Raw genomic sequence first — 72,089 nt, 5'->3', positions numbered from 1 at the left:
GTACAGGACATCTGGGAAAAATGTCAAGCCTCAGACAGAAAATCATCTAAAAGATGTTGTGTATCAGAGTATAACTAATACATCATTAATAGAGAAAAATGTAAGTTGTTATCGTAAATAAAAAAATTGAAACCAGACACCCATACCAGCTGACTGAGCTACACTAAAAGTTATTATGGTTCCATCAACTGGCAAAGCACGAGCAATGCTCCTCGCATACAAGACGTGGACAACACCAGATGTGGTTTCTCTATGTGATGGAGGTATCCTGTGAAACAAGTGTAATCCTATAAATCTTTCAATGTTCTAACGTGCACAGACGGAGAATAATCCCACATCTTAATCTAATCATAGTGCAATATCCAGGCAGTCCAGATTTGACCCTTCATAAGAGATTCTCATGCATGATTCATGATATAATGCAATGATTCTCAAAGTGGGGTCCGGAAACCCCCAGGGGTCCTTGAGAGGGTCCCCAACTCTTTCTTGAAATTGTACTACTTTTTTCTATAATAGGCCTATTTCACAAGATTCTGAAGTGACGTCATACAGGGTAAATCTACATCCGGTCCGGTCAGCTGCGGCTAGAGCGATTGACAGAGTGGCGACACTTTTCATTCAAACAAACTAATACGACCGCCACAGAAGATTTCATCAGTGAGACTAACATTAATCTCCTAAAAAGAGTTTAACCAGTCAGCGGTAAACCTCTAAAAACCTGTGGATAAAGTTACCTGGATGTAGCCTACGAGCATCTGCCTACTAGCCCCCGGTCGCTGCTCCCTTTGCATTTCTCCCAAAACAAGCACATTTCCTAACAGGCAATATCTGGATAAACTGACAACAGGCTGCGGATTTAACGGCGATGTGCTCGCATTAAAGAATATTAAAACTTTTAGCAGCTTTACTGCTATCACTGTCAGTTGCTGCTGAACGGCGATAGCTATGCTAATTTGTTAGCCCGTCGTTAGCATTAAGCTAGCGGACGTTATGCTCAGTTAGCATTAAGCTAACGGACTTTATGCTTAGTAGTGGTACTGGCTGTGGTTTGAAGGTTGTTTCAAATAATGGGTTTGAGTGAACATCTTTGATGATTAAATACATATTGCCGCTTAATATGTTTTATGTATGGCATTATTACAGTAGGCTAATGATTAGCCGCTAATCTTCCATTTGGACAGTGACAAATAAAACCTTGAAACAAGAAGATTTTGTTGGAGAACTGACATTGATATACAGTAATTCAGTAATGGTTGTAAACCAGTGTACGGTTTAGTTTTAATATTTTGCCGTTCAAAAGCAAGCTAAACAAAGTCTTTTCCATCATCTCTTCGTATAGCCTACCCTGCTAGAAAAACCAGCATGGAAATTATAGCTGCTGCGCAGCGATGGGTCGGGTCCGGGCTACTTTTGGGCAAATTTAGGCAATTCTGTAGCCTGACGAGCCAGACTATATCACTAAAATGTATAGTCTGGAAACGACCGGTAGACCTCGGCTCAATCCAGGGGGCGGGATGAAGGCTGTCTTTCAAACTGCCTCTGCACGCAATAGGGTAGCGCTAGCTAGCACTACGACCAATCAGAGCAAAGAGCAGCATGACGTTAGCCTGACAAGCCAATTAAAATGTATGTCGTCACCGCGTTAAGCCCGCCCAACGACTCTCTAAACAGATAGAGCGCTGTGATTGGTGAACACAATCGGTGTTCGAGACTCAAAAAGTTCCTATGGCTCGTTTCTAGACCCACCTACGGAGCAAATATTTTTGCTGCCGCTAGGGTGCGTCTAGATTTCTAGGCTAGCAATTCTGAGCAACAAACAGGAGAATAGGAAGACAAGACAGTTGACCTTATAATGTTCAATTTGCATCAGCTGAGGATTGAACCCACAACCTCAGGAACCAAAGACCGTTGTCTATCGCACTGAGCTAATTGACAAGTCGCTGTTCAACAGTGGCTTCACAAATTGAGTAAGCCATTCACTGTCGTGTAGGCAGATTTGAAACCACAGTAAAAAGAAAAATCAGTTTTTGAGGTAAAATAATGATATGTATTTGTCAAACATCTACTGTGACTCTAAGATGTTAGGAGCCTTCGCACATGGTCCAGTCCAAGCTATTTGGATTTTTAAATTTAGAGGCTTGCTGTGATGCCACCATTAGGACAATTGTCTTGTGATTCGTGTTGAGGACAACTGACATTTTGATCTGTCATCATCATCATCGTCACCCTTGCTGGGTCTCGAACCCACAGCCTCCGACACCAAGAACCAGCTCCTAACTCGCTGAGCTAATTGACTGGAGACCTGCTGTGTAGCTTCATTTATCCACTCAGGTGAGCCAGTGCCCGGGCAGCTGTTGTGATGAAATGGTCAAAATTTCAGAAATTCAGTCATCTAAACAAAAATCTGATAATACATAAATTGCATCTTGACAGCATGGAAATGTTGGTGATTTGTTTTTAATGATAAGTGTTTTGCTTCATAAGAGAAAATATGATGTTTATAAATTCCACTCTCACATTGGCTGCAGTTGTTCCCATGAGAGCAGAATTCAAAATGTTCTCAAAAATTCAGTTTTTGAGATAAAATTCTGATATTTGCCAAACTTCATCAACCATGACTCCAGAATATTCTCATTTTTTTTCAGGAAGATTGAAAATGTATTTATCAAGAATTTGATGGTATATGTTTATAGTACTGTTTACAGTCAAACGTTTTCATGTACTGTAGGCTCAATTTTTGCTTAATCAAAAATCCGAGAAACAAGTTTTGTGGAGGACGGTCTGGAGATGCTCTGTAGCAAGTTTGGTGACAATTGAGCAAAAATTGTGGGAGGAGATACATTTTAAAAGTTTTACAGTTATTGAAAAAAACAGAGTGATGGACTTCATAATTTGTAATAAGTTTAAGTGGACAAAAGTTTCAGCAGTATTGAGGCTACATTGTGGTGAAGTTTCAAAACTGTAGCATCTACCGTTGGTTTGGTAGGAATTTTTAAAGTTTTTAAATTTAAACGCTTATTGTGCCCCCCCTAGGAGGGGGGGGCACATGTCCTTGGAGTTGAGTGAATCTGGCATGGGGTTGGATGTTTCTGTGAAGTTTGGTGAGTTTTCACCCATGGGAAGTATGACTTCCTTGGAAGAAGAAGAAGAAGAAGAAGAAGAAGAAGAAGAAGAAGAAGAAGAAGAAGAAGAAGAAGAAGAAGAAGAAGAAGAAGAAGAAGAATTCCTAGGAATACAATAGCAGTGGTGAACCGTGGACCCAGACCCTGGGCCTTCAATAGGACCATGTAGCAATAAAAAATTAAACATAGCAATAGAAATAATAGCCAGAGCCTTGTCACATGGATGGTCGGCATATTACATGTTTCTTTGCCCTAACTGGCTTCACAACACACAAGGTGATTCTGGAAAAACAGTCATTCAAAGCTGGCTATCATGAATCACTTATTTAAAAAAAAAAAAAAAAAAAAAAACTAGCAAATCACACATTCACTTATTTGTTTAGCTGGAATGAAAGTAAAATGTCAATCATGAGCTGTTCAACAACTAAAGATGTATTTTTGATAATGTTTTTTGTGTTTGTTTGAGCTTCAGACACAGTTGAATTTCACTGTGGATTTAATATTTCTGCCAAAAGTGGCTATAAAACAAACACCTCCTGAGGTGAAATGGGAAAAAGGCACAAGCTCTTTGTAAATGCTCAGCCATTTTTCACTGGCCTTAATGGCTATCAAACTACCGGTATATGCAAATTGTAGGTTTACAGTACAAATTCAGTTCTGTGCTGCTGCTGCTGCTGCTGCTGCTGCTGTGGGTCTGGGTCTGTGGGTCTGTGGGGCTTCAGGGCTTCAACAGCAGAACTGACCCAGCTTAAAGTCATGCGTTTAATCAGCACCATTTAAACTTCTAATAAATAAATGTGCGCTCCGGCCACAGACTGTAGGCTCCGCTCTTTCCTTACGGTAACTATTCTCTTGATCAGCGTGGTGAAAGCATAGACTGTAGGGTGAAAGACAATCTCGTTGTTGTTGTTGTCACCGTGGCAAAGTGTCGTGTGTGTACGGAGGAAGGGAGGGGCGGGGGGAACGGGGCGGGGGTGACAGGTCCAGCAGGAGGACAAACTATCCTGCGTTTAAATAACATGTCGAAAATATCTACTTGACAACTCATGGAGCTGGAAGCAGCCCTAAATAAGTAACTACACTTTAACAACAAGCCTAAAAACCCGCAACCCACGACAATATAAGCGACTTCACAGAAAAACAAAGTCACGTATAATAAGCGGACTTGGCAACCCGCTCCCTCACTATTTTGGCGGCAATGTTGTTCTGCTGGGTATTCGCGAATACCCGGAAGCTGTCGTGATATGGTCCCGCCCACAACTCAGTGGAATATGATTGGCTAAGGCACCTGTCAATCTCAAATTCATGCCCACATTGACTTGCATTACACGGGCCTTCAGTCACAGCCACTGAAGGCCCTGCAGGGGGAGTCGATGATTTACTGCCCAGATACCGTTGGAAGAAAAATTGTGATTGGTCCATTTGCCGTTCCATTATATTAACCCATTGTTTCCCAAGAAATATTAGTCCCAACTTTATAACAATTATCTAATATTACTTGTGTGTTGCTCACTGTATAAAATAAATAAATAAAATAAAAAATAAAATAAATATATAGTAGTACAAGAATTATTTCAATATTTTTTCTTAGGCCTTCACTGAATACCTTGAAGGCCCAGAGGGTTCCCCTCTGTACAATAGGGTCCTGGCAGCTGCGCTGCCCGGACCCTAATGATGCTGGTCTTTGCTGTTTGTTTGTTTTTTAGCAGTAGCCAAAACCCACTTCTTTCTCTGGTCTTTCTTTCGGAAACTCATGGAAATGCAAGTACGGCTGTTTTTGTCTAGAATTTGTACAATGAAGTAAGCAGCAGAAGCTTTTATTTTTGGATTCAGCCATTGCGCTTCCGCGACCGGAAGTAGTTTTACCCTGTAACGGAAACCGGAAGTACCTAAACCTGGAAGTCGTGAAATAGGCCTATTTTTAACCTTTTTTTTTTTAGAAATTGGGGGGGGGGGATTTTTACCACTTTTCTCTAGAAATGTTTCAAACGCTTTTGGTGAAATTGTTCCACTTTTTTCCAGAAATTTCTCTACAACATTTCCACAAATTCACGCCACTGGCTAATTTGAACGTATACATTGACTAAAAACGTTATGTTCTTCAGTCTCATTTGGTGTTTGCTTCAAAATTTTGTCCAGTAGGGGTCCGTGGTCTAATTTGTGTCACTTTAGGGGTCCTTGATGTAAGAAAGTTTGAGAGCCACTGCTATAATGGATGGAGCTGCGGTTTGACAGTTGACTGGGATTTTGGATCTTTTTCCCGTGCATGGACTTGACAGTAACAGCTCTTACAGGAGATCAGGCAGAGGCGTACCGTACTGCATCAACTAAAACTCATAAAGAAGATTGATACAAAGGAGCTTTGTGGTATAATGAAGTCACACATAACTGTAACACTTGCCTGGACAACATAACTAACCACCTCCACCTCATCTCTTCTCCGTCTCTTCTTGTCTCTATTGTAAAGTCATCAGTTAAACCCTGGCAAACAGCAGCAGTCCCTCATTGTTCTGGGCTGTCAAGGCTCTTTGGACAGGCAGGAGCGTTAAGACCACCCAGACTGTTTGGACTGAAGTTGCTAGACTTTATATTCTCCATATCACCGCCTCTACAAACACCACCTCTTACATTTCTGCCTCTTGACAATTCAAAGTGAAAATATGAGCCGACCTGACAAGTAGAATAAAGCGTAAAAAAAAAAAAAAATACATGGAAGGAAAAGAAGGCAAGAGTCGCCATGTTGACATTAATGAGGGAGTGAAGGAACAGAGCTGTGAAAAAAGGCTTTGAAAAGGTTTCAAAGGTAAATGTCTGAGATCAGATGCAGCAGGACAGAGGGCAGGGAACTAGTAAGAAGTTCTCAGTGCATTTAGAGGTTGACATGCAGACGTCTGAGGAGAGGGGGGATGGAAAGGAGGGCAACCATCAATAGCCTAATAGTTTCCTCAGATAGCATGATTGACTGATTAATTGTATAATTGATTGATTAGCTCAACAGCCCAACCAAAGCGATGAAGAGAAAACGGTCAGAATTTGTTGTTGAATTATTTAAGACCATGCTATTATTTTCTTTTATTCTATATAGACAGGCATGGGCAACTCATCCCACAAAGGGCTGGTGTAGCTTCAGGTTTTTGTTCCAAGTTCCAACAAATCAAGAACACATAGTTTGACTAATCAACTGTGTGAAAACTAAGATGGGTCAGTCAGGTCTGGTGTTCTGCTGCTTGATTGGAACAAAAACCAGCAGCTACACCAGCCCTTTCCTTTGTGGAATGAGTTGCCCATGCCTGATAGGTCTTGGCAGTGGCGAACTGTGGCCCCAGACTTTGGGCCTTCAATAGGACCATGGGAACACAATCAAACAAAGCTATGGCCAGAGTCATGTGTCAGATGGAAGTTCAACATAGAAGATTTTTCAGTATCCATTTACTCATGTGCCTGAACACTGCAATACACAACATCACTTCAAACAGGAAAAATCAAGACACAAAACTGAACAAAGTTCAAACTGAGACCAGCACAGTCAACAACAACAACCAGCAATAGAGAGCCTAAGCGGAAGCAGGAAGTAACGGCGCCATGGGACCTCAACTCTGAAAAACTCGCCATTCAAATGAATGAGACTGAAATTTTTATTTCGTGATCCGATTGAACTGCGCCATGAGAAAAAAATATGACCTCTACCTGTTTAAAACATCACGTTTCATGCCGAGAAATCAGCAGTTTATCGTAAAACGGCAACAGAAGAATGTATTTTGTGTAAAGACCGCTCTACGGACTACAGATCTGTGTCCCACAGAAAATACGTCACCAACTGACACGGGAAAGGGCGGCATTTGGTGTGTGACGTCACCTACGCGACTTGTAGTCTTTCTGCTTACAGATTCTTCTGAATTTTATTCTACAATAGCTTTACAACAAACTGCTGATTTCTCGGGATGAAACGTGATGTTTTAAACAGGTAGAGGACATATTTTTTTCTCATGGCACAATTCAAACGGATCACGAAATAAAATTTTCAGTCTCATTCATTTGAATGGCGAGTTTTTCAGAGTTGAGGTCCCATGGTGACCGTTACTTCCTGCTTCCGCTTAGGCTCTCTATTTGTGCTCATGAAGCACCTTCATTTTACCCGCGCTAAATTACCGCGAGACCTCCCCCTCTGTCAGAGTCAGGGTTAACAGATGTAAATAAACTCAGGAAGAGTATAGCCTACTCATCAGCTGTGAAAAGTCATTATGTTGTTACCACGTTTCTGTCAAACAAGGAAAATCCAACTCACGGTCTGTCAGGACGTCCTGGAGGAGAGGAGCCCTGGTCGGGGAGCGGAGGTGAAGAGATGGAGGTAGCCGAGCTAGCTAGGCTACATGGCTAGGCTAGCTAACACACTGTGGTCAACTTTTTCTTTTCTTTTTTACACTAACCCAACTTTCTGTCCAGAGTTCTTTGAGGAGTGAGGAGTTGAAGACCAGATGGACTGGTCACTGTCGTGGTTTGGAGTCGTCGGTGACGGTGTTGAAGCTCCACCGGGATCCACCGATGTATTTCCTATGCAGCCTGCACGTGCAGCCTGGGTCCGACAGGTGAGAGTGAAGTCGCGGCAGTTCGATTGATCCACATTGTTACCAGTGAAAGACAAGAGGAGCTGCAGCCACCAGGTGAGGAGGGAGCAGCACACAACAGGTAGCTGAAGTTAGTGCAAGCACACACACACCTGACAGTCTGACCAAGGGAAAGCTCGCGGCACAGAAAATCATTAACACTGACGAAAAGCAAGGACAGCTAATCTCGGCAGTGTTAACTCAACCGGAACCGGAAATAACAATCAAACACGACGGGTTTTTTTTTTTGTCTCACCTCTCCCAACTGCAAGTCACGAGTCTTCAAATAAAAATAAATGAGATAAAACATTGAAAAATAAATAAGATTAATTTGTAAGATGCAGACAGCATATTCTTTTTTTTCTTGTAGACGCTGTATTCAATTGTGTTATGTGTTAGTGTTTGACACTTTGTAGACAGCATATTCTCCTGCTGTCATAATCAAACTAATGACATAGGCCTAATCAAATCTAGAATTAAACTGATGCTGATCTTGGATTTACAGAATACGTAGTTGTCTGTACAAGAGTAATACAAACTGTCTTTAACCAGGACATCTCATGATAATCACTGGTTCATGCCACCCTCAGAGTCTAGATTATGTTACTAAAGGAAAATACATTTTCAGAAAGGCCCTATGCAAAACTGATTTATTTCATGAAGACGAAGCTAAACCCCTGCTAACATACATGCAGAGGCGCCGCTTAACAGGCTCCCATTAAGACACACACATTAAAGCACTTCTCTCTTTGCTCTCACACCCACGCAGCATTCAGCCACCGACTTCCCCAAATGGCTGTGTTGTTGTCGGCGCTCTCCCCTGGGAGGTGGAAGTGTCTCAGGTTGAGGCTTTTCTCAGCCATCAACCGAGTGTGTGAGGTAGCCTACTTACCGGAGTAACAAAGAGAGGCAGGAAATAAAAGGAATGCAGATCAAATCATTTTACATGTGAAGCTATTTAGCTCAGATGACTGTCCTTACATATGGATCCACTGTATCTGATGCGACTTGATGCTTTACATCCTCGGTATAATGTGCAGTTTAACGTCTACGCATCTGAAAGAGACAGTGTGATTTATTGCCTCTGTTTGTCACCCACAGGGCCTTAAGCACTTCAGCTGAAGACAAATGATATTAACAAGAAACACAGACTTTTGTTTCTTTCCCATGTACTTCAAGAATATTATTTTTCTCCTGTATTTCACTGATGTCAACTTAAATTGGAACTGATGGCTTATAGAGCAGCAAAATTGTCCTGGTGTTCTTACTCATGCACAGAAATAATCATTAAACCTGATTTGGCTTTCAAACCCAATTACACACAGTATAGATAATCACAAACGAGGACTTGCCTATCACAGTAAGTGAATGAAAATATCTGCACACTGACTGCAGACAATAACATCTGCATGTTTCCCACCAGCTCCATCCATTTTCATTTGTGTAAGTGTGCAGGCAACGTTACAGATTGCTATAATCCCTCAAAAGCCGACAATCGTTATATGGCAGTTAATGTCGTCAGTGTAGAACTGCTCTGTGCCTCCAGCACAATGAATAATTTGTACCATCATTTTCATTCCAGGAATTGGCTACAACGCAGGTGATTGTGTTACAACAATGCTGTCGTATTAAAAAAAAAAATTGCCCCGAACAAGAGCAGGAATGAAAATATCCTGCAGCCAGTTTAGAGTGGATCAAGTTGTGATGTCGGGCGAATGAGAAAAGGCAGCTACGCTACGTCTTCATCTGTTTCCCAACACTGTGCTGATAGGTTTATCAGCTGAAGAAAACTAATGTAAACCCACTGCTGATGAAACTAGCCATGTGTTCCCTGGGAAAGACGGAGCAGGAGAGGGCTTTTGAACTCAGGTTTAGAAAAGCTGGTGTTGCGAGCAGCTTTCAACACCCCCCCACCCCTTTAATTCAGTGCACATTTTACAGGGGCCCCAACTGCACAGGTATACCGCTCTGTGAGGAGGCTGAAAAAGCACACAATTCAGCAACAAGTGTAATCATACCGTGTGTGTATCTATGATGTACACAGATGCAACTGTTGAAGAACCAAAGCCGGACGGAGAGAGAAAACAGCGCCGGGCCTGAGAGGGAGATGACAGATAGAAAGCAGCTAATATGGTACCAAGATGGACTATTAGTGTTAACATGCGCAATATACCGGGGCAATGGAGGCCATTTGCAAGGATGTTTATTTCCACTTCATGTGACTTGCAATAATAAACCGAGGAGAGGAACTGACCTGGAATAATGTCTCATCCATATGGCTGCTATGTGAAAGTCATCAAACATGCTCTCCAGGGTTATTATAACTGCTGCAAAGTGTTCCTAACATTACACCCAGGTATTTCTAACAAAATCATAAAAACAAAAGGTATTTCCTCTCCGCGCAAACACACACGCTACCTGAACATGTCGGTTATCTTAGACCGTGGCTCCTTTCGTTCCGTCCCGCTAATATTGACGCAGTATATTATTGTTTCCTCCCTCAACCCTGCGGTCCCTCGGCCGTTTGCTCACTGAATCTTATTTTACATTAAAAATTAAAAGAGCCATTAATAATACACAAGGATGAAAATCTAAATATCTAAGAGCTTGAACTCAGTGACCATGAAAAATCTTATTAACGGGGCTAGGAGAGGGTGCAAAGGTCAGACATACTCCCTGGCTGAACATTTATTTTTACTTTTTTGAGAAATCTCTGCAACTACTACACAGTGGTGAGGGAAAGTAGCTTTCCTTTTCTCATCAATGATGGTATGTGGTGGCATCTAGAAAAGGTCCTCATCACCATCATTATAATCATCCTGCAATGAAGAGTGAGGACTGAATTGATAATGAGCTCCATAGGTAGGGAATGATGCTGCTGCCTTTGAGCAAATGTGATGCTGCCCACCCCCCACAAACTCAGTTACTATACGAATGTGTATATTTACAAGCATGTGGATGTGGGGTCACAGTGTAGATGGACAATGTAAACAAATCTTTGCAGTGGAACAAATGAATCCCACTATGTTATACAGTACATAAATGAATCTTTTTTTTTTTTTTGTCTCATTGTGTTTACAGTTTTATTTTTCCATTATGGGCAACAACACCAGAGAGATGAGGAAGGGGATGAAGAGCCGGCGTGGTGAGGTCAGCTGATGTGGACAAGGCCAATGAGTCCAACCTGCTCTGCTACATGTTTGACATCTGTTCTGGGTGAGGCTCCACCAGGTCCATAGGTGAGACAGGTGGTTACTTGAGAGTTATGTGGTTATATTTTCCAAGTGCATTTAACACCATCCAACCCCCCCATTCTTTAAAGGAATAGTTCAACATTTTGGCAAATTATAATCCCAATAGGGGTAGGTTCATTACCTTTAATAATTGGTGCATGTTGTTTTGAGATCAGTGGGGCAGAGACGCGAGCTGCTCAGCGAACACAATGGAGGTGAATGGTACAGGTCCCCTGTCCCTCAAAACTCATCAGATAGACAATCCAACAACTCGAAAACGCTCTGGTGGACAAGTTGTGACCTGCATATTCACCACGCTATGAAATAATCATGTGTATTTATATAACATTACAACACATGAAGCAAAAACAGTTTGAGCTTTTGAAATCACTCCGCCCAGCCCTGTCTTGAATGTAGTTCCAGCTATGCATTTGTCTCGAAAACAACTGTGTCTCATAATGTTAGATTATTATTTCGTAATTTGGTGAATGTGCAGGTCACAACTTGTCCACAAGAGCATTTTACAGTTGTTGGATTGTGTATTTGATGAGTTTTGAGGGACAGGGGACCTGTACCATTCACCTCCATTGTGTTCACTGAGCAGCTCGCGTCTCTGCCCCGCAGATCTCAATACAACATGCACCGATGATAAAGATAATGAACCTACTCCTGTGACTATATGGATAATGGCAATAGGCGAATTTGCCAAAATATTGAACTATCCCTTTAAGACAAGCTCAGAGGGATGGAGGTGGATCCCACCCACAAGTCCTGGATTGTGGACCAAAGTACATCAGGTTGTGCAACTGTGTCTCAGAGACTGTGATGAGCTGCGCTGGGCTGGGGCCCCTCAGGGGACTCTGCTGGTTGCATCCCTGTTCACATGTAAACAGCAGACTTTAAAAATGCAGCTCTAACTCTTGCCACATTGAGAAATACTCAGGAACAGGAAGGATAGAACAGGGATTTGATGACGGTCTTCAGGGAACAGAATGACAAGAACTGCCTTCTTCTGTGCACCTCTAAAACCAAGGAGAGGTCAAGGACGGTCCACTCCTTTAGCCAGTCAACATACAAGAGAAGCACACTGAGGTTGTGCAGACTTGGACAGTTAACTGGCCTCGGGTCCTTTGATGCTGCACATGTTTTATCAGTCAGTAGCGGCCGTGGTTCTGTTTTTATTCTGTGGCCTGCTGCAGCATGTCCGACCTGAACAGAAGGACTGACTCACTCGGGACTGTTGATGAGTTGCATGCAATGACAGACACAGGGCAACCAGTGCATTTACAAAGCACTGCATTGCTGTGGTGATGCACATGTAGACTGCTTTAGCTGTGAATCACAGTTACCCCCCCACCCCCTCAAAAAAAAAAAAAAAAAAATCATTTATCACATGAGACAACTGTGCTTTATACAAAGCTTGGTGGTGGATATTGTTTCCCAAAGACCAAAGAGAACAAAGGGAAACTGTTTCCTGGATGAATTCAGCCCCATAGCGCCCATCATTTTTCAGTCAGAGCTGGAGTACAAAACCATGACATCACTTCCAAAATGTTTTCAGTGTCCATAATGTTCTCAGTGACAGGTCTGCCAGTGGAGCTGGTTCTGCTCTCAGCAACGGCCCAAATGTCGTCCGCATAAGCTGTGCTCTGATGTATGTCCTACGCCTGACAATCACAAGGACGTTCTCAAGAAGATGTTATATATTAGCAATCAATAACAGACATCATTTTTCAACTTACACTTGAAAGGATAAGCCAGATGGTGAAATTGCTTAGACAACCATGATTTTTTTTTCTTCCTATAAGCCAGCGATGGTATGGTCTCTTTGTTTGCACGGGGTGACCACAAACACATGCTACTCCTTAAGGGAGTCACTCTACATGGGATATGTTTTTGATCATCTGTCATAATGGACAAAGAGGAGATTTCTGATAACCACACGGTCATCCAACATGTAAGCATGATGTAAAATAATCCATTTCATCTTCATGGATTTCGTTTTTTATAAAGAAAGCAAAGTCTTTCGGAGGCTTTCTTTGACAGGGGGAAAAAAATACGCTGGAAAAATCTAGCTGGTGTGTGGTCAACTGCCTGTCACTTGGTATTGATATGGATTTAGAACATCTTTGTCCATCTGCAACAGCTTGGTGTCAAACCCTCCATTGAAAGCAATCAAATGATGGTTTCTCCCTCTGCTCTGTGGACCGATGCCACATCTCTCAACATCTGAGTCGTGCTGCTGACTGCGTTCTTCTTCTTCTGTTTCGTCCCCAGACTGCTGCTCCAGCTCCACCCGCCTGCTGCTAGGAGCCGTCCAGCTGGGATAATTGGCCTCCCTGTCCAGCATTCCTATACCTGATAGCTCTCTCTCCCACACACACACACAAACAGAGGATGCTAATACAGCAGCCGTAACTCTTTGTTTAGCCTCTCATCCTTATACACTAACTGCACATTAATTGTCATTCCATGGACTGTTGGGGACTGGATAATGATGACATCTGTTAACAGGTGCAGGGGGGGGGCGGGTCTTTGCGGTCTTGTGACAGAAAAGAGAAATGGAAATTTCCCCACATTTAATAAAAGAAAATAATTGAAAATGGACAAAGATTCCTCCTTCAAACAACCTTTTCTGTCATTTGGAGAGGAAAAAAAAAAAAATGCTACCTGATCCCTCACCCAGTGACCTTATGTGAGATGTGTGACACTGTGACACAATTGTATTCTATAGGATCGGGACTTCTCATTATCTAATGGCAATTTGTGCTTCACAAGACAGCATGGCTTAAGTACATGAGACTGAAGTCCACGTGAGTCTTGGTAATAAATACTCTATTTATATGCAAATACACAGATCTTAGGCCTGAAGCTGTTGCAGTAAAAAAAAAAGTAGTAATTTAATTGATGTCCTAGGATACACTGACCTACAGTGAAATGAAAATCTGTGATCATGTCAACCTACCGGCAGGATAGAGGGAGAAAAAAACACCACTGCAAATATGGAAGTAATTTAAAAAAGGGTCCAAATTCTAAGGATGAGATCCATCCGACCTTTGATTTAGCAGACATGCAGTCTATTATTCCAAGGACTCATGGGAATACAGTGACCACTAAATTGCTATAAAGACAAACAGGTACAAGTAGTAAATATAATTCATGATTTCTCTGTATTATTGCAAAGAATATGCTAGATTTTGCAGGGGCATGTAAACAGAGGGTACGGTGAAACTCATTTCATATAACCTGTGTGGTCTGATTCAAGCTACTGAACAAACATTTTCCACATCATTTACCACATTATGAAATTAATAAGTGGGGTATGGTTATGGGAAATCTTGATGACTATCTTTAGAACAGATAATTAATAAGCGAGGTAATAGATGTGTAAACTGAAGGCGAACAGAACAAGTTAAGAGTGAATACAAACATGTTTTCCCCTCCCGAGGGAAGATCGTGATGCAAAAGTGGAAAGATGCTGGTGGTCTAAAAGAATGTGATTTAGCTACAAGTTGAAACAGAATGAATCCCTGCTTATGTAGAAGTTTCAATACGGACCTGGGCTTCTTACGCAGTCGTACAACTGAGCAAAAGCTATGGCAAATTCATGGTGAGGGGTTAACAGCAAATACATCTGAACCTGAGATAATCAGTGTTTTTTGTTTACTGTGCTCTCTTCTGTTTTGTTGCCAGGCCACAAAACAAGGTTTACATGGAAATGTGCTTTGTTACCATGTCACCCTGTTTCCTCAGACAGAGAGACTCCAAATATTGTCAGTCACTCTCCAAAAACATAAAAGTAGAAGACATGATGTTCAACTTTGGCATTTTACCCACTGCTGTCTGGAGGGAAGCCAGGCCGTGGGAGTCATGAAAGCAAAATGCAAGCAACCCGTTTAAGCCAGGAACAAGCACAACTCTTGCACTAAGGTGTTGCCTCCTCCCCCCCTCCTCCTCCCCACTGGTCTCCTCTCTGCTGTTTGTCATTGACTGCAGCTCCTCAGGCTCCCTTGTGTTCTTGTTACTTGCTCCCAGAGGAGCTAGTATGTCAGCACACTAAACCCATGCAATCCTCTACATTCACTGAGCCAGGGCCAGAGGGAGGGTGCAGGCTGGTGCCGTCAGATCGGTAAAGGTCAGAGCGAGGCTTCATGTTCTAACTCCTGCATTGCACAACTGGGAAACATTGAAGCTGCACTGACTAACAAGTGAAATCACCGTGACGGGAAGAGAATGCATAAAGCAAGGTGGAAAGAATTACAAGGATATTTCTGTTTGAGTTGTACCATATTTTTTTCCTACATCAAATCGATTCTAATGATGTGACCCACCAAGCTCACTTGGATACATCAGGACAATGCAAAAACAAAAAGAGGTGTTTTGCTGCCATCTAGTGGCCATGGGATGGATATTTAAAAAACACAATCAGGCAGGTTTATCCATAATTTTTTTTTTTTTACTTAAAAATATGCACATGTAAGAGCATTTCCCATTCATGAAAATGAAAATGTAAAAATTGTTAAGTTTCAAAACAAACAGCGACTGTAGCCCGTGTGACAGCATCATTAAAAAAACAAAACAAAAAAACAGTATGGACACACTTCACATTTCTACATACAGGCCACAGATAAAATATGGGCAAAAAAAAAAAAATTCAAATCGACAGTATGAAGTCATTTCTGTACAGTATCCATCGCTGAAGATGTCCAATAATTCTTGTGTTTCCACTGTTTTGTTTTGTGTAAAGCTCCACTGTGTCCGTACGATGTGCTTTCAGTCCAGACCTGTCACTTTCATCTCCGTGTAGAAAGCTGTGGCTCTGCCGTGCAGTGATGTCCGAGGCAGAGAAACAGTTAAGACAGTCAAAGGGGACGTCTCGTGTCCAGGTGGTTGTCAACACTTAGCGTATCAAAGTGAGGATGTGTCCAGATGAGATCACTCGAGTTCCTTGAACCGTGCAAACATGGCCTTGCGTACCGCCTGTTTGTAGGTGGCATGGTCCCAAACCACAGGCTCCTTCTTTTTCCTCTGCTAAACAAACAAGTGTGGGAAAACATTTTTTTTAATAAAACCGACAAGAGACATTATGTTATACTTATTAGTGAAATAGAGCTTCACACCTACCGGAACGGGTTCAGCCCCTAAACCAGGCCTCTCGCTGACTCTGTTCATCTCCCTACGCAGAGAGAAAATTGTTAGGCAGTGACATATTCTGAATCACACCACCAACATGCTGCTTTGTCTCTGCATTTTTCCCCATGTCAACAACACTGTTAAAGCACATCTACCTGGAGCTCCCAGCCCAGGAATTATGCTGCTGCTGCTGCTGCTGCTGCTGCGGGTGATGGTGTTTTCTTCTCTTCTGTTCTGGTGACCTGGTTGATTCTTTAGCGCTCAGCTGTGGAGGACACAGTCCATGTTTCAAGATCAACTCACAGCATTAATCGCTTCTCAGCATATTTTAAACCCCATAAATGTTCTTCACTTACTTCTTTCTCCTGATTCTCTAATGCCTCCAACTCCTTCTTTGATCTTTTGATCTTAAGGTGGATCTCCATATTTTGCTGTTGAGACAATACACCCGAGCATTAGAGGTTTTGTTTACAGAGTAACTGTGGAGTATTGATCGTATGCAGGTTGATGGGTAGTACTTTGTGCAGGTCAGACAGCTGCTGGTGGCGGATCAGAGCGTCCTTGTTGGGGAACTGTCTCCTACACAGCAGGCAGGCCATCTTCCTCCAGTCTGTCAGTTTGTCGTCTCTGTCTTCAGACTGACTGCCTTGGCTGCTTTTAGCTGCCTCCTCCTTATCCTCTTCCACCTCTTCATCGCTGCCAGCTGCGTAGTCTGATGCCAGGAGACCAAGCGAGCCCATTGGGCGCTGAGGAACAAAGCAAACGCATGTTCAAAACATATTTATTTTTATCATTAAATATGGCACAAGGCAAAGTTAGTGATGTCTGGTCAGAGGCCATCCATATGATACGAGGAAGTCAAAGCACAGGTGGGTCCATACCTTTGACTTCTCGTCTTTTTTAGGGGGAGCAAGGGGCTTCTTGAAAAGATCATCCCCACCTGAAATCTGATGATACAGGGAAATGGTCAAACATGGATTTTTCTTACATCTACATCAACTGTACATATTATCCCAGTAGCTCCTCACCTTCCTCTCAAAGATAGCAAAACCAGCATCAGCTGACTTTGACTGCCTCCGATCGTCATCTATTCCGCCCCTCAGCACCGGCGACGGCGATCGGACACTTTCCTTCTGACGGTTCTGGATCTTTGCCCAGCGCTCCATATCTTTCATGATCTGCGAACAGCAACATGTCTCAATTGAAAATATAGTGGAATAAGGACATCCTGATATTGCGTAAGAGGGCAACTCTTTTATGTAGGTTTTAATCTAATCTTTTGACCATGGTACTTGATGATAATCCTACTGATTGTCAAGACTTCCATTAAGTTTTTAAAGGTTTTACCAGCTCTCTCTCTTCAGTGTCATTCATGAGGTCAGACCCACCAGATGAGCTCAATGTTGAATTTGTTTCCCACTTCAACCCTGAACCCAGTACTGGTCTACAACAAGCTGCTGAAGGGTCCAGCTTGAACTGGCTTTTATTTGGCTACATAATGTTAAATGTCTGTTTTCATAAGTGACAAGCTACAGAGGCATGATACTGTTAGCCAACTTGCTATTACCCATATTAGGAATTTGTTCATGGGTAGCTGGCTAAATGTAAGCATTCCTTTTGTTGGCTCTTGTGTAATGTGGGTATCTATTCATTAGTGCTTCTCTTTGTGTGTTTAATGACTCCTTTTCCCTCCTCCGTTTAGGCTGAAGGGAGGATGGAGGTGTGGCCAATGAAGACTGGCACTGGTTGCATACCCTTTAACTATCTGCCTCTCAAACACTAACAGTGTAGATGAAGCGTTACCTTGACAGCAGCCAGACTTCTGGGCTTCTCGTCTTTGTCCTTTTTACTAGGGTCATCATCCTCTTTCTTCTCAGGAGTCGTCGGAGTGGGGACTGGCTCCGGAGCAGACATGAGAACTTCTGCAGTATCGGGAGGCAGCGATGACTTCTTCATTTCCAGAGGAGCATCTGCCGCTGGGTTGGACAGAATGGCCTGGTCTTCGGCTGTCATGGCAACAGGCTGGGGGTCTGCGGATTTCCCTCCTGGGACTGGGATGTAGGTCTTTGATGCTGCGTCCCAGTACATGTACTCCTGGGTTTGAGCGTTGTAGAAATACTGCACACAAACACATGAGAAAAAGCAACCAAACCCATTATTCAAGGAGGCGTCAGTCTAATGTATTAGTGCATATGTCACCTTGAACTCTAGTTTAGTGAGAGAACATTCAAAAACATCCGTCTGCTGTTATAAGCTCTACATTTAGTCTAGGTAGGTATAACATCAGAAAGGTACTGACTTCAGCACGTGCATATATGGGGCTTAAAGGGATACTTTACCCAAAATGAATAATTCACCAATTTACTCACCGTCACGCCAAAGAAGGGTTTGGAGTTTCGGAGTTATCAAAACGCTTTTGTAGTTCCAGGGGGGGTCGGGCTGGCAACGGATTTTCATATAATGGCATCGGATTGTGTTTACATCCAAATACCTCCATACTGCTCGTCCGTACTGACACAAGTGTCCTGAAGCCGCGACATGAAAAAGTTGTTCGGAAAACATTAATTAGATCTCTGTTTTTAGCCTTGTTGTAGTAGTAGCTCCCAGTGGCTCTGTTGATGTTTGTGCACATGCGCAAGATTTGCTGTGAGATGTTTGTTCGTCGTTGTAAACCATTGGATGTCTGATGTAAACACGGAAGAACATCTCACAGCAAATTTGAGACATCTCGTGCAGCCACTGGGAGCTACTACTACAACAAGGCTAAAAACAGATCAAATTATTTTTTTCCAAACAACTTTTCAGGACGCGGCTTCAGGACACTTGGGTCAGTATGGACGAGCAGTATGGAGGTATTTGGATGTTTCATAGTGTGTGTTTTGGACGATTCAAAAGTGAGCTCTATCCACCGCCATTCATTATATGAAAATCCATTTCCAACCGAACCCCCCGGAACTCCAAAAGTGTTTTGATAACCAAACCCTTCCTTGGCATGACGGTGAGTAGAAAATTGGTGAATTATCAATTTTTGGGTGACGTATCCCTTTAATGTTGTCTTTTTATTCTCACCCTAGAGTTAGGATCGTAGTACAGTGTCGTCTCAGGATCATAGTAAAAGCCTGATGTGGCATCAAACAAATAGTTGGTCATGTCCGGAGTCTCAGGTCCTGGAAGAATGAAGACAAACATAAAATGAGCAAAACAAATGATCACTGGTCTTTCAGGGTTGCTGACAAAAACTGTCCTGGTCTGTAGTTTCATCATATAGGTGACAATCATTTTAGAGGCTATGACAAATAAAATATGACAAACTCTACAGTGTAGTAACAACACAGACACAAGGTGATCCGTCTTTTTGGGATTTCATAATTGAATAGCTCCTCACCATAGACGTAGGTCTGTGATCCGTCTGCATTGGCCGTCATTGGGGCTGATTCTGTGGGTACATTAGCTCCACCAGCATGGAACGAAGGGTCCACAGGTGGAGTCTCACAGTAGCCAACGCCCTATGAGGTGATAAAATGATACTGCTCAAAGCTGGGAAGTGAACGGCTTATTAAAAAAGGTCATATTTTACTTCTTTGCTTCACACCCTACCTGGCTAATGAGTGGGTCCGTCGACAGAGCGGGATTCGTGCCAGTTAACAAATCACCTGGTAAGAAAAAAAACGTGAGAATATTAGAGAGATTTAGAAATAAAAAAGTTAGGGGGCGCCATGTGGCATAGTGCGATGAGCAGGACTGTGCAGAGGCTATAGTCCTCGCTGCAGTCGGCTCTGGTTCGAATTTTACTGCATGTCCTTTCCCCTCTCTCTGCCTACCTGTCTCTCTCAACTATGCTATCAAATAAAGGCAAAAAAAATTATAAATATTAAATAAATAAAAGTTAAGTAATAATAAACCGTGCATAGGGAGCAAGATGCTGGACTTTGTGTTTGATCAAGTCTCACCTGGCATAAGAGCAGGAGCACCAGCAGGTGGCTGCAAGAACGGTGGAGGATGTGGGAACGGCGACTGCTGCTGTTGCTGAAACACCACGGCAAAAACACAAAATACAGCTCATGAGCATTTTGACGATTCTCTTCCTTTCAGTAATTTTGAAAAGCAACAGGAGGAGCACAGCTTACCCCCATTAGGCTGGCCTCAGGTGGATACCCAAGGATAGAATTGTTTGGTTTGTCGAACTCTCTTCTGAAACTGAAAGACAGAAAATTATCAGGAACAAAGGAACATTTTCCTCGACAACATGCGAGGATAAAAAAAAAAACTAACAAAAAAAACTTTGGTGACATTGTGACTTACTTTTGGTTCTTTAAGGGTTTTGCAACCTCAGCATAAACTCTCACTCCATCAATATAAAGGGGTCTGGGTTTGGTGAGGAGCTCAACCAGACGTGTCACTTGCTACAAAAGAAGACAAAGTGATGAACGCTTGAAAACGACACTTGACAAGAATGTTAGGAACAAGAAACTGGCCCCAGAATTTTGGGCAACTCACTCTGAAGGTAAGAAGTATAATTTTACAGTTTTATCTGAAAGCCTACTGCTAATCTCATCTATCAACATAAACAAACAAAAAAGCCAGTCAAAGAGGATTCTTTCACATTGTCTACTGTGCAAGAACTGCTCCACCGACAAAAAGCATTCTACAAAGATTTGATGGATCAACAAGCGAAAAACTTAAAATCTTTCATCCAAATGTTTGTTGACTCCACCAATCAAAGGTTGACTATAAACCACTGAAAGCTGTGTTATTATATTTTTACAAACCTCATGGGAGTCCATGTCAACAAAGCAGAAGCACTTTGCTCCAGGGGGCTTGGCCTTGACTAGACGGACATTTCTTTCATCCAGGTATGCAAAGGGATCCAAGGCTTTCAAGATGGTTTCCACTGTGGTGGTGGGCTTCACATTTTTTATTATCATGGCTGTGCAGGGACAAAAGGAAAAAATACTGTTAACTCCACTCAGTTAGGAGTTACAATAGCACATACAGTATCTCACAAAAGTGAGTATACTGAAGCAGAGCATGACCCCCTCCCTTCAGAAACTGGGCCCAGGGCAGTAGTCCAACATGACAACGACCCCAAACACACCTCCAAGACGACCACTGCCTTGCTAAAGACACTGAGGGTAAAGGTGATGGACTGTCCAACATGTCTCCAGACCTAAACCCTATTGAGCATCTGTGGGACATCCTCAAATGGAAGGTGGAGGAGCGCAAGGTGTCATCCACCACCGTGATTTCATCATGGAGGAGTGGAAGAGGTTTCCAGTGGCAACCTGTGAAGCTCTAGTGAACTCTATGCCCAAGACAGTTAAGGCAGTGCTGGAAAAAAAATAGTAGCTACACAAAAAATTGACACTTTGGGCACAATTTGGACATTTTCACTTAGGGGTGTACTCACTTTTGTTGCCAGCGGTTCAGACATTAATGGCTATGTGTTGAGTTATTTTGAGGGGACAACAAATTTATACAAGCTGTACACTGACTACTTTACATTGTATCAAAGTGTCATATCTTCAGTGTTGTCCGCTGAAAAGATATACTAAAATATTTACAAAACTGTGAGGGGTGTACTCACTTTTGTGAGATACTGTAACTATCTGTGGATTGCAAACATTTGTTTCCAACAAAGATGCAGGAGATAAAAAGAGAACAAGGAGCTCCATTCGACATACTTTTACTGTCTTTAAAGACCGAGTCAGATTGGTGTGAATTGTGATGAGGTAGGTTGCGGTTGCCCCAGGGCTCTGCTTGCTGCTCAGTCTCTTGCTGTTGGAGCTGTTGGTCCACCTGCTGCTGCCACGCCTCTGGAGTCAGGTCGGAGCTGCGCTGCCACAGGCCGTGGGGCAGTGGCTGCAGAGGAGCTTTTGGGTTGGACCCGTTCAGGTTGGTCTTCAGTTCCTCTGATGGTTCATCTGGTCTGGGCAGCTGAGGCTCCTGGAGTTGAGGTGCTTTGTGATCTGATTTCTAAATTCACAGGGACAGAAGGAAGGGATGGCTTTTAAAAAATGTTAAGGTTTATTGCAAGAGCAGTTATAAAGAAGGGTCATTTTGTTATAATATTGACTTGAATTGGGCCCCCAAGCGTTGTTCCATTAACTCTCTTAAAGGGATAGTTCAAGATTTTGGCAAATTGGCCCATTGCCATAATCCCTATAGTTTTAGGAGTAGGTTTGTTACCTTTACTTGTCGGTGCAAGCTATTTTTAGAATGGTGGAGCAGAACCGCGAGCTGCTCAGAGCTAAAGATACCGAGGCTAATGGAATTTCTTGGTTTCCCTCATCAAACTCATCAAATACACAATCCAACAACTCCAAAACGCTCTCTCATGGTCAAGTTGTGACCTGCACATTCACCACGCTATGAGATAATAGCGGAACGTTACGAGACAGTTGTTTTCGAGGTAAATTCATGCAAAACCGCAGTTTTTCAGCAAGCAAAACTTGTCCACCAGAGCGTTTTGGAGTTGTTGGATTGTGTATTTGATAAGTTTGATGAGGGAAACCAAGAAATCCCATTAGCCTCCGTAGCGTAGCTCTGAGTAGCCGTTCTAAAAACAGCTTGCACTGACAATTAAAGGTAACGAGCCTACTCCTAAAACTATAGGTATTTTGGCAATGGGCCAATTTGCCAAAATGTTGAACTTTAAGCGTTTCTGGTGCAATATGAACTCATTTTCACTCACATGAACACCTCTTTCACACTCGTCTGGCTGGATGAATTTCATGGTAGCTGTTCTAGTGCCAACCTTTAGGGATCCCTGGAAGAAGAACAGAAAAGGTCACTCAGCATTGTGAGAAGGCAGTGGGTCAAACCTGAATCAATACCAATGACATGCACTGTGGCAGGTTTAGCCCTCCTCTTCACTGCCGAGGATAAAAAAAAAAATGGACCAACAGTTATGGTGGCGTGCAAAACCCAGGTCCAGGACCATGCTTCACACAGGCCATTTGCCCCAATACTACATTAAATTGTTTCGAAGGGAACTACAAATTAGGGCTCCAGCAAGGGATTATTTTCATTTACTATTAATCTGCTGACTATTCTGTCAGTAAATGAAGTAGAGTGTTTGGTCCATAGATGTTGCTTGTTTTGTCCAAACAAAACGCTAAGATGTGCAGCTCGCTATCAGACAGGACAATGACAAGCAGCAAATCCCCATAACTGAAAGAGCTTGAACTTGGTTACGTTTTGAAATACGACTGACTCGATTAGTCATTGAAATAGTTGCTGATTCATTTTCTTTTTTCGAATCAGCCCTATCACAAACATACCGGACTCTGGTACAATCGATGACTCGTATCCACAGAAAAATATCCAAGTGAAAGCGACAGAGCAAATGAGAACTGCGCTCTCAGCAGGTGAGGTGAACTGCGCTCTCAGCAGGTGAGGTGTACCAGTCAAACCACTCCATGTGTGAATACCCCATTTCCAACACTAGCCTGTGTTTGTGTGGTGGAACACGAAGCTCATGGCACCTCTAAATGTACTGTGCAAATTAATACACTGTCTCCTTTAATTCTGATGTTCATTCCAAAGACTCTCTCACTCCCCCAGAATTAAATGAAAACATCAAAACCAACCATACATGTGCTCATTCCCCAGACACACAATCACAATCTGCTATTTGGTGCCACAGCAACTATTTAAAAATGAAAACAAGAAAACAAAAATAAAGTTAAAGCCATCCTTTACCTCTCATGATAGTTTCAAAGTTGGTATTCAAATCTTTTTAAGTGCTGCAGAACATACATACAATTAGTAGGGAAAACTTCAGGAGTATACCAGTGACCAGTCTAACAGAAATAGAAGAGCCAGACAAACTTTTACACATTTCATCAACAATGCAACTGATCCCATCCACAAAAAGATAAGGTAATAGGTGAGATCATGTTTGAGATGTGATCAAAAGCACAGCAATCCTGGTCAGTGCGAGCTGTTCATTGTTGAGATGAAAGTGTCAATCATTCAGTCCCCAGAGAAATCCAAAGAAAGCTGAAATCCCGTGGACAAGAAAACACCATCAAGAGGACAAAGGCTCCCAGGGAAGAGAGCTGCAGATGATCGAAAATGCCTTGAACTAGCAAAAGATTTCTGCCACAGACACTTGAAGACAACAAGAATGGCAGTCTGCAGCCATGCTAGAAGTTTTGCGAAGCTGTAATGCTTCAGAGAAAACCAAAGAACTGAATAAATTCAGGGATTACCAAAGTTCACAAAACCCACAAATGCCAATATCACATTGCTAACTATGAATCCAACAGATGTCAAGATATCTCCCCTCTGAACCACTACTGTCAGCCTCCTGTTGGTGCAAAAGAAATGGCAGGATATCGGCAGACTCATTAAGATTCATCCTGTGGGGATCCAAATAAGTACTAAGCCACAGAGGAGATGCAGACAGTTCCCAGGTTGAGTTAAAATCTCGACCTGATGGTGGCTCTAGAAAGAAAGTCAGGGCATCACCAAAGACTTTGGGGACTTATCCTGTGGGCACCATGAGTGTGTGTACCAAACTTAATGGCAATCTAAGTATCAAAAAGTCAAGGAAAGGTCAAGAGAGCAGGCTTCTTTCTCTGGGGCACCATGACAGGCCTGTACAGACCATCATGGCAATGTGTCCAATAACTGCTTAGATATTTTAGCCTACATCAAAGTGAAAGCCCAACTGATGTGATGGATAATTGCTATTGGCTTAGCAAAAAGCCTTTGAAAGCACTGTCGATGTGGCTGAGAAGAGTCATACAAAAGTTGTGATCACTGCAACACAATTAAACAATATATTCTATTATGTCAAAAATAGTCGTTTTCTCTTGCAAAGTTAGCAAAGAAGAATATATACTATATGCAACAGCAGCAGTAGGCTTCTGAGTAACACCGCTGTATTCACACCAACTTGCGCCCTGTGGTAAGACACAGCCCCCTCATTCATTTGAATGAGTCCAGTCCAGCAACTGTGGAGACGCTAACACAGACCTCCGGCCAAAAAAAAGAAAAAAGAAAACAAGCATGGGTGTAAAGCAAACAAGTTGCACCCCGCTTAACTTTTGCCAGAAAGTAATCCTGTGGCAGTACACTACAGTTACACTACAGTCCCAGCACCACCCAAAGGAGAATGTGCATGCCGATTAAGCCTTGATAGTACACTACAGTTAGCCAATCAATGATCCTGGTGGAGTACGTCACAACACAAATGCAGTGTTCCTTCTGTTCACAGACTGATCGGGATGACAACAGCTATAATTACCGTGATAAATTTCAACCACACAGTGTTTTCGACATTCGCTCCCAAACAAGTCTGTTCACCTCAGGTTTGTTTTAGATCTATGGGCCACATAAAGCGTTGGTTAGCAAAGTGTTCGTATGTAAAACTGCTTTCTCACCAGCTGAAAGCAAAGTAGTAACCAAGCAGTAAAAAAAATCTTTGATCCTCTTTGCAAAGACTTAATCTCATCACAGAAAACTGTAGCCAAGTACGGTACCTGCATGGTCACCATTTCCTGATAAAACCAGATTTCGGCAGTTTGGGGTCGAGTTGGAAAATTTAAGGTTAGGAGGGCGAGCAAACCATATGAAGGAAACCTGTGCACATATACAGTTTTAAATTTTTCCTGTATCTTTTAAATGCTAGATAAGAAATGGAGTGCTACCATTACTTTATGAGTAAGTGCTTATACGTCATATAATATTAGGACTAACTGCTGAGGCTTAAGACATGGGTATCTAATAATGTCAACAACTGACATCTTTATCTCCTTAATCAAAGTAAGTTGAAAGTTATAGCAACCCCCGGCTCCCAGGTTCTCTCCCTCCCCGTATACTAAATGCCCTCTCAACCCCTCGTAATCCTGATGGGAGAGACGGCCTTCGTAGAGCGACGAGGATGGGCCACCTTGTTGGACTCCATGAAGAGAACTGCATCCTCGAGGTTTAAAAACTCCACATAGGCCGTATCGTAGCTGTAACCTGGGGACAGCATTTGAAATACAGATGGGTTTTTGTTAGTCAATGCCAGTAATGACAGTCACCCACTAAAACATAAAAGACAGTTCGTCAATACAAGAATCAGTCGAGAATCAGTGCAAGCGATTTTTCTTTTCTTTTTTTTTCTCTTCACCTTTAGGGACACACATACCTTTTCAGGAAAGCACAAGTTATTTATGCTTTTTTTCTATTCAGTCTTGTGATGACTGACATCATATGAAACTTTGCCATGTGAGGCATGGATAGAGCCAAGCCTTAACAGACAGATAATCCAGACCAATGGCAGTGAACGACTGCACGGTGTGCACCATGGACACAGAAATATTTACCATTTATATTTATGTCCAATGAAATACGGCACCTAATGTCTCATTCTGGAGGTGATGTTTTGGTATTTTTACAAAAATTAAAAGGCCTTTGAGACATAATCTCCACAAGAGGGCTTGGAATTATATATAATCATGTGTAGAGTGATCCATTAAGGAAAACTTGCATGCTAAAGCAGATCAGCAGAACGAACAACACACTTACAAGGCAGTTTCCATTTCAGGTTTGTTGACATTCTTTTTTTCCCCAATCAGAGAACTTGGATAAACTGTCTCTGAAGGACACATTCAGTCAGATATTTTGGGACTGACACTGAATATCACTCTTTCAAAGCTCCTACTGTTGAATCCTTGACTTATTGACAATGACCCCACATTGTCATGGCATAACAGAGCCCACCCGCCCCCCCCCCCCCACACACTCCCGGTACAAGTTCACACAGACCAGCAACAACAAAAAGCAACCAAGATCATAAAACAGAAAAAAAAATGCGGAGGTTCGAATGTCGTAAAAAGCGAAACGTCGAGGGACATGTTAGCGAACGACTGCCCCGAAGTTGTTTTAAAAAAAAGAAACTTGTTTTCTTACCTGGCACAACATTTTTGATTTTCATCCCCTGGATTGGCACACCATCACGACTTACAAAGGCACCGAGAATCTGCAAAACAAGATCGTATCAAACAGAGTGAGTTACACCACGGCCACCTATGCAAACTACTACCAACACAGTCCGATAACAGAGAGCTGCTTTCCTGTTTTATAAATACCTGTTCCATTGTGGCAGTCTTTGGAATACCAATTATGGATATCGTATTGGAAACTTTGTCCTCCACGGATGCACTCCTGTAGTCTTGATCCTTTTCACATGAAGTTTGATGAAATTGCAGTTAATGGGCAACATATGAGAAGTCAAGTATCATTTTGAAACAATGGACAAACAGGAAAAATGAACATACCTGAGAGCCAGATTCACTAAACTTTGAAGGTGGGATTGGTTTAGTGTCTTTGATGAGTTTCTCTGCTGCTGGTTGGAGCTCCTCACGTTTGTACTCAAAAGCCCTCCCAGACCCTGTTCTATAATCAATGTCTCTGTAGTCTTGGTCTCTTGACTGCACAGCGCTGCTGCTTTGGAAATCCCGTTCCACCCCCATCTTTCCCCTGGGAGGTCCTTGATTATGCGGGATATCTTTCATCCCTGTAAAACAATCATTTGGCTTCTGAATCTCACGTGGAGGCTGATTTTTCTCTTGATGGTAAGGGGGCCTTTCGTCATGGTGAGATTTATTCTGATTAAGCTTCGGGTCCCTTTCTCCAAGCCAATGTTTGCCCTCATTTTCTCTTCCAAGAGGGCCGACGAGAGGATTTATATCTGGAGGCGGATGGTCTTGTGGACCTTTGTTGCCGATTGGTGGAAGGTCAATAGCAGAAAAGTGGTCACCACGAGGAAAGCCGACATCTTTCCTTGGGAAATCAACAGGTGGCCTATCCCTTTCCTGAAATGGTGGTGGATCTCGAACATTCACATCTCTGCCAAAACCTACAGGGAAGCCGGGTTCAGGTACACCTCCCATACCTTTACCCATGTTTAAGAAAGGATTTTTGTCTTTCCGCCGGTTCTTCCATTCTTCTGCAAGAGTCATCTCCTCACCACTTCGATAATCCACAAGAGGACTGTCACCCGACTCTCTATACTCTCTCTCTCGAAGAGGGTCTTCTGCATCCATGAACTCTGATCTCTGGGGGCCACCAACATCTGAAGGCATGTCTGGCCTTGCCCTATCCATTGGAGGGACATCGCTATTTCCAAATCTTAAGGGTGATCTGTCTCTCCCTCTAAATTCAGCTGATGGTCCTGGACGACTTCTGAAATCCATATCAGACTCGAACCCGCCTCTTGGATTGAAAGGTGGTCCCCCTCGTCTGTCTGTGTCCATCATTCTCCTTTCACGAGGAGGCAAGTCCATATCAAAGTGATCGCTGTCACCCATTCCCATTGGGGGCCTGTCACGCATGTCCCTGAATCCATCATTTCGCTCCATTCGGTCTGCAGGAAACCCTCGTCTTCCATCCGCATTTGGATCATTGAATCGTGGCATGTTGTACTGAAACGACTCTCTGTCTCTCATGTCCATAAATTTACTGTTTGGATCTCTTGGTGGCATACCCCTACCTCCCATGTCCACAGAGTTCCTGCCTGGTCCCGGAAAACCAGAAGCATTCATCAGTTTGTCTCTGATGGAAATTTCGTAATTCCTTCTGAGGCTGAAGTCTGGCTCTTCACCTGGTCTGAAGAATTCTCTGTTTGGCTCTCTCCCTCGCATTTCACGTGGGTCCATATCACGCCCCCTCATTGGTGGCCCATGGTCCATTCTCCTCATGTCCATAGGTGGGAGATCTACAGGTCTTGGGCCCATATGACCCATGGAACCCATGTTCATCCCATCCCTTCCTCTGTAATCAGGCATGGAACGATCTCTCCCAAACATTTCTCCACGGTGATCACCACTGGAATATATGTTAATATATTAGGATACTGGTTTGTTATGCAAGCACACACCTAAATAAACAAGGGTTTCAACAAAGTAATATATAAGTATTTTTTCAGAATTGCCCAATTAATCAACAAATACCTGTACAGAAGGGCAGTATGTATATACAGCTCTGGAAAAAATTAAGAGACCACTCCCAAAATGATCAGTTTCTCTGGTTTTACTATTTATAGGTATGTGTTTGAGTAGAATTCAATTTAAAAATGTTTGTTTTATTCTATGAACTACCGACAACATTTCTCCCAAAATTGAAATTAAAATATTGTCATTTAGAGCTTTTATTGGCTGAAAATGACAACTGGTCAAAATAACAAAAGATATCAAGTCTTTTCAGACCTTGAATAATGATAATGCAAAGAAAACATGTTCATATTTATTCCTAAACAACACAGCAAGAATATTTTAAGTCAGGAAGAGTCTAATCCCAGCAGTGTTTTTAGAATGAGTTGTGTTTGTGTTGGTATTTAAAAAAGAAAAGAATGACTGTCATACATGTAGAGATGCTTTTAAGAAACATTTGTGAAAGTGGTCTCTTGTTTTTTTCCAGAGCTGGATATATGTATAGGGTCGGGTTAGGGTTAGAGGAGGACTATGTTTCTCCAGGGTTCCTACATTTTAAATTTCAAAATTGTTTTCCAGACCCTAATTTCCACACTTCTTGGTAAAATAAATAACTAAAAATCTGATAATTCTCAATAAAAAAAGAAATTCAAATAATTTGTGAGAGTGATGCAAAGAGGATTTGCCTCAAAAGGGTGGTGTCATACAATGCAGTAGGCTAAATGGTTCAAATACTTATAACAATAGTATCAACGGAAATTGCACTGCTTGGCCATAATTATCTATACCACATTTTCAAATAAAGGGTTTACCTGTACTATGCCCCCCAACAAACAGCGAAAGCAAGAAGATTGTGGCCGTTATTGATGTTAGTCTTAATCCATGAGTCCATGGTGCTTACCGAAAGGGTGGTCCTCCCCGTGGTCCTTGCCCTGGCCCTGGTCCATCCCACATGTCTGCAGGCAGTATCTTACCTGGAAGCAAAGTCACCGGTTAGCAGCATATTACGGTAGATGAAGTCACCACTTTTGCCTTCGCAATGGCTGTTATAGCTTTTAGAGCAAAATCAGTACAAGGGGTGGTCTAGCTGCTGCAAACCCTGAGCGAAAGGCATGAACATTCATACACTCAGCCATTTAAATATTAATGTGTAGAAAAGGTTTCTCGGCTCATGTGCTGGCTCATGTGATGTGTCTGTCTTGAAGATGGATGCCTACGTCAGTCCCGGGGCCATCACCACACTGGGCGTTGTGATTGCTAATGCTGCTGACCCACTGAAGGCTGGCCCGCTAAATATAGCCGACACTAGGCCCGAAGAATGTACGCCACAACATAAACAACTGGCTTCAATGTTATAAACGACAGCGATACAGTGAAGTAATGTTTCCCAGGGGACAATGGCATGGTAAAGGCGGTGTTTGCGTAATTAAATCAGCAAGATAAAGTCAATTTTGACCGACGCGACCATTCAAAGGTTGACCGGAACGGAGCTAGCGTATCTGGGCTAAGATTAATGTCAAACGCCGCCTCTTTGCGTCAGCGTAGGACTGAACGGCGTCATTTAAAAACACAAAAGACTTCACTGACAATATATTTCACCGTAGATATTTTCACACGACCTACTTACTTCGTTCTCCGAGTACAATATCGATGTTGCGGTGGTTGTCTTCCCGGTCGTCGATGGCTCGGCTTCGGCAAACCGCTGAAAAATGGAGACCAGCTTCTTCTTCTGCTGCTGCTGCAGCGGAGACGGAGCTTCCTCTTCACGGCTGCAGCAGAGCCGCTTACCGCCGCCCAGCGACCACCAAGCGCCAACACAGGCATGTTCAGCTTCCTGCAGAGTTAAAGCAACACTATTTTCGACCTTAAAGGATAATGCCCGTTTTTTACAATCTGGGCCTTCTAGCATAAAATATGATCATTTACTCACCCAGATAACCCTTTGGTGCGGCTCATTCTGATAATAATTCCGCTTTGGCATTCGGGTCCATTTTTAGCGCAACTAGCCAGAGCTAGTAGCTAAGTCCAGGCTGTGGAGAGGAAGCCTGTGGAAGCTGATCTTTGTCCAGCTGCTCATTTTGTTCTGACAAGACAGAAACACGCAGAGACGAACCATAGCAGTAGCAACAAGCTGCGGTGCGCGGCGCTCAGAGATGATATCATCCAGGTCAGAGGTTAGGTCAACCTACAGACCATGGATGTTTAACCCCGGACTCAAAGGGGAATAGCACTAGCGTATCATACAAAATATTGGTGAAATGAACGAGTTTCACGGCAGATTATGTGTTATTTGACGGTCGCCACTGGAAGAGAACAGCACAACGTCCCACATGAAAATCAAACCCGCTAATTTTAAAAACACACCAGCAGCAGCTGCCCTTGTATTGAGACACGTTGTAGTCCATGATCGAGGTGCAGACGAGTGAGTTTGGAGCTGACGAGAGGATCGAAAAAAGAGAGCGAGGCGATGGGGCCGTAGCTGCCGTGATATGATGACCCTGCCCACATTGAGGGGGAACTATGAAGGACTCAGCTGTAATGGAAAAGTACCTAAACCAGGTTGAGTAGAGTCGAGCCGAGTAGAGCTGGTAGCGGAAAAGGGCCATAGGTGAGTTAGTTCCAGATAAACTGACTTTTTTCCAACCAGCTGATGCATTGTAAACTTTTACTTTATATGGTACTCTTGAACTGGTGTATTTTGTATTTGTTTTTGTATTTTGAAACAGTTCTCGTAGGCGGCAAAAGTACGCTGATTAATCGTCCCCCATTTGTACCTACCTCATACAACCCCACTTCAAAGAAACTGAACTATATCCCTTTAAGCCGCCTAACAACGTAAGGTAGTGGTTTAAAAAAAAAAAACAGCCGAAAATAGCCTGAGTTTTTGCTTTCATACATTGCATCAAATCTTTTGGATTTTTTTCAAAATCTGAGATTTAAAAGTGTAACTCTGTTAGCCCCCCTGCCCCAACAATCTGCCCTCAGTAGCCTAAGATAAACTACATTTTTCATAATCAGTTTTAATTCTCATACCATGAAACATAATAATATAAAGTCCACTGTCATAATTGCCCCACAGATAAATGAGGAGATTCAAGGTCTTAGCTGATTTCAGGTGGAAGTTCAGTAAAGAAAACCTGATTTTTGATTGAATGTAGGATATCTAACAATGATAGGCTATATATAGTTATATAAACATCATAAATATAATATATAAATGAAATGTCAAATTTCTCCTCTTGAAGTATCTGTGCTGATCAATATTTATCCTGAAATATATGATGAACTATGAGGAAAAGTATACATTTTTTTGCATTGAACTATATGTGTAAAGAACAGGCTATAAATATTAAAACTTAAGTGGTGGCCGGTGCAGGGCTGATATTTATACATTTACCTATATATTAAATCTCTGTGCATGAGGGGCAACTTTAGAAAATCATCACAATCATCAACATTAGTATTGCTCAATTTATTCATTCACAAGCGTTGTAGCAACCCATTAGCTCAGCTAAATGTTGCTAAATACACATGTAAATAAAAAAATACACATGTATACAATGCAAATATACATCGTGGTACAGTTTAAGGATTCAGCTCTAAACTCTGAATTTACTAATTACAAGTGACAACACAACAACAACAACAACAGCCAGAACACCACTCCACATAAAATGCTCTAAATCTAGTTTTCTGTGTCTTAAATGAAGTGTGAAGAGGACAGAACACAGGTATCAATACAGCAGCGAAAGACTAAACAGAGGAGCAAAGGAAAACAGCAAAAACATTTCAAAGAAATCAGTAAGCAATTATCTTCAAGATGTTTCTTTTGAAACATTTCAATACATTACTGCAACAAATATTAAGGCACTTAAACTAAAAAAGATGCTTTCTTGCTGCCTTAAAATTCTAAGTTGTCTGAAGGTGTACTGCATTGAAGGAGATACTTGTCAGGGTGTCAGGCTTCACAAACTGTGATCTGTATCTGATTGTTATATTACAGAAAAAAAAACTGTCTCCAAAAAAAACGCAAGTTTCATCAAATTTTAAAGTTTTCAAAAACAGAATAAAATAGAATAAAATTAGTTTTACAAGTCTCTCTATATTCCAATTGGAGGCATGGTGTCTGTGGTGTTGTATGTGAAACGTACATATTGGACGAATTTGTATAAATTTCATTATCTTTTAAATAAACCTTGAAATGATCAATTGACTAAATCTTTCAACTCATAATTTTAAGTCACAAGATGTGAACTCAGTTCTGAAGCTGAAAACTAGCTATTTGTTGAAACAAACAAATACATCTATATACAGTGAGCTGATGAATAAGGATGGGATGATTTCACTAAAATACACTATGAGTTTTTACAGTTCTTAGGGTAAAGGAAACAAACAGAGGAGGTACTTTGCAACTAGCTTTAAAGGGACTTGTACATAAAATAACAAGGGAGAATGGAGAACGCTATTCAAGAGACCGATCAGTACAGAAGGCAAAAAATATGGAGTGCATGGTGTGAAATAATTCTGCAAACTGGGGGGTAGTCAAACAGCATAGACATGGTATCACTGTGCCAAGTGTATTGGCTGTACTGCACGTGTGCTTGTTGGATTTCGAGGATCCTCTTGTTTAATTTGACGCCTACTCTCCCTTTCTCTGTGGCAACATTTGGGGAACGTCGCCGTTGCACCGCGCCTGTGGCTGCTCGTCCTGTCTCGCCGCAGCGGGCAGGGTGACGGTGGCAGTCTGTGAGTCAGGAGCCTTTTCGCTAAGAGCAGCTTTTAAGCTGGCGGCAACGCTGTCGCCACCGCCAGCTGGAGCAGCTGGAGCAGCTGGAGCGCCGCCCGGTGTGTTGGGGTCAGCTGCGGCCCCGGAGGCCCCAGAGTCGCCCTGCTCAGAAGCTCTGAGCCTCTTCATCAGGGTGGTCACTCTAACAGCTTTCTGTGAGGGATAAAACCATGGTTAATGACGCACAACAAAACCTTATGACTCAACCCTTTCTCCTTGAGATGTAGTCAGTACAGCAGCAAAAAATATCAGGGTGAACGCTCTGAGGAAGGCCAGCTGCCACACCCTGTAACAATGATATATGGGTGAAATATAAAGTTGTACAGACAGACTGCTGTTATATACGCTAGCCTATATGTTTTTGAAGTTGAGCATGCACTTTCTGAAAAAAATGTATTTAACAGATATTTAGTCAAAAGTCATGATTTTATAAATACATATGTAGGCCTACTTAAAATACTTTTATTGCCAGGGTATATCAGTGTAAAACATATCAACAAAAGAAATCTTAAAAAGGGAATGAAATAAAGGCATTTTAATCATATCTTTGCTGCATGCAAGTGAGCATAAGTTGAATTCAGCAGCTTCCTTGTTCTGTATCGACTATTTCAACTACAAGAGCACCAGGCATTTACCTACAGATTCACTGTGTGCTCACAGTATTGTATTGTTGTTTTGGTGAGTATGTGAGTATAATTTTGACAATAACATTAAAAGCTGATAACTCTGTTAGGAAGATTTTCAATATAAATTTGATAAGCACAGAGTTGGAAAGCCAGTTACACAATCAGTTTATGAAATACACCTAACAAATATAACAAATAAAAATGGTATAGTTATAGTATATATGGAGCAAAGCCTGCAAGCTAGTTCAGGCAGGAAACTTGAGCTACATTACTTGCCTCAAGTGACCATGGACGAAATTTTGATTTTAGAAGTGGGGGGGACATATTTTTAATAAAACCCAAACTCTTTCAGTTTCTTACAGTTTTCTAGCAGTTCTTTTAGTTTTCTACTAGGGATGCACAGATACCATAAAACAATGACTGAACAATGACTATGGCTGTGACTATGAACACTAGAACCGCCAACTGCCGTTCATTGGACGACTTTGATTTTCATTTGTGCATAACTTTATTTAAAAAATGCATTGAAGTCCACCAGTCTGTGACTTTTCCTAAAATGATGTTGGGCAGCACCCCGTTTTGTTAAATACAATCAATATTACTCACACAAAAAAATATCGATCATGTTTTCTCATTTTTACCTATAACCGCCACGTTCGTTCATTGGACGACCAGAGAATTCACCGATTTGCGCCGGCATTATTGGGCTTATGCGCTCTCTCACTCCTCTCTCTCTCTCTCTCTCTCTCTGTGTGTGTGTGTGTGATTGTGTGTGTGTGTGCGTGCGTGCGTGCGTGTTAATGTGTATCTCTGTGTGTACACGTGCGCAGGCTGCGCAGATGCACACTCACGTCCACACTTCACACACGCACGGTGCAGAAATTATTTTCCAGACTGGACAGACTGGTTGTAGAAGAGGTGTAGCCTACATTCAGGGGGGAAATATCAATATGATATCAAAAGAAAACGAAATTCGTTTTATAAAGCCAGTATTTAGGAGCAAACTAGTGTAAAAACAGAGTCGCTGTGCTCTTCATGTAAAGCGCCGATCCTGCGTCGGTATGATGGGCAGCTCCACCTGACATATCAAACAAAGATCACTAAGGACTATGGATGTTGCCGTAAAAGAGAGAGAGAGAGAAAAAAAAAAAGGTCGTTTATAAGGTGGAAACCTGGCTTTACAGGCGGGGGCGGGGTTCCTACGGTATGCCCCCCCCCCCGCCCCCCCTGCCTCGCGGAGGCTGCGGGGTGCAGCCTACTTCATGGCCCAGAGTAGCTGTTAAAAGACTACGACAAATGTAACACCTATACAGCTCTAATTAACGCTTTATTACAGTTCGTCCAATGAACGACTCATGGCGGTTATAGGTATATAGTGTGCAATGGCGGTGCTAGTGTTAATACAGTGTAACATTGTTTGTGGACGGTAAAAACAGCGGGGGACAAAAACGGCGTTTTGAAAAAGTGGGGGGGACATGTCCCCTGCGTCCCCCCCTAAAATTACGTCCGTGCAAGTGACTCTCACTCAATCATACACACCCTCTTAATTTGACGTGCTATTTAAACTCCTAAATGTTCCCATCTTCCTCTTTGCTGCCAGTGACACTGCTGCCCTGCATAGGCTACTATTGCCTACTGCCAGTTGTTACAGCCCCACCTCCACCCTTAGCATCCACTTGCAAGCCAAGTGTCAGGAGTTTAAGATATGTCCTCATCACTCCCATGTATATTTGATGAAATCCTATTAAGGGAGTGATGGATCGGAGCTGAAACATTTGAATCATGAGTTTTCTGACTGAACTGTAGTAATACCTTCCACTTGGCTTTGGCAAAGTTCTTTTCTATTTGTGCACAGACTGCATCCTTGATGTTCTTGTCTGAAGCTGCATTTCCAGAAATCCTAAGAGAGGGACCAGATGAGATGTCATTAGGTTTGAAGTTCATCCACAATAAGGGCCATCATATGATTCACTTAAGTTTATTTTACCATTCATGGGCTATAGCTTCCTGTGCAGTCAGTCGCTGGTCTTGGTCCACTTCCATCAAGGAGGCCACCAAGTTTTTAGCTGAAAAACACAGAAGACGACTCACATTGATGTGCAGTACATAATGCTACAATTGTCCCTCTGTACCTTATGTTTGAGTTCAGTGATTGATCATCTCTTACCAGAATCTGAAATGTCATCCCAGTACGGTGAATCAAATTCATAGTCCCCGGACAAAATCTTTAGGAAAAGGTTCTTATCACGATTGTCAGAGTCGTCCTCATCGCCATCACCGTAGAAGGGAGGGTTCCCAGACAAACTATTGAGTTGGTGATATAAGAACACGACATATTTTGCTGAAAATCGATCACTCAAATATACTTTTAGAAATAAAGTATTTGTGAGCATTATGTTACAGGGCACCTACAGTATATACATGATGACACCTATGGCCCAGCAGTCCACTGGTCTTCCATATCTCTGCCTCCCAACCACCTCAGGAGCTGAAAGCAGAAACGAAAAACAAATTTATTAGATTTGTTCATACTGCATGATTACAAACCTAACAGATTATCCCAGTGTTTTTCAACCTTGGGGTCGGAACCCCACGTTGGGTCGCCTGGAATTCAAATGGGGTCGCCTGAAATGCGTATTAGGTAAGTATATTTTTTGCCTTTATTTGATAGTACGTAGTGAGATAGACAGGAAAGGGGGAGGCAGAGAGAGGGGGAATGACATGCAGGAAAGGTCTGCACGATGCGGGATTCGAACCGGGGACGCCTGCGTTGAGGACTGTAGCCTCTACATGGGGCGGCCGCCTTTACCACTGCGCCACGCACCGCCCCGATAAAAACATTTCTGATAAAAAAAGATTTTTTTTAAACTCATCATTATCATTTTTAAATTATGATTAAAAACACCACACACAATCTTAATCTTAACTGGAGATACCTCCACTTTCTCAAATACAAATCAAGTTCAAATAAAATGCAGCATATAAAAATATCTGAGCTTGTGCATCTTGATTGATGGCGGGGTCGCCAGAAATTTGTGATGTCAAAATGGGGTCATGAGCCAAAAAAGGTTGGGAACCACTGGATTATCCCATCTACATGCAGGTGCTGCAGCTTCCCATCCTACAGTACTTACCAAGATATTCAGGAGTCCCACATGGGTCCTTAATGAGACCATTTTCCAGTTTGGCCAACTGAAAGTCACTGATAACAATTTTGGAGTGCTTCAAACGGTTAAAATACACCAAGTTCTCCAGCTGTGTGAGTAAACAGAGAAAGGTTTACACGAGTGAAAAAGAATCCAAACACACGGTGGCTCATGTTTTATAAGGGGTTATTGGCCTGTGGTGAAGTGCTGTTGTTTTTCACTAGGTGTCAGCAGTGTGATATACCTTCAGATTTCTGTGGACGATTTTCAGAGAGTGCAGGTAAGCTACAGCCTCCAACACCTGCCTCATAACATTGCTGGTGTCCCTCTCTGAGTAGTAGCCCTGATCTGAGATCCAGTCAAAGACCTCTCGGCCTGTGGCGCTGAAAGGATGGGACAATCAGATAAAATGCAATGTCACTTCTTTGTGACGGAAATGCAAAATATTTTCACATGCTGAATAAAACATCAGCTTTATATGAGCTGAGGAAGCACAGCGCCCGCCCGCCTGAGAGAACTAGTTTTCTAAAGTGCAGCCAATGATACTCACAGTTCCAGAAAAAGGAAGTACTCTTTCTTGGTTTCAAAAGTGTCAACCAGCTGGAGGATGTTATGATGTTTTATCCTTTGAAAAGCAGGAAAAGGGGAGAGACAATAATAGGTTGGAGAGAACTGGTGGATTTAAATGGGGTTAAAATGAGCAATGAATAATACAGCGCCATGTCAGACATTCAGTTAAAGTGATAATCCATGATTATACACCAGATTTGTTCATACTTTAAAATCCAGAATTCGTCATCTGTAATGACCAGATTGAATTAATTTGAATGAATAGAACTGAATCAAGTAAACCATGTAATGTATTTCCAAATCATGATATTACATACTATAAGTTAGGTACTTTGACATCTCAGCTGCTATTAAAAAATCACAATTTTAGAATAGAAAGGCCAACAAGACTTTATATTTTTGTAACTGTCAAAAAAATCAACAGGAAAAAAAAAACCTCCAGTGTGTTAACTTGTCACTCACTGTAATAATTTCAGACTTCCCAACCCTGTCTGTAGCACTCAGATCCTAATGAGTTTCTTCATAATTCTTTAGAAAAGCTAATTAAAAATCAACAAGCCCTTTGACAGTGTGGTTTTTTATCAGCCATTAATTACACTTGATCAAATTCTGCACTTGTTAAGGACCTATCTCACACTGATGAGTCTTTAGCAGTAGTCAAACAACAGCGGATTCTCGTAGGAACAACCAGATCTGCAGTCTGCTACACACAAAAGACAAACTTCTTGGTGTTTGAGCTTTGCTTTGCCTTTGTCTTTGACCTTGGGAGAAAATTTGCTGATCCTCTGTGATTAGACTTTGCCTCCGAGCTCTATGATGAGGAGTTTAAAGATTCACTCACATCTTTAAGATCATTATCTCATTCTTAGCAGCTTTCCTCACTTTCCTTCCGTCCTTTTTGTGGAACTTTTTACAGGTGTACATTTTCAAGGTGTTCCTATCCTTTGCCCGGAATATCTCGCAAAACTCCTCTCTGTTGGAGAAGACAGACAGACAGACACACATCACGTTACATGCATCATTTGAACGGGGAAGTTCAACAGCAGCACTGATGTATTCGTTGTACGCCGTCACAGCGTAGATGTACTCACGATTTAACGATCTGTCCGAGGTCATATTTGTCAGTCACCTCTGAGGGATTGTTATAATCCTTCTTCTCCCCGAGTGTCAGGCAACCAAATGGCATGGCAGCTCGTGCCCTATAGCCGGGGACTGTCCGGCCACAACACAACCTGTCGACAATACGCAACATGTTCCATTAGTCTAAGCAGCATCATTTAGATACAAAGTGGATGTGAACACGAGTGAGCACCTGGAGCTGTAGTCTAATGAATGAAGGACATAAAATGATGTTACTGTAAGTGTTTTGCTGTACAGGTTGCTTTACAGAGAAATAAACACTTCCCCTAATGACAGCAACACAGATGGAGGAAACTGCTACACAGCGACGGCACTTAACACAAAATGAACGCAGTAAATCAACGCACACATTTGTAGGAAGCGGTTTGGAAACTTGATTAGTTCTTTTTCTCTGAAACCTTTCTGGTCGTACATCTGGGAGCAGCTGAGCGCAACTGAGCTTGTGGGAGCAAATGATTTCAAATTACCACGAGGGCAACATAACATAGAAATGATATTTCCCATTAACATAATCTTCCTCAGTGAACTCAGTCAGACTGCCAGACTTGTTTCTCTCCACTCTGCAGTGAGTCAGCCCTGTTCTGCAGCAGCAGTCGCAGCATCATTTATCCGTGTGTTTTATGACAGAGGAGAACATTCAGACAGACTTGACCCTGAGCTGTCGCTGTAACTTCTGTCTCCTTTTTTAAAAATATTTTGAGAGACTATTGAAAAGCGAGAAAGCTATTATCTCACCAGGTATAAAGAGACAAATGTGTTTTTTATTGCAGCTAAAGTCAATAAAGTGCTCACACTTAAACAGTTCTACATGATCATACAGTATATGAGATGTCACGATTAATACAGTACAACTAAAACGATTGCTACAAGTGAACATTTCTTAGGAGAAACTCAGGCAGATGTGTTAAAGGGATGGACACTGTGGTTGTGAACAGTAACCATCCTAATACTGTTGACCACAACAGGCAACCGCATGGCCACAACTGCAGGATCAATCACGGCACGACTGCACACAACATTTTGAACACAGGCAACAAAAAAGCCCAATAAATTAAATTCACCCACATTAAGTCCTTTAACACATCTCTATGCCAGTTTCACAGCCTGGCTCCATAACCCTGCTGCTTTTTTTCTTTTTTCTAAACCATTAATATTTCTAACACTGGGTGATTTGCCATTACATGTTCTGTTTTTTTCTGTTTTGAACAACAAGCATTTTGGTGTTGCATCCTGTGTTGTTTTTAATTAAATGTCTGTTTAACGACTTTTTGACTTAATAATCATAAAAGCTATAATCATAGAAGTTGACTTTTTCGTAAATGTATACTCAACTTTGTGTCAGAGCAACATGAATTATTTCAGCTGCACAAAAGAATAAAGAATACACATCCACCATGAGAAGCTTAATTTTTCACTGGTGATGGTTAAGGACGCTTGTGTGGAAAACAGACTCTTTTTTCTTTCTTTCTTTTTTTTTTTTTTTGGCAGGCCTCACAGGAGAAATGGCAGCCAGCACAGAAGAGTGGGAGTGGATAAACTCTGGCTGAGTTGCTGTCTGGAGCCTCAGTAAAGAAGACCCTATCAGAGACAGAGGTTTGTCTCAGCCACAGCATCTGTAGCAAAACAAACACTCGTATCAATATAAAAGACATGAATCTGAAGAATGCTATTATTATTATGGTGGTGGTGCATTAATATTAGTGTTCACAAGCAGAATTTAAAAAAGAAAGAGAAGACAGTGGCTGTGCATGATGTCCATAAGGGGACTCATTATTCTACGATCCAGTCCCCACATATCCCATGATGCAAACTGCTTGGGTATTCGTAAAAAAAAAGAGTCTTTCTTTGACACTGATTTCACATCTGATGAATCACTGTAATCTGTCTCTGTCATATAGTGAAATATAAAAGAAAATCCATTTTGTATCCATTGAATACAATCCTGTGTACACCACTGAAGCAGTTGCAGGTCTTCTCTATCCTACAGTCAGATGGTTGTTACATTATAATATTTTGATAACATGATATGTCTTGTCTACGTGTCAGTGTGGGTGTCTGGCAGCCTAATAGCACAGATTCATAACCATTTTAATAATTTGATCTCATTTTTTTCTCTTATCCACTTGATTTTTTTATTTCCATTCCATGTCTTACTGTAAAGCACTTAATAACTTTGTGATTTTCAAAAAAGACATAATTGTCAATAATGATAATAATTATTATCACAACATTACTGGTTTGATTCGAGCTACAAGCCTTTGTTCTCTGCCTTTAGCTGAGTGACAGGCAGCAAAAGGTAATTTATTCAACAAAGAGGCGCAAAAGCAAAAGTTTCTGAACAAAAAAACTGAGTATCAACAAAAATGTCAATGGGCTTAAGTCCCAGACAAACACCAAAAAGTAACAATGGGTCTAATGCAAAGTTATAGAGAAAATAAGTTAAAGTTCAAAGGAGATCCAAGCTACACAGAAGACAAGGAGACCAAGAACTCACTGGGAACATGATAACAACTGGACGAATGGAGAGGGAGACGAGGTAGACAAGATGAACTGGCAACAGGAGGTTAGAACAATACACACACACAGGGAAGGCAATGAGAGGGCTGATTAAGGAGGGAAACCCAAGAGGCCAGGAAGATGACAAGGGATCTTTCAAAAGAAAACAGGAAATTACTAAACTAAACCAGAGACATGACAAAATCAAATAATAAAGATAAAGACAAAAATAATAGAGACAAAAAAAGCCCTGACATTGTACTCACCTAACATATAAAATTCTCATTTAGACACTGATAAAGTTACACCTTTCTAAATGGCAAACCAACACCAAAAATAAGTTCTCCAACCTTATAATAAGCAGTAGAGATTTGAAGCACAAAGCTGTTTTCTTATGCAACCATAGATTGATGCACAAGGTCAGACATGTCATTTACTGGAAAGTGAAACAAAATATGCATACATGTTGGAGAAATATTTGATGCAAGACTTGCCACCTACTTTCGTAATATGGTTTGGTTTCTGTCATATATTGTATACTGTATTCAAGTGCTCATCACTTTTAATGTGTGTTCTGATGAAATACTGTTTAATACCACATAATGTCGTCATTTTTTTTTTATTGGTTGTAGTACAGTACCATCTAGTTTTTCCCACTGTCTGTTGATAGATTTATACATATTTCACATGAGCTGAGCCAACAATGTTTTTCAACACTGATTTATTAACTACACTATGACAATATAGCACAAATGACCAGCATTTGTAAGTCACTATTACTAAGAGCATCTGTCCCTGCACATAAAGGCTAACTTTGAGTAGCTGAAGGGTTCGAACCTCCTGTATTCATCAGGACTTTTAAAATTTAAAGGGATAGTTCAACATTTTGGCAAATTGACCCATTGCCATAATCCCTATAGGTTCATTACCTTTAATTGTCAGCGCAAGCTATTTTTAGAACGGCGGAGCAGAGCTGCGAGCTGCTCAGAGCTACGCTACGGAGGCTGATGGGGTTTTTTGGTTTCCCCTCGTCAAACTCATTAAATACACAATCCAACAACTACAAAACGCTCTCGTGGACAAGTTGTGACCTGCACATTCACCACACTATGAGATAATAACGTAACGTTACAGATGTTTCGAGGCAAATGACTGCCCCAGACGGGAACGCGCATCAGCGTTTTTGCATGAATTTACCTCGAAAACAGTTCATTTTCTCCATCAAAATGCAGCAAACAATACCATGACTTTTCCTTGTCCTGAAAGGGAGGACTGTGAGTTCACCATTAGTCTGGTCTATGAGGACCACTAGGATAATATACTTCAGCTAAATAACCTCCTTTGCATGAATTCTGCAAGGACAATATCTAGATTCATGGTTAATGTCTTCTGCCTCTCACTTAATCACACAACTTATTTACCATCAGATCAGCTGATCTCATGGTCTCAAGCAAGCAGTATTTTATCACATGCAGGACGAGCCTCTCTGCTACTTTGTCACGCCACACCAGCAGACAACATCATGCATGCTAGGCAGAGTAAGGGGGCTGATGTGAGACAATTTAAAGCAAATATTAGACCTCATAATGAATCTTTGATTCCAACACCTGCTCTTGGAGGCTTGACTCGCAGTGCACCAAACACAGGACACATGACAAGTCAGTCAGAATTTCATGCGCACTTGTTTTTTCCCCCTTTCAAGGCAATCTTAGAGATAAAAGGCCATTCTCCTTCGCCAGAGGAAGAAGAAAATGATAGAAGGCACTTGACTATTGCTGAATCAGAGGTCTTTTATCTCTGCCTTTTGAAAGATCTGAATGAAGTGTTCTTCATTAATGGGAATGTAAATGCTTTTTCGGCACAGAGCTCGCTGCTGAGAAAACTTCACTGTGTCCATTAGTACTGTATGAAGAAGGTAACGAAGAAGATAAAAGGCCATATCACAATGCATGCAAGCAACTGCATGCTTTCTTATTGCATGGTTTAATTAAGATTGAATTAAGAGAATAAGGATACTTTGATACTTTCGGTTTAGGTTGGAGATTTCATGGCTGAACAGATCGATAAAGACAAAGAGGAGTGAAAGAGGAATTCTCTTCTCTCCTAAAGGTAGCAGGCTTTAATTCAGTTGTTCAAGGCACTTCAGGATACATTAGTGTAACATCATTATTAGGGATAACAACCACAATACACGTTGGATTACATGACAGTCATTATATTATATTATATTATATTTGACAAGACTGATAGGAATATGAGGAGTACAATGCCCTAAAGGCACTAAAGAGTTTGAGATTATGTACGGAAATAGCTATTCATTCATTCATTCATTCATTCATTCATTCATTCATTCATTCATTCATTCATTCATTCATTCATTCATTCATATGTTGTTGATTTCTCCTACTACAGATCTATTTTTGACAAATGATAACAAAGATGAGTGATGCACTATGTTCCAGCTGTTGTAGAACCACACTGACCAACCTACCATCAAATAGGACCACAATGGAAATAAGCCTTTGGGCTTTATTGTGTTTTTAATCCTTTTGAACACTTGTCTAATGTTGTTCAATAAAGTCTTCAATCAATCAATCAATCAATCAATCAATCAATCAATCAATCAATCAATCAATCAATCAATCAATCAATCAATCAATCAATCAATCAATCAATCAATCAATCAATCAATCAATCAATCAACTCTGACACCTCTCTGATTCCGTAGGCCCAGATTAAACACACTGGAGATATGAGGGGTCTCACCATCATGATCACTGCTGTCTGATCTGGCAGTTGAAAACTGCAATAATTATCAGGTTCACAATTCAAGTAATCTACATCAGATTAAGAGGAAAACATTTAACATTATTCCAGCTGTTGCACAGTTACACTGTCAGCCAGAGTGGGACAGCTAAAATACGTTTTAAATATCTCAGACACTCCTACTCCAACTTCGCCGAAGGCTTGACACATTTTGGCTTTGATTTCTGGCATTAAGTAACACAGTGAGCAGGCTGACAGGGATGCTAAATTTAAATTTCACATGTTAAAAGCTTGATCTCATACAATAACTGGGTGACATAAACATCTATACTGACATATTTACATCCTCCATTCATGTCACGAAGCGTTAGGTCATAAGAGTGTGAGACTTTCTTATAATTATTCATCTAAAGGCAGACTCAATTAAAGCTCTTCACACTAATCCTTATCCTTAAAACTCACACACCTACTGAGCCATGCTGCCCAGCTGAGATGAAAATTGGATGATGCCTTGTTAAGAGTTTGGTATAGGTCCTGAGGCAGACTTTGTTGGCGTCTAATGGGAAGTACTTAGATGTGTGTGTGTGTGTGTGTGTGTGTGTGTGTGTGTGTGTGTGTGTGTGTGTGTGTGTGTGTGTGTGTGTGTGTGTGTGTGTGTGTGTGTGTGTGTGTGATTGCAGTAAGAGTGGGAGCAGATCTTCTGAGAGGAATTTGGGGGCACAGTCCATCTCGAGTTTCAATTTTCTGTCAAATTACTGGATTACTGCAGCCTCCAGACTAGATGTCGTGTTGTTATCATTTTTCAGGCTTCTTTTTTTAGTACCCTTTATAAACATGGATAGGCACGAGGGACCTTTTTCTAAATAAATAATTTTTTTATGTTGCTATTTTGGAACTCAGGTTTGTTGGTCAAAACCATGTCAGACGGTGGCAGCAGGCCAGAGAGAGCCACAGTCGAGCCTCTTCAAAGGGGAAGGCTTGGTGACAGGGGGCAGATGGTGGTGACGTTTGCCTGAGCCAAAATGTTAAATCCTCTAATGCCTCGTTTAAGATCTGAATGCCACTGGTGCTAGCTGCAAACACAAAGACCACTTTTACACCTTCATTGTAGCCTATCAAGAGGGGGGAACACAGGGTATAGAGACGTGTCCTTTTTTTTTTTGTCCAGAGAGGTGAAGGAGAAAAAAAAAAGTATTGACGGGCATGAATCGCTCCTCTTTTGTGCTGGGTTCTGTTATGCATTGAGTCAAACCATTCATCTCTTCTTCAAGCATCGCTGGGCTCATCTGACCAGTTTCTTCTGATGTTGTTTTGTTGCCATGGTTACCAAGTGCTCCAGTATGCACCATGGTACTGCCTGTACAGAATAGCTCTCGTCGACACCGCCGCCCAAGACCACTGCCACTTCGTGCGACTGAAACCCAGAGTTTACCGATCCAAAATCCACCGGGGCGGCGGCCAAAATAATCATAGTGAATAATTACTCAATTAATATTCATTTTACCACCTTCATCAGAAAACAGTGTGAGTCCCAGCCATCTGACAGCTACTTCAACTTAATTAACTCCAGCTGAATGCCCAGTGAAACACACCACGGCACAGGTAACACATTCACTGCAGCATGAAGCCTGTTACATAAACCAGTGGTTTTAACTCTGTTTCAGTAAATCTTTAAAACAGTCAATGCACTGATGATTTTTTTTATATATATGTTTCTCAGAACAAGCCATCTAGACATTTACACCTAAAAACATGATGGTGTGTGATAGTATTTCTGAAAGTCCCTTATTCATACAGTCAGTTACACATCTGTTTCTTTTCTATCTTCTTGTATTTTTCAAATGCCCTACTATAAAGCTTACATTTTATTCAATTTCAAAATGTCAGTGACTCATTATACTACTCTATTTGTATCATGATACACTCCACAAACTGTTTCTGCTCTTAGTTTGCTCCTACACAAGATTCACCACCAGATGAGTCTATTCTTAACTGTGCAGCCTGGGCTTCCCAAACTTTTTTTATAGCCAATATAATAGGCTGCTCATGTGATGCCTTGGGTTTGATCAGAATCAATTTCCACAACTGCTGGGATGGCATGGAGCATCCTCCTCGCACACCTGTATGGTTTATTCAGTGAAGGACAAGCTCGTGCACAAGCACTTCTCCCCTCCTCGTAGGGTGTATCATCATGAAGTGGCGGTTTTGAACACTAAGTGGGTATTGCAAATCACAGGCTCGTTGGGTGTGAAATGATGACAAATAATGACAAGGAGGCAGGGACACCGCGAGACTGTGAGACTGTGGAAATGTGAATTGAAGAAGTGCTGCAGTCTGAGTGCAACAAGAGCACGCCTTATGTAAATCTGAAGCGCAGTTGGAGCCTCTGTAAACTACACTACATACACCTGATATGTCACCGAACTTGCTGAGCGCCCCGCAATGAGTAGAAAGTGTCAATTGTAACAGCAAGAAAAAAAAATGAATCAATTAAAAAAATAATAATAATAAAATAAAACAGGTTCCAGTCGATTATTTTAGGCTGGAAATGTACAGACAAGCTGAATGCGGGAGCATCCTGAGAGTTTAGGCTGTGTACCTACAGGATTTGCGCATCACCACCGGTTGGACTCAGTGATGTTGCAGCTGAACAGGTCGCAATGAAAACTATCCTGCAGCTTTGTGAAACCACGCGAGCATTGTCTGCTGATAATCCCAGCGAAATGTGTGATGGATGCAAAAGTTTCAGAAACAAATGCTGCGTCCCGTGCTTCACGGCGCGAGGGGCTAAAGGACAGAGGCTGAATGATAAATATCCGAGAACATTCCTCAACATTCTTCACTTCTCACGCAGTGGTTTGCATTTCTATGACGGTATAAACCAAACTGATCTCACTTACCTTCAGTGAAGTAAAAAGGATAATGATCAATAATCCAATCTGTCTTTAAAACAGGAATATTCTCCTGTTGCGGCTTCACTTTTTTCTTTTCTTTGGATGATTTTCTCTTTTCTTTTTCTTTTTTACAGCCGGCGCGCGCTGTCAGAGAGGCTTAAGATCCTCGAGCATTTCCAACAAGCCTGCCTGTTCATGGGAGTATTACGTGAACGTGTGATGGTAACAGCGGGCTATGATGCAGAAAGGAGGGGAAGTGTGTGTGTGTGTGTGTGAGTGCGCGCCTGTGCGAGAGGCAAGGTGTACGACCGTGTGTGCGTACGTGTGTGCGCATCTGTGCAGCAAATGTTTTTGACAAAAGCAGGCGTCATTTTGAAGACTTTTAGCGGTGATGCTCAGCTGGAGGCTGCTCGTCAGCTGTCCAGCACCGAAGGGAAGCTGCAGGGTCAAAACATTTTTTTCTTTTTTCTTTTGACCACACAAAGTTAGAGCCTGTCAGTCAATGAGACAATCTCCTAAATGTCCCATCTGTCAAAAAAAAAAAAAACTTATTCTCCTCTTAGATCTCTGATCACATTGTTTGTTTGGATGTGTTACAGTGTCTGATTTGAAATTATGAGCCACCTTTCCTTCGCTCTTATTAAATGAGAGTGAAGGAGAGCAAGGCCTGGATGGTGTACAGCAGGGATGTCAAACTCATTTTAGTTCAGGGGCCACATACAGCACAATTTGATCTCAAGTTGGCCGGACCAGTAAAGTAATAGCATAGCCTAATATTCTACAAATAATGAGAACTCTAAAATGTTCTGTTTGTTATAGATAGATAGATGATGCATTTTCAACAATATTATATCCCTCTCCTGTCTTCTGTATAATTTTCACTTGGCAAGTTCATCCTGAAGGCCCGACTGAACCCCCTGGCAGGTCGGTGTTGGCACGCCAACTGTACATTTGACAGCCCTGGTGTACAGTCTTAGAATGAACTGAGTCTCTCCATTTGATTAGGCTCATTGTAGGTTCACAACAAAAAGTTGAATCTTAAAAAATGAGATGAACAAGCAAGGCAGGAACATGTATAGTAGAGTCATACACCTGTTGATCTAAAGAAAAATGCACATTCACCATGATCCAGTGACAGCTTAGAGAATCAGCCCTTCTACTCTGATTCATTCTGACACAATCCCTGAATGTTGAAAAGCCATCGCCCCCCGTCTATCGCGTTAATAAGCGAGGAGCTGATGGTAGACAGCTCTGCTGATTTTCGCCACACCGCGCTGCAGAATCCAGTTCTGTACTCTCAGCCGATGCAGGCCTCTTCAAAGTGTGAAACGCCAACCTGCGGAGAGGCAGATATCCCACAGTGATCGACTGAGACGAAGCTCGAGTGAAACCAAACCATCTCAGAATCGCTCACCTGCTTTACTGGGCTCCGAGCCAGCAACAGTTCTATCTTTAAAGACAGGGGAGATCTTCTTGATGTGTTTGACTGGATCCCAGAGGCCGAGAAGCACGGGGCTACTGTCTTCATCTGTTATTGCCCTCTGGTTTCTGATGTGCATGTTAAATATCTCGTCTTATAGTATCTGTGAGGGATTTAAGTGTGTTCAAATCTCTGCTGCAAGCTGATTGTCAGACCAGAAATAACCTGGAACCAGGGAGATGGAAAGTTCTATAGGCAATGTAAGGAATAGCAGATTAATAGTACATGGACTGTCTCTCAACCTCAGAGCTGCATGCATAACATCAAAACAAGCCAGAGGAAAGCCTGAGTAGAGAGTTGTCCATTTCTACCAGGTGATATCTGTGTACGGCTCGAGCCCCTGGAAGAGATGTGAAGTGAGGTAGAAACAACACCGACAGCCTCTCTGTCAAATCACTGCTGGAGCAAGGTGACATCCTCATCCTCTTCACTGATAAAAATTTTCCTGTCTGTGTCACATAGCAACTTCAATGTTTTGGTGTGAAAATGTCTGGAGGCAAGACGGCGGAAACGATATTTTCTTCTTTTTTTTTTCTTTTTCTGTCTCATTTGTCTTTCAAATCTCTGAAGTTACCTGGCTGCATGACTCCTTCAGCTTTATGCAGAGCTCTCTGCATGCGGCAAACACTTTGGAGAGAAAACTGATCTGACCATCGGCGATACTTTCCAATTACGTTCAGGTATACAGAGGATCTGCGGGGATTTTAGCTGGTAGGCAGCTCTGGTTTATGTAACAGGAGTGTCTCTTTCCTAAAATGAGTAATGCCGCTAAAAGGCCATTGGGATAACAGGAAAGAGAGCGATGGAGCATCTTTAACCTGCTCCCCACCTACCCATAAAACCACCTACAGTACTCTTCTCTTTTTTCTGACTCTCGGTATCACATTGCTCTCCAAAACTCTGGTTGTCTGAGCGGAACAAGTTGTGCTGTATCATAAATTGGAGTCCTGGAATCCCTTATATCATTGTCATTATATCAGAGTGGGAGGTTTATAATCCTTCTCAAATCCTCCACTGCAGGAGGGAGTCAATCACCTCCATGTCAGCTGTCTAAGTCTGAAAAAGAGTCTTCTAGGCCTCAATCTGAGATACTGAACCTGAATGTTGATGGGGAGAGATAAATGCTTAAAGCGAAGAGCACACTTTAGAAATATAAATATAACCCCAGTGGCGCAGTATAGCAACAGCATAACAAAAGCATTTGCTCAACAAAAGTAGTGAGGAGGTGGGGAGGATTGCTTTAAAAATAGAGCTCAGGTACACCCTAGATTTGGATATTCTGCAGACGAAAGGTGAAGTATCTCCATTTAAAGAGACACCCCAGGGTGCAGGAGACTCAAATACATCTGGAACAAGTCGTAACTCACAACATGACAGCAACGAGACAGGGCACTTTCCATCAGTGCATGTATATCGAGGTATTGGTTGCTAAAATATGCGTGAAAGCCATATGTGCAGCTCTATGTTGTATGTGTGTGTGTGTGTGTGTGTGTGTGTGTGACATAATAGCTATATTGTCATAGACCTGCACCATTTGGTGCGCTGTCACCATAGTAACAGCCTTTTAAGGGATATGGATATTGCCATGTTCGGTGCCATTTGAAAGAAGAAGAAAAAGAGTATAAAAGTCAGTTTGGACAAACAAATATCACAGAGAAGAACCTCAGACTTGGATCATTTTCACACATGTGACGATTATTGACACGTTTTGATAGAAATGCTTAAAAAAGGATTCTTTTAACTTTCACCTGACCTGTTTTAAATGTATTGGTAGGCCTGTCTCAGACCTTGGGCTCAGAGCACACGCTCTCTTTCATCATATTTCAGTAGGTCTTCTGTTGCCTTTCATTTGGCACAGTTTTAATTCAGTTATTCTGTTTTTCTCAATATTTTAAGCTGCGCCATGAAATCAGTTGTCACAGTTGCGTTGCATTGCCACTCACCTACATGTGTATTGGATGGAATTAATCCTCAAACAGTGATTGTATCTGTCGGATGAATAAGAAACTGGTTACAGCCAAAACACTGTAGCTGTTTTTATAAAAGGCCCGTGTATGTCATCACTTATTAGTCAGTGCTCAATGTCTTTTTTTTTTTTTGGGCTTGTGTATTTCAATGAGGGTGAAAATAACTGATAAAAAAAGAGGAGCCTTTCTCATTCCCTCCCATCACAAACAACGCCCGATGGAGTCTATTCCTCTAATGTGATTTATATCAGTTGTAATTATCCACAGGAAGGCTATTTAGTCTGTCGTATGGCAGAGGCATACGCAAAAGTGGAACCTGCGTCACGAAGCTCGCAGGCAGTATCTCACTGTGCTTCTCTAAAACTACTCAAGGCTGCACTGCTCATCCTCATGTTACCATGGCTGCATCTAGTTAATCCAGCATTTGTAAGTCTATGAATGGACTCGAGTGACTCGCCTGCCTCACAGTTTCATCATGTCTGTCTTTTCATCTGTATCTTCGCAGCGGCATTTCAGACATTGTGCGCTTTGTTTATATCACAGAGCATTTCTGTGCTGCTTGAGATTGTGAGCAAATCACAAAGTGAGAAACATCATCAAAAATAAATATCACCATTGTCATCTCAGAGGTGGACTCTATTGCAGCAGACATATATTAAAGTTTTAATGAAAGCCTCTCTAATGTTTTTAAAAGGCAGAAATCCATGAGCAACAAAGGATGAGGTGTACAGCAAAGTCAGTTCTCTATGTTCAAACACATGCACTGTTTGAAATGTAGCCCTGACATAGAAATGCATGGTTGTAAGAGAATAAAATGAGAAACATTCCAGGTAGGTAATATATGTTAGTAAAATAAATAAATAAAATAAAATAAAAAATCCCATTCCACTGGCAGATTTTTTTCTTTCACAGTTTTAAGTAATTGGATTTCTTTTCTATTCGGCAGTGCGGGATTGGCTCCGAGATGATTTTCTGACCAAAATATTTTTCTTCTCCACAATCCTGTACTCATGCTCATGCTTGTAAAAGATGAGTCAACTTATAGCTCAACTTAGTTGTCATAGAAACCAAAGCCAATAGTCGCAGGGATCTGTGCTGGAAACTTCTGAAGGGTTGAAAGCATGCTTCTCACACACGTCACAAGCAGAGACCTTGACAGCTATTACAGCAGCAAGAAAATAGCCCGGGTCATACAAAGGGACATGTGAACAACATGCACGTAACTTAAAAAAAGATTATTTATCAGATTAGTCATCTAAAAGACAGTTTTTAGCCTGAAGAAGTTCTATTTAAGAATAAAAATAAAAAAAAGGATGTTACTACTGAGTGGGCATTGTGTGTTGAAATGAAATCATGAACAAACAAGCATCAGAATAAAGGTCAGAATCAAATAGATCAGTCTGACATTTTTGGCTTGAGTGCAACAGCGGGGCCAGACTGACTGACTGAGTTAGATTTTTTTTCTTCTACTGGCTGTTGCTCTTACAAAATGATTATAAACGGGGCTCTCAGCAAGACGGTTGTTGGTTCGATTCCCAGGCCTGGAGCCTTTGTAGGTGGAGTTTGCATGTTCCCCCCATGTCTGCATGTGTTTTCTCCAGGTTCTCCAGCCTCCTCCCGCAGTCCAAAACATGCATATAGGTGGACTGATAAAGGGATAGTTCAATATTTTGGCAAATTGGCCCGTTGCCATAATCCCTATAGTCATAGCAGTAGGTTCATTACCTTTAATTGTCAGTGCGAGCTATTTTTAGATCAGCTGCTCAGAGCTACGCTACGGAGGCTCATGGAATTTCTTGGTTTCCCTCATCAAACTCATCAAATACACAATCCAACAACTCCAAAACACTCTGGTGGACCTGCACGTTCACCACGCTATGAGATAATAACGGAACGTTACGAGACAGAGTTGTTTTCAAGATAAATTCATGCAAAACCGCTGATGTGCATTGCCTTCAGGGACAGTTTTTCAGCAAGCAGTCTCTGCATTTGCCTCGAAAACAACTCCGTCTCGTAAAGTTCCGTTCCAGTTGTTGGATTGTGTATTTGATGAGTTTGAGAGAAACCAAGAAATCCCATGAGCCTCCGTAACGTAGCTCTGAGCAGCTCGCCGCTCTGCTCCACCGTCCTAAAAATACCTTGCACTAACAATTAAAGGTAACAAACCTACTCCTAAAACTATAGTGATTATGGCAATGGGCCAGTTTGCCAAAATGTTGAATTATCCCTTTAAATTGTCCATTGGCATGAATGTGAGTGTGTGTCTGTGTGTGACGTTTGTCTCTATGTCTGCTCTGTAATAGACTGGTGACCAGTCCAGGGTGTGAGCCACCCTGCCTCCGCCCTATGTGACCCGTATTGAAAACCATTCTGGGAAACATCATTCCAGAAAGTAAGACCAGAGCGACGGTATGCATGGATTTGCAGTGTGAACACATTCTTTAAAGACTAAATCATTTAGCCAGTTGGAGAAGTCATGCGGATTTGGACTGTTTCTGGCTCCGGAGATGGAGGGAGGCACAGTGTCACAGATGATACCCTCACACTTCAAGTAGAACATTTGGTGCTCTTTCAGGTTACCATAGCTACCACAACACAGCAAGACCGGATGTCCATAATGTTGATCTGCTTGTAACTGCTGGTGCATACATGATTTCTGTGTGAAAGCCAACAACAGTCCATAATGATCCACTTCATTGTGAACATCCCTGGAGACGAATGAGATATTGGTGATAAAATATTATGTAACCTATGTTTTTTTTCCAACTCTTAATACTTAATTGGAAACGATCTATAGTTTGGTACTGTATACTCTGTCATTAGGTCATACTCTTGGGATAAAAACAACAACAATAAATTACTTAGTGTCTTTCAAAGGTCTCATATCTCTGTAATTACTGTAGTTTCTCTGCTCATGTGGAAAGGCAATTTGTCTCTGAGTTCTCTTGTGCTAACTCAGAGTTTATGGAGCTGCCTTTGGGTCTGCACTGGCACTTAATCACCCTCGTGAAAAGTCTTTTCTTAATTGTTGCAAGCCACAGATTGCACAATACCACTATATTACACTTCACTGTGTTGTATGCTGATTTTAATTGCAAAAGCAGGGATAGGTTTTTTCCTTAAACATGATGAAAATGTCAATTCTACTTCAATTTTGTAGATCAGACTAACATCTAGGAATGTTGTACTATTATTTATAGCCATATTTAACCTCTTAACGTTATTTGATGAAGACCATGATCACACCTATCGCAAAACTTATTACTATTATCATGACTGATTTATTCAATGGTCACTATCTACTGCTACAACAACAAAAAAACTTCTTTTTAATCAATAAAGAATTCCCATCAGCCCAAATTTGAATGCTTCTAATTTCAAAGGTATTTCTACATCCAAAAACAGAAAATTATTCATTTACATAGGCCTACTGCAGACCAAACTAATTATAAATATTCACCTCCTTGCAAGGATCAAGGTGATACAGGTCACCTGGCTGCCCACTATGGATAGATGCAATTCTGTGAATTAGTAATAGAAAGAATAAAATAATATTTAATATACTGACAGTGAAGCATTCACTTTGAGGCACATGAAGTATAATAATTCTTGAATTAATCATGAGAAGGAACATGATCCGGTGTTGAATGAATGTTTTTTTTTCTTTTTTTGTTCCGCTCTTCCTTTTATTTATTCCCCTGATACAAACACACATACATGGAAATTATGAATAGATTATAAAACATGCATAAAGCAGTTTGCTAATTTTCAACCATATCTCTGTGCCTTCCTACACACCACTGGTATCAAATGATGGTTGTCATAGCAACAGGCTCACAAGCCACAACAGGGCTTTTGGAAGACAAATTCAGATCAGCATAACAGAAAATCTCTCTCATACACACTTTTCTGTCCACAGACCCGTCTAAACCCGACTGACCAATGAGAGCCAACCAGGACTGAGTTTCTGAATTTACTTTTGAGTTTCTGTGATGGACTCAGATCCCAGTGTAGTGTAGTTTTTATGTGGCATTTGAGGGATGTGTGGCATGGTGAATCAGCGGTTTGCATGACAAGCATGGGCCTGTGTTCAAACGGGCCCCTGATGATAGCTGACGTCTGTCTGTTTTCATATTGGTTTTTCTTAGATCTGGTTTCGCAGAGGTAAACGGTGACTGATTTCACTTTGGTCACCCTTTGCTGCTTCGACTTGATGGTCCTTCATGTCACTTTAAAAGAAAAACATTGCAGCCACATTCCCATGCCATCATCATCATATGTCCATTGCGATGTTTCATAATCTGTAACACTTTATAATAAGTACACATTATTAAGCATTAGTTAAGCATTAAATACTGAATTCATCATTTATAACACAGGAATACTCATTAGTATGTAGTTTATAAACACAGTTAAACATGTTTTACTCATAGGGTTAGGGTTAAGCACTCACTTTATAAATGACATACTAATGAGTATTCATGCTTTATAAATAAAGAATTCAGTATTTATTAATGCTTAACTAATGCTTAATAGTGTGTACTTTAAATATTAAATATACACATAATATAGGTACTATTTTTCCAATATGCAACCTCCACCCCCTTGCAGTTTATATGCCATGTCATGTAATGTCTTGATATAGTACTATTGTTTTCTAAGCTGTCTGGTTATGATTGAGCCTCAAATGGGGGTTGATGTGCCAGTCACAGGTGTGAACATTTTCACTCAGTATTCATGAATGTGCATGACGATGATGACACCAAATGGCCGCGTGTTTTGTCCGTCCATCTCAGTACACGCTGAAACCCACCGCATACTGTTGAGCTGCTTCCAGGAGCTGGGGGCCTGGTGTGAAACTAAAAACTTGACACAGTCTCAGCAAATGTTGAAGTGTGATTCTTTCAAAACCGTTGCCAGAGGGAAAAAAAAAGAAAAGAAAATGTTGCTGAGGACACTGGCAAAGACAGAACTACTTAAACACTTGTTAGCGAGATCCAGCTAGACATTTTGTACACGCTGTGATCTCTTATTTACTGGTAGGTACAAAATGTTATTGGCCATAGGTATATGTAGAATCTCCTCCGTCTCTTCTTATCTCTTTTCTGCAGCGAGGATAATAATAGGTCTAAATCTGGTCATAAAAAAAACTTGCAAAGCAGAAATAGGAGACGGACGTCAGTGAATTAAACTGAACTATATAGATTGTGGGATCTAATAAAGTATGCTGTTTGTTGCTGAATTGTCAAATGGCCAGTGTGTAGTTACGCAACCTCGGTTAGCAAACGGTATTAAGTGAACGCACCCCCTGCCATACTCACTCAACTTCAGCTGCATCTGGTTATTTAAGGGTAGTCTGGCTGGCGTTCCTGCAGGCAGCGAACACCAAACGCTGCATTAAACAGCCTGATTTTGTGGGACTTTATAGCAACGGAAAACTGTCAGAGTGCCACGAGTATGACTCACCTGGATTTTATCCTATCACCCAAAAATACCATGGGCTGAAGCGGTATCTATAAACAACCAAACCAATTTCATCAGTAGGTATAGAATTATAATGGGAGCAAAAACTGTTGTGAGCACTTTATACTGTGTATATACAATTATAATGCTTAAAGCATCAATTTGCTTATAATAGCTTCCAAGTGTCCAATCAGTGACAGTTGATGAAGTTGTAGCTAATTATGCTTCCAATTGAAACCTCGCAAAAAATAGTGTTAACGTTTGAATCCACCTCCATAGGATTTTATGTACTTCTTCTGAGGAGGGGAAGTGAAGACAGGAGCTCAATTAATCAAATTTGGAATATAGCAAATAGATTTTTATTTTTATTTTTTGTTGATAAAGACATTGTTATATAGAGCTATTGTATACAGTATATTAGATTTAAAAATGTTCAGTGTTGGTTATTGTGTGTTGTAGGGTTTGTGTTGGATGAGGTAGATTAGCCACTGTTGTAATGCAGTCTAACAATAAACCTACAGCCTTGTTGCTGCAGGTACTTCATGTTAGGCCCATGTACAGTATATACACTATGTTATGATCCCACTCAATTCTCATAAGAGGAGTTACGCAGGGTGCTTTACATAATTTCTTGTTGAGTTTTAGTTTTTGACTGGCTGGACATAAACTCGGTTATGTCATTTATAAAATCTGAATATAAACTGGGGAAAAAAACTGTGAGGAGAACAATGGTTATATGTAATATAGGAAAATACATGCGGAGCAGTGAGGCATAAACAGTTTATATTTAGAGTTGTGTTTGTTTTATACATCAGTCAGAGAGGAACACAGTGTTTCTAACACTATCCCCTGTGAACACACAATCTTATGGTTACATGTGCAGTTTAATGGTACCACATCATAGTATGAAAAATTCATAAACATGGGTGTTGACGAAATCTGTTTCATTATTAATGCAGAAGTGAGCCGGTACGTGGAAAAAACTGCAGTTCCGTCACACCACATGAGAAGGCCAGCCTATATTTAGGTAGAAGTCTTAAAGGGATAGTTCAACATTTTGGCAAACTGGCCCATTGCCATAATCCCTATAGTATTAGGAGTAGGTTTGTTACCTTTAATTGTCGGTGCAAGCTGTTTTTAGAGTGGCGGAGCAGAGCCCTACGGAGGCTACATTGGGATTTCTTGGTTTCCCTCATCAAACTCATCAAATACACAATCCAACAACTCCATGTGACCTGCACATTCATCACGCTATGAGATAATAAGGGAACATTACGAGAGTTGTTTTCGAGGTAAATTCATGCAAAACCGCTGATGCGCATTCCCGTCGGAGGCAGTTTTTCGGCAAGCCGTCTTTGCATTTGCCTCGAAAACAACTCTGTCTCGTAACATTCCATTATTATCGCATAGCGTGTTGAATGTGCAGGTCACAACTTCTCCACAAGAGCGTTTGTTTGATGAGGGAAACCAAGAAATTCCATTAGCGTCCGTAGCGTAGCTCTGAGCAGCTCGCGGCTCTGCTCTGCCGTTCTAAAAATAGCTTGCACTGACAAATAAAGGTAACGAACCTACTCCTAAAAATATTGGGATTATGGCAATGGGCCAATTTGCCAAAATCTTGAACTATCCCTTTAAGATATCCACCCCAACTTCAATTACATCTGTGTAGTTATCTTAATAATATGGACAATACATATTGTGTTTACAACCTGACTGTTAGCAGGAACAAAGTGTGAGTTTTTAAGTCACAAAACGCCTCTCACTGACAACGAGACGGATGATGAAAAAAAGGACAGTTAGCTGCGTGCCTGCCGTGGCCTCATTGCCTCCCAGGCACTTGAATTGCTCTGCAAATGTGTGTTTGCCTTTCAGTATAATCCCATCTGTGGAGACATTCACTGAGAGAGCAGAGATGGGAACAAACATAACACTTCTCTCCATCTGTGACCTCCCAGCTCTTCATCCTCCCTCTGAATGCAGCGCAACAATGGAGAAGAGCGAGGGAAAGGGAGGAGGATTGCCTCACGTATCTACTGATGGTGCACAAGCTCAAGGACAACCGATTCAATACAGAGAACAAAAGTGTGAGAAAGGCTACAAACCTGTATGCAGATATTTGCACAAAAAGTTATGGAAATCAGTCCTTTACTTAAGAAACATGGTGATTAAAGAGTGTAGGCTAAGCTTATGAAATTGATATATTTATATAATATTACCATGCTGTAGGCTTGAGCTTTTCTTTTGTGCATTTCTCAGAGAAAAATGCAAATATACTTACATTATTTACAACTTATTTGTTAAATATTGAAGCATTTTATACCAAGGAAAACATGACATTTGACTAGTCCAATATTTTCTCTTTTATTGCATTTTCATATTTCCCCTCCCTGTCTCCCTCTGCAGACTTTTTTTTTCTTTTTTTCTCACCAACATCTTGAAAAGCTGAGAGACCTTGAGCGATGCTGAGAAACCTCAGATTGTGAATACATACCCAGCCCAGCTCAAAAAACACCTGCGTGGAGAGGTTCGTCGGCAGCGAATCAGGTAAGTTTATTTATTGAATATCATTCTTATTCCTCGGGCTGTTTTTATACCAAGTGGTGCAATGCAGAGCGTCTCATGCCGTGAATTCCAACAAAGCCAAACGCTGGCTCAATGACCGTCTCAGTTCAATCACGACACAGATGAATCCCAGACAGAGAGCATGAATGGACATTTTAGCAGAGTTTTGTCATCAATCAGATGTGACGGGGCCGGTGATCCTCTGCTTCACAGCTCACATTTGGATGTCCACATAATGCTTAATGTGTTACTGAATGTTTCTACAGTAAGTAAACTCTCTGTAGTGTCTCAAGAGGAATGGTGTGGGCATACATTTTATCTTATACCAGGCTGAATAATCCCCCCTCCTCACTCAGCTCATTGTCAGCTGATCCAATCTGGCAACACTCATGTTTGGCAATTTAAAACCAGCAGTGGCCCATCCTTGTTCGTCACTATAACTCATGGGGGGGGGGGGGGGGGGGGGGGGGATGCCAGGTGTCCACAGTCAAAACCAACTGTGCTAACTGTCTATTTATCCCGTGTTCTCCCATCTGTGGAACACAAATCTGTGTGTAAAGTTTCAGCAGGAAACCAATAGCCAGGACTAGCTAGTTTCCGTCCTCTTGCCTAGTTTGTCACGGATCACACAACAGCTGCTGCATGGCATTTGCAGTTTCGCAGATTCCAACCGAAACCTCGCTGCAAAACCAGGGCAGTGTGAAATGAAGGTGTAAAATATTTATAAATATATACACTTGAAGACAACAAAAGGAATTTTAGACCAGACACTTTAGAGGTCCACTGTCAGAGCAGCTCACTGAGCTTGTGATGGGCTGTGTATGTGTAAGAGGGGGAGGAACATGTCTGCTGCTTTTGTTTTTAAATAAATAGAGCAACTGACACTTGATATAGGAGTTTCGCTCTGAGAACCAGGTCCTTCATTGATCCATCAGTGATGGGTTAAATCAATCTGTGACCATGAGATCATTATTTGCCCCAAATCCAGGCAAATGTCATTAAAGGGAAATTTTATTCATGAAAGTTGATTTGCTCCTCACAGGCTATAGGCGACATGTCATCCAGGTTCTCTCGACTTGGATTTACGTCACATTCACATCATATTAGAGTCGCTGTATTGATCTATTTCTGGCTGTAGAAGCTTAAATATATTTTTGCCTGCCATTTTGCTTTAGGTTTGCTTACTTTACTTTATTTGTTTATTTGGGTGGGACAGTGCACATCAATGTACATATAAAAACATGTAAATGTGCCGGATTATAGCAGCAATGCTAATTTCCATCCGGAGTCCCAAAACATAAAAACAGTACAGTGACAGGAGAACACAGTTAATTGCGTTGATTATGTCATTTGCGTGCACATTGAGGGGGTGTGGTTATTTTCTTTAGTGTGTGTGTGTGTGGTGGCGGGAGTTTCGAACACAAAGAGATAGAGAGAACTAAGCTCATATATTTTTTGTTGACCGTCAATTCACCGTCATTTTCACTTTACCATCTCACCAGTATCATTATTATTATTTATTGAAAGGGCACGTATTATTTTCCCTAACTGCTTGCTGGCTCCTTTTTGATTTTTGTCACAATAAACACTTTAAACTGATCGTGGACCCATGGAGTTTTTGGACGTGTCACAAAAGAGCTTTAAGTTCCTCAGCGGCTGAAGTTTGTTGAAAGACAGCCACAACACGTCTGGCTTTAACATGCAAGATCCCTCCTTTACAGTGCAAAGCCAAATAAATGGCAGACTATTTAATCTCTGCAATGTGTAAAAAGGTTAACTTAACACCTGGTAAAATCAATATATTCTCAATAAATATTTTGGGTATTAGTTCTTTTTGTATCAAAGTCAAGCCCATCAACACACGTGTTAATCCACAAGTGAGCAGACTCACTCTTTCTCTTAGCATCTTAAGATTCTTTGCAAAATGAATTACCTGGAATAAGCCTGTGAATATTCTCATTCATCCAGGTCATAGTTATCTCAAGGAAATTTACATCGAACGCAACTGGACTTGGTTATTTGTCTTAGAAGATGTTTCACCTCTCATCCAAGAGGGACCAGTCCCAGCCTGGTCAGATGCGAGCATGAACTGATGAAGCCTCTTGGATGAGAGGTGAAACGTCTTCTAAGACAAATAACCAAGTCCAGTTGCGTTTGATTTAAATTTCCTTGAGATAACTATGACCTGGATGAATGAGAATATTCACAGGCTTTCCTTGAGAGAATTACCTGGAGGTTGTCCATATACAATAACACAACATAAATAATAATAATAAAATAATATATATCAAAGACTTGTGGTCAAAACAAAAAAAAACTATTTGATGATACCACTTCCTCCCCCCGCCTTCTTCATCAAAGCTAATGCTTTTATCTCTCATTTGAATTTTGATTTCAGTGCCAGTGTTCAAACCCCAGAGGATGTACTGGCAAATCAATCAGGGGACACTATGAAGAGCACAGTCACCTAGTAAAGACTTAAAGCTATATCGTGGCATCTGAAAGCCTTTATATCTGGCTGCCCACAGAGCTGAGGTGGAGGTATTTGTTGTGTTTCTCCCTCACTGTGAGTTCATATACAGCTCATTAAATTTATTCATTGCTTTACCCTTCTTCCCCAAACCTCATCTCCTCTTCATCATCTGCAGCCGGTAGAAACTCCTTCAGTATCTGGATTTTCACAGCAGTGAGCAGATCTACAATTGACCACTAACCACCGATGCATAATGCATTTCATATTTGACCCTGTTAATACAGGTGAATCTCTTCTGTCACAATTGTTATCAGCAGAAAAAAAATATCAATTTTTTTTTGTGTTTAGACTTTATCTGGAAACATCACATCATTTTGAAATCCTGAGCCCCCACCTGAACACAGCCAGCACTTGTCATTATTACCGCCACCTTTCCAGTACCTGAAGGTGAGGGGGTGAAAAAAAAAACATTTTTTTTTTAGATCCATAAATTATTCATAGAGTATTACAAATGCTAGATACACAGATTAGACAGAAGCATGTGGTTTTCACTCTGGATGAGCTGACATACTTCAGGCCTCTAACAGTCTGTTTCCCCCCTCTCCCACCTGGCAGAGAACAAGAGCCGTGCTGCCTCAGACCTGTGTCACTGCACTCGACAGTTTGTTTCATCTTCTGCTTCCTCTTGCTCAAGTTTTCTCCCTTTTTTTTATTTTTACCTTCACCCAAACACTAAATAAAACTTACTGTACTTGTTCGGGGGGAGGTTGGAACTGTCTTGTTTGCCCATCTGCGGCTTTCATTTTTTCTTAGTGTTTGTTCAGGATGTGGTTAGAAAAACCAAGTCTTGGGAGACATTTCATTTGTTGACACATTTTTCAGACAAACATGTGCAATGAATCATGTTTTTTGTTCCAAAAAGACTCTTTACAGCGCTGCCCGAAGCACAGTTCAATGAGGAGAGGAGGGAAAGAAATGCAGTGATAACAAAAATCAAGTATTTCAGAACCTATGTCATTATCCCCAGGACAATATAAACCATTTGTTTGGTTAAACCATACGGCAAAGGCAAAAAAAAATCAGTGCATACATTCTGAAATGCCTTAATTTGTCTAATTTGCTGTGGGGATCATTTTAATTGCATACACAAGAAACAGAGAAAACCCCACAATGTGCCATAAGTCGTGCTGTGCTGTGCTGTGCTGATTGGGACTGACTGAAAGACTGACTTTGTCACATTTGCTCAGCAGATAAATAGAGTATATTGTTTGTGTAACACCTTTGTGCTGAGCTGTGTTGTGTAGTGCAGAGCGTCACTGCAGCAGTAATTCAAGGATGAAGCACGAGAAGGCGGCCTTGGTTGCCCTCTAGTGATAATGACAGGTACAGATGCACAGCAAGTGTAATTCAGTAGGTGCAGAGCTTCTGAGTGTCAGTAAAATTGATTTGTTGAAATGTGCGGACTCATGGGTCCATGATTGGACCTGCATCACATCGAGCCAGTAACAAGTTGGCAAGCACGGCTACAAAAGGGGAATATGAAGGGATATAATCCATTTTATAACCTCATTTAGCAAAAAAAAAAAAAAATGTGTGAAAAAGATAAAGTATTTGACCCCTGAGCACAAGTCAGCATCCATAGAGTCCATGTGTATCTAATACACTGACTTGGAGGCATAATATAAAATCGACATCCTATACTATAAATCTGACAACAAAAGCACGTTACATTCACTTTGTCTCATTCACACTCGTGCTTTGGATGTTAAAAACATTTACTTCCATCTACATGTTGTCTCTTTTTTGCTACAAATACGGATGATGAACTTCCAGCATAATTTTGTCTCCGCTCTATTAAGAGTTTTCAGAAACTGCAATGTCTTAAATCAGAGGCCGAAAGCTTCCGCGCCCTGAGATTCGTTGGCACGATCACACGAGGCAAACTGTCCCTCGTCTTTTTTAATGCTCCGGATCCCGTCCCTGTCGGAGAAAAGTCTTAGGGGCTCTGAGGCGCTCAGCTGGCGGAGTAACCGTCTGTGTCCAAGTCGGAGGCCTCAGCCTCATCTGCAGATCCACTGAGGGAGGGGTACGGCCTTGGCTGGTCTAGGTTGACGTAGGTAACCTTCAGACTGATGTAGTGCTCTCCTTCCAGGCAGGACAGGATGTGTTGTACTTCTGTAACCAGGCTGTGGAAGCTCGGTCTGCACTCAGGTTCTGGGTCCCAGCACGCCAGCATGATTGAATACCTGCGGAGGGAATCGATGTCAAAATGAGAGAGTGATGGTCATTTTAAGTTCAAGAATAATATACTAACTGAGATAAAACGGACACATAATTGAAGCTATTGTGTTATACTATATTCATAGAGAGCTGCTGTTATTCTTACAGAGTATCAGGGCAAAACTGTGGCTGCGGAAGCCGACGCCCCTTCAGCAAGTAGTGTGTGATGTCATAGGGGTCCACATCTGGGTATGGGCTTGCACCTCTGGTCAGCAGCTCCCACATTAAGATACCATAAGACCACTGGGGGAAAAGAGGCAGTGTATTGTAGATGGAAATAGAAATAAGATACAAACATATTTCTGAGGCCTGGATAAAAGGATTAGTTCAACAGTTTGGCAAATTGGCCCATTGCCATAATCCCTATAGTTTTAGGAGTAGGTTCGTTACCTTTAAAGCAGAAGTAAGCGGAATATTTGTGTTAATATAAGTCTTAAATAGTTATATCTTCCGACAGCAATCACTTATATAGAGTGTTTGGTCCGAAACACGGGTCTGTCAGTCACTCTGCTCTGCTGTAAGCCGAGGAGAAAACTTTCCTTGTATCCTACAACCTTTATCCAATGAGGAGAGAGAACAGCATAAAGGGGCGGTCCTCTCTGTGTGTGCAGCCAAGGGATGCGCGTGAATGTGGTGACGTAGGGACGAGGGCGGGGACTGCTAACTCCATCGGCTGACAAGAAGTTAGCCAAAACGACCGGATTGCTTACTTCTGCTTTAATTGTCGGTGCAAGCTGTTTTGAGATCAGCGGGGCAGAAACGTGAGCTGCTCAGAGCTACGTTACGGAGGCTCATGGAATTTCTTCGTTTCCTTCATCAAACTCATCACAATCCAACAACTCCAAAACGCTCTGGTGGACAAGTTGTGACCTGCACATTCACCACGCTATGAGATAATAACGGAACGGAGCTCTGCTCTGCCGATCTCAAAACAGCTTGCACCCACAATTAAAGGTAACGAACCTACTCCTAAAACTATAGGGATTATAGCAATGGGCCAATTTGCCAAAAATGTTGAACTATCCCTTTAAGCTCACTCACCACGTCGGACTTGGTGGTGAATTTCTGTGTTTGCAGGCTTTCGATGGCCATCCACTTCACCGGCAGCTTTGCCCGTTTGTGATCTTGAATGCTGTAGTATTCCTTGTCGTAGATGTCCCTGGCCATGCCGAAGTCAGCCACCTTCACCGTGAAGGTTTCATCCAGCCTGAAAAGAGGAGACATTGTCAGAGAGGATCATCTAACCAGACTGGATGACAAATCTATAAACTCAAAGTTTACACCACGTCAAACAATGAGAATGGGATCAAGTGTCTCTAAAAAGGTGTGAAACAGAAACCTTTCTGACCTGTGTCACAGTTATTTATCATCCTAAGAGCGATCAGATGAACAATGACATTTATTTCCGTATAATATTCCTTCACAATACAACATGTAGACGACACGTCAACACGTCCACAGACAATGAAACGGCCTCCCGTAGGCGAGACTCAGCTTTTCCATTCACATGTCCCGGGCCAGGAATCAGTGCATGATTCACACTTACATGCAGTTACGTGCAGCAAGGTCTCTGTGGACAAATTTCTTCTGGGCTAAATACTCCATCCCCTTGGCAACCTGAAGCCCAAACCCGATCAGGTCTTTCACTGTTGGATTCTATGGAGGACAGAAAAAAAAACAGTTAAACAATGCAAACTAAAAAAAAACAAAGCTCCATAGTTGGAGTAGTAAAAAAGTCCCAGCCCAGACTGAGAGAGCAAAAATATTCACAGTCATGACCCTACTGGTCCAGATTGGGTTTCATTGCGTAATTTACCCTTTTTTCACAGCGGATGAAATGACGCACATCCCCGTGCTTCATGTACGGCAGCACCACCAGAGGGAGCCCTTCTTTAGGCAGCATGATGCCCAGCAGAGACAGTATGTTTGGGTGATGGAAACCTTTCATGATGATGCCTTCTCTGAGGAACTGGTCCACCTCCCTCAGATCTGTGATCCCTGTTTGTAAAGCACATTATACATTATACTTTATACAGACAAGTCCACCAACCAAAGGCTCATGTTACGATTTGATAATAAAGGACATTTACATACTGTTCAATGATTTAACAGCACAGTGGGTCTCTTGCTTATTGCTGTCGATCAGGTATCCGTGATAAACGGTCCCAAAGTGGCCTGCATACAGAGAAAGAGTTGTTGTTATGAAAGTTCTGTGCTGAACTGTAAAGACGGAAACAAGGAAATAAACAAACCACTGAACCTACAGTACCTTTGCCAATTATCTGGCTATCCTCAATTCTGAGCATGTCAGCAGGGATCAGCACGTCTTTGACCTCTTCCAGGAGATCAGAGCTCAGGCTGAGCATCGACACATTCCCCCGCGGCACTAAGGGGATGGCCAGATGATCGTAGCTGGCAGCATATAATAAACCTTGGAATGCCATACCTCCTGATCCCGATGTTTGACTGGACAGATCTACTGTAACAAACAAGCAAAAGAGGGGGGAAAAAAACACATGTAAAAAGGCAGCTGGCTTTTTGTACAGCTCAGAGCCAAACACACTTTGACAGCTTAAGTTTCTTGTTGGATTTTCTTTTTTCTTCACTGATGAATTGATGTTTATTTTGGCATATGCAGAAATGCAAAGAAATGTTTTTACAGTCTAGAATTTTTTACACTTTATATATAAAGTTGTTATTCACTTTATCCTAATGCCCTTGACTTTACCCACATAAATCAACAAATATGTGCCCTGGTTTATGTGTATTTATGCATTTACCACTGTACACTTTGAAATGTAATTTATAAAAGGTTGTACTTCACTGGGCTGCTGCAAGGTTAGATAAACAGGATGAAGACAAGGGAAGGGAACAAAACAAAACAGATGAAGGACTTATACAGTTAATCTGGGGGTGAATGAATGAATGAATGAATTTCGATATCAGACCTCGTCTGTAGTCCCCCGTTGGTGAGAAATCAGAGTTGCTGTCCGAGCGGTTCCGTGAAAGCATTGTTGATAAACGATTCTCTATTTCGGCTGAAAGGACACATTCAATAAACGAGCGATAAAGTTTAAAACTGTACTGTAAGGCTGGGTAAAGTCCCAGTGGGTCAAGTTAATAATAAACAGGCCGTACTTCAAAATGAGTAAACATGAGAAACATTATAGTTTGGTGGAGTTTATATATACTTTTTCTCACCTCTCTTTTGCTTCCGTATGTGCACCATGACGAGCAGAGCCAGGCAAGCACCTGCCACAAGAGCAGCAATGATGCCCAACACGATGCCCGCAATCACAGTGTTGTTATTGTAATAAACCACTGTACCCACGTCATACTCTTCCCCGTTCACAAACACCTACAGCAGGGAAACAGATTTTTACAATTAAAACTATTACATTTTGGCAAATTGGCCCATTGCCATAATCCCTATAGTCATAGCAGTAGGTTCGTTACCTTTAACTGTTGGTGCAAGCTGTTTTTAGAACGGCGGAGCAGAGCCGCAAGCTGCTCAGAGCTACGCTACGGAGGCTCATAGGATTTCTTGGTTTCCCTCATCAAAATCATCAAATACACAATCCAACAACAAAACGCTCTCGTGGACAAGTTGTGACCTGCACATTCACCACACTATGAGATAATAACGGAAGACTGCTTGCTGGAAAAACTGCACCTGACGGGAACGTGCATTAGCGGTTTTGCATGAATTTACAAAACAACTGCCCGTCCTCTGTCCGTACTGGCCGTAGCGTAGCTCTGAGCAGCTTGCGGCTCTGCTCCACCGTTCTAAAAATAGCTTGCACCGACAATTTAAGGTAACGAACCTACTTTTTTTAAATTAATTTTTAATTTTTGGTGGCCCATTATTATTAGTATTGTTATTGTTTTTGCTGGTTTAATTGCCCTGTGGAATGCTCTGTAAAGCACATTGCGCTTCCACACGGAATGAAATGTGCTATATAAATAAAGTTTGCTTGCTTGCTTGCTTACTCCTAAAACTATAGGGATTATGGCAATGGGCCAGTTTGCCAAAATGTTGAACTATCCCTTTAATAAATATGTCAGATTTATTTATGGTTGATTAGACAGCTGATGGTTCTCCTACCTTGACGGGCAGCCCCTCACTGGGAACCACCAGGCCTTTAGGGATCCTGCAGGTCAGCTCATTGAGCAGAACTTGAGCGTTGCAGTTCACGCCACCAATGGTCATTGTGATCTTCATACACATCCTCACTGTATTCAGCTTGTTATGCTGTTACATGTGTAAAAAGACAAAGACAATACCGAAACATTTATGAAATACCCATAAGTATTCTTATCAAGCTTTGCTGTCATTGGGATATTAATACAAATAAGAATGCGAATGTTAACATACATGCAATGACACTTCTGTCTCTCCTGGTTTTAGAGGTAATTCATTCTCATCAGTTTCAAAGGGAATGACTTTGGCGTCAGGGTGGTAGTCGAATCGTCTCCTCATCAGGCCACGTTTTCCATCCATGTGAATAGAAATCTCTCCCATATCTGACTTTTCCTCCGACAATTCGTCTTGAAAAGCAGGAGTCCAGCATTCCATATGCGTGGCATTTTTTGTGCCATTGCAGACCTAGAGTGAAGTAAGCATATAAAGATATAAATCACAGCTACTGTAAAGATCTGGTGTAACTTTCTCCAATATTGAGGAAAAAATAAGTATGACTGGCCATTCACTGTAGAAACTGACTGACTGACAGTGCCTCATTAACTTGTATTTCTCTGCTCACAGCATGCAGTTTAATGGCCTGGTCTAGTCTGGTACGGTCTTTCACAAGGATGAACTCAAAGCGTGAACTTACTTGTTGAATGGATTGCATGTCACGATTTTGGGGAGTGTACTGAACCACAGTTCTGTGGGCGGAGTCGAGATTCTGACCTTCTATCACCAGCTTGGAGCCACTGTACGACACATTGCACACAAGAGCATGTTAATAAATAACACTCACTTCCCTTACGTGCAAATGCAGTTTGTCTTGTGATGATCATTTGAAATGTGACTCTACCGTCTGAAGCTGCAGTGAGGATGTATAGAGTTTATGACTGGATCTTTCTTGTAGGAGAACGTCTTAGTGGCGGTCACTTCGGAGCTGTCAATCACCACTTTCACAGGTACCTTCCCGACACCTGAGGCAGCTGTTGTGTTGCATAGGACTGAGGATAACGCCCCACTTTCTTCATGAGCTCTGAAAGCAGTACAGATGACAGTAACTACAGATGACAGTAACTACATGTGTACAGTCTGTACACAGGCGCCAAAGGGGAGAAAAAAGGAGAAGGATTCTAGGGGCCCAGAGAAGCCCTTAATGAAATTATAATATTGACTGACTAAATAATATGACACTAAATTATTAATTTATAATCTCAAATATATTTTATTTACAATGTCTTGCAGCACATGGCGAATTCCATTGTATTCAGTGCTTCCCTTTCCAAGCACCTGTCATGTTGTTCTTTCACAAATATGGGACTGTTAGTCAAAAAATATCATTAAAATTCATAGTTTTATGCATATTAGGTGAACACTAATGAGCACTACATTAGGTAGCACTTTCTCTTAATTCCATTTTGCTGTTGCATGTTTTAGATATTGCATTGTGTAATTTATCACTTTCTTTTCAATTTATATTTCCTTTTGGGGATCTGGGAACATGGGGTGGTGAGGGAGGGAATGGGGGAATTTATAATGTGATTTGTATATATGTTGATATATAAATGCCAATAAATGTCTTAATAAAATTCATTTTCATGGGTTAGGGTTAGGGTGGTGGCACCCCTGTGTACAGTACAAAAAGCCTTCAATCAAATATCTGATATCTGTTGACACCAACATGTACTGTAGTCATCTCCATTGCTCACCTTTCAATGTCACACTTGCTGTTCCCAAAGAAGACATCTCTCTTCATCCCAGAGAGAAGGTACCTGCCTGTCAGTGTCACCTCTGTTCCACCAAACATGGGCCCAAAGTCAGGTTTGATTTCTGTTATGCTAGGCTCCTGATTGGACAGAAGTGAAACATGGCATTATCCATGACCTAATTCCAATAAATAAATATATCAATATATCATCTCATTAAAACTGTTGTTATCCTCACCACAAAAGAGAAGCCAGACTTCCAAGCTCTGCCTTCGATTGAGTATCTGCCCACCACTTCTCCCTCGTGCACCTCCAGGGTGATGTTCAGGTTCTGGTTTGGGCTTTTGTTGTGGATCTTGCACACTAGCCTGTATTAAGGACACCAGAAATGGAATGTCTTTGAGTTGTGCAGATGGAGATCTTCCATTAAGGAAGCACATTAAAAGAATATAAAAAATTCATTATCACCACACCTAATGGATGGGAAGATGTGGTTTTCACCATGATATTTTCTTCTATAAATGTGTGTGTAACCTACAGTCAGAATCGGCTTGATCATATTCATTATGCATGTCAAAATGAACTGTGTGTGTGTGTTGTGTGTTGTTTTGCATCTACTCACACGTGATTATTGCTCTTTTCAGGCAGGACAGTGCACAGGGTCCCAGAGCCGACTGTGATGATGTGGGTCTTGCCGCTGATGATGGCAGGTCTCAGACCGGACTGAAAGTCCCTGCCACACAGCGTCACCTCTGTCTCCCCACCCGCAGGCGCCGTTTTAGGGAAAAACTGCAAATCCAGAATATCAATCAGTGTCTCCGTGCAGTGATGGGAATAACAGCGTTATAAATCAACGGTGTTACTAACTACGCTACTTTTTTTAGTAACAAGTAATCAAAAAAGTTACTGTTTTCCCCCGTTATAGCACCGTTACTGTTACGGCATGCGCTGCATTATGGTTGGGCCTAACGGGCCTGGGCCCACCCACTTGTACAACTGGCCTGTCCTAAATGACAGGGTGAACATAACTATTTAAATTAACATTTAAAGTGACTACGAGGACTTTCGGAAAGCGAAAGTGTTTTCACACTACATTTCCCATGAGCTTCCGCATGCACAGTGAAATTCTTGAACCAACGCAAGACAGACAGAAGCGAAAGGATTTGCCAAGAATGTTTTCGTTAATTAAGAACGAAAGTCTGAGGTTTGAAGATGATCAGAAATCGTCGTAGTTCCGACCATAAACGATGCCAGCGATTCGGCTGTGTTATTCCTATGACCCGCCGGGCAGCGTCCAGGAAACCAAAACTAGGAAATGCTGGGCGAGTCGACACGAAATAATATCAAAATAACTATAAGGACAAAACAATATATTTATCGAAAATTGACCCATTAACAAGTGTCGGCAATGTAGATTCATCCACATTAATATGAGACTCTTTTATAACCAAAAGCAAACTCCTCTGGGTCTCTTTAAATTCATAATAAAGGCTAAAAAAAAAACCTTCATATATAAAAAAAAAAAGAAAGATAATATTTATTAGGTTACTAACATGTGTGAAGTCTGGACCAATCACAACAGCCCTTTTTTACGTCCTCTCAGTACAGTGGACGTTTGGACAGCATTTAGCTTACAAATTATTTGATTTGTTTTTTGTGCATTTTATGCAGGCCTTTGCCCAGCATGTATGGGTTAAACATGTGTAGGTAACAGGAGAGAGAGGGAGAGAGAGAGAGAGAGAGAGAGAGAGAGAGAGAGAGAGAGAGAGAGAGAGAGAGAGAGAGAGAGAGAGAGAGAGAGACCTCAGCTGGGTGAGCTGGGTGGTCAGTTTTTCAGTCCATCAACTAGTTTGGAAAAAAAACTGTTAATCTGGAACTAACCAACTCACTCAGTATTCCTCCGCACAGGAAGGCTCCACAACACTGCGTCGTGGTTAGGGTTATGGTTAGAGGGTTAGGGGGGTGGGTCGGAGTAATTTAACATATTTGAGCATTTTATAAAAAAGTCATGCAATAGTTACTTTTCCTGGCAATTAGTTACTTTAATAATGTAGTAATCCAGTTACTAACTCACTCACTTTTTGGGAAAGTAACTAATAACTATAACTAATTACTTTTTAAAAGTAATGTGCCCAGCACTGTCTCCGTATGACCAGCGTAGTGTTTTTAAAACTCCACCCATCGCCAAATCAGTTACAGCTAACAGCAGATCTACCTCTGTTATGACAGGCGCACAGGAGTCTTTGTTCCACTCTGAGTTACACTCGTGCTGCCTCGAGCAGGTTCCTGAACACCAGCCACAGTTCATGAAGCTTGGAGCCGTCAAACACATGGAGCATGTCATGAAGTGAGCACACCCTGGTCCTGTAGAGGGAACACTGAACATCTTGACGAAGGAGAGACGGAGAAAGATGAGTGTGGGGTTAGCCCAGGCTTGAAAGAGTCAAAAAGATAAGTGCCTGTTAGAAAAAAACACATACCTTATTCCCAGCCACAAAGAGGAGGGAATTCTCCAAGGACACGGCTGCTGTCC

At 41.6% G+C, this 72,089-nt stretch overlaps 3 protein-coding genes across 5 annotated transcripts in view; all 3 read right to left on the bottom strand.

The window, feature by feature from the left end:
* Positions 1-15,449: 15,449 nt before the first annotated feature.
* On the bottom strand, positions 15,450-30,752 carry rbm6 (RNA binding motif protein 6). Its single transcript, XM_083972443.1, has 23 exons — positions 30,646-30,752; positions 29,920-29,992; positions 27,366-28,914; positions 27,177-27,266; positions 26,998-27,067; positions 25,991-26,064; positions 22,784-22,858; positions 21,774-22,065; positions 20,862-21,019; positions 20,395-20,495; positions 20,220-20,289; positions 20,043-20,118; positions 19,690-19,745; positions 19,478-19,598; positions 19,162-19,259; positions 17,896-18,210; positions 17,121-17,270; positions 16,974-17,039; positions 16,611-16,838; positions 16,449-16,523; positions 16,248-16,357; positions 16,084-16,135; positions 15,450-15,990 (listed from the first exon to the last, which is right to left on the bottom strand). Exons 2-23 carry the CDS (start codon positions 29,970-29,972, stop codon positions 15,895-15,897), a joined length of 3,975 nt encoding a protein of 1,324 aa, XP_083828569.1. The 5' UTR covers positions 29,973-29,992; positions 30,646-30,752; the 3' UTR covers positions 15,450-15,894.
* A 2,905-nt stretch (positions 30,753-33,657) lies between these two features.
* Positions 33,658-39,341, bottom strand: camkva (CaM kinase-like vesicle-associated a; the record flags this gene model as incomplete). The annotated part of the gene is made up of 10 exons (XM_083972180.1): positions 39,238-39,341; positions 38,988-39,119; positions 38,127-38,201; positions 37,821-37,959; positions 37,565-37,685; positions 36,843-36,918; positions 36,598-36,734; positions 36,418-36,496; positions 36,243-36,330; positions 33,658-33,957 (listed from the first exon to the last, which is right to left on the bottom strand). Exons 1-10 carry the CDS (start codon positions 39,330-39,332, stop codon positions 33,658-33,660), a joined length of 1,242 nt encoding a protein of 413 aa, XP_083828306.1. The 5' UTR covers positions 39,333-39,341.
* A 23,585-nt stretch (positions 39,342-62,926) lies between these two features.
* The window catches only part of mst1ra (macrophage stimulating 1 receptor a), a 14,479-nt gene continuing 5,316 nt past the window's right edge, over positions 62,927-72,089 (bottom strand). For 2 of the 3 annotated variants that reach the window (XM_083971380.1, XM_083971381.1), the window contains exons 4-21: positions 72,037-72,089; positions 71,772-71,942; positions 70,179-70,345; positions 69,795-69,924; positions 69,560-69,696; positions 68,707-68,886; positions 68,503-68,602; positions 68,043-68,273; positions 67,773-67,919; positions 66,869-67,025; positions 66,616-66,705; positions 65,937-66,146; positions 65,762-65,842; positions 65,484-65,665; positions 65,214-65,323; positions 64,709-64,874; positions 63,774-63,910; positions 62,927-63,633 (exon numbers count right to left, since the gene is read on the bottom strand). The exon at positions 72,037-72,089 is cut by the window's right edge and continues 67 nt beyond it. In XM_083971380.1, coding sequence (XP_083827506.1) covers positions 63,402-63,633; positions 63,774-63,910; positions 64,709-64,874; positions 65,214-65,323; positions 65,484-65,665; positions 65,762-65,842; positions 65,937-66,146; positions 66,616-66,705; positions 66,869-67,025; positions 67,773-67,919; positions 68,043-68,273; positions 68,503-68,602; positions 68,707-68,886; positions 69,560-69,696; positions 69,795-69,924; positions 70,179-70,345; positions 71,772-71,942; positions 72,037-72,089 — 2,681 coding nt within the window. In that variant the 3' untranslated portion in view covers positions 62,927-63,401. The remainder of the gene's footprint in view (positions 63,634-63,773; positions 63,911-64,708; positions 64,875-65,213; positions 65,324-65,483; positions 65,666-65,761; positions 65,843-65,936; positions 66,147-66,615; positions 66,706-66,868; positions 67,026-67,772; positions 67,920-68,042; positions 68,274-68,502; positions 68,603-68,706; positions 68,887-69,559; positions 69,697-69,794; positions 69,925-70,178; positions 70,346-71,771; positions 71,943-72,036) is intronic. The other variant, XM_083971382.1, reaches the window with a different exon arrangement.

This window comes from Trachurus trachurus (genome assembly GCF_905171665.1).
Source record: "Trachurus trachurus genome assembly, chromosome: 5".
Taxonomy (NCBI): domain Eukaryota; kingdom Metazoa; phylum Chordata; class Actinopteri; order Carangiformes; family Carangidae; genus Trachurus; species Trachurus trachurus.
This window is presented reverse-complemented; position numbering and strand designations above follow the sequence as displayed.

Bases quoted from the DNA above. Each gene is read 5' to 3' on its own strand.
- rbm6 (XM_083972443.1), bottom strand. From the start codon at position 29,972: ATGTGGGATGGACCAGGGCCAGGGCAAGGACCACGGGGAGGACCACCC. The intron at 27,267-27,365 runs GTATGTTCATTT...TCATGTGAAAAG, and splicing joins TTAGTGAATCTGGCTCTCAG to GATCAAGACTACAGGAGTGC. The intron at 17,271-17,895 runs GTAACGCTTCAT...TGCTGTTCGCAG, and splicing joins GAAGTCTGGCTGCTGTCAAG to ATCATGAAAGATATGGAGCG.